Genomic DNA, 72,089 nt, shown 5'->3' on the forward strand with positions numbered 1-72,089 from the left:
CCAGCATCGGTTATCCCCTTAGAGAGCAGCTGGAGAAACAGTTCATCAACATTTCTTCATTATTCACCTCTTACCTACAACAAGCAAAGACCAAATTCAAATTTTCAGCTGCCATCATAATTAACCTCCTACTATGCAGATGTTCTCTTACTGCCAGTGAGATCCTCACACTTTTTTTGGTTTCACTTTTTCTTTAGGCTGCTTCATTGCAAAACATACAGGCTTCCTACAATACAACTTTATGCAGGTGTTCTTTAACTGAATGTTTTGTCCATCAACTTGTTTGCTGTACTTTTCTACAGTTGTTACCAGCTTTTATTGTTGTTGTTAAACAATAGGTTTTATGAAAATGTCTCCTGAATTTGTCTCAGCTACAAACTGAAAAATAATGGTACAAACAGCCTTTCACCCACGATTTTCTAAATTAATCGAATTACTGTTTCTTTCAATTAAAATGCCTGGAAACATTTAATAAATTTATTTCCATTTTCCAAGAAAAATCTCTATTTTATGTTAAAAAAAATATATAACAATGCAACCCCAGCGAAGCTTCCACATGTGGTATATGCTACTGTTACACAGCATAAAGTGCCTGCAGCCTGAACAAGCTGGCATGTCAGGTAGTTAAATCTTTGTTTTTAAAAGCACATATCTTTCAAGAAAAAAGTGTACTCTGATCTGTTCTTCCCCCTTTGCAACTGAAACTGAACATTCTGATGAGATGCACTATTAGAACTATGCAATGATGACACACCAATGCACTTTTAACATGGGTCTTTGTTGTAAATTGTGTAAATAGCTCCTGTAGCCTCTTCTGATACATAACCAGAAGAGTTATATATATATGTCCAATAACCAAAGCCAGTTAAACATACACCTTCTGAATCCTTATGAAACTCATTTTTTCCTTTAGATACTGTGAACATTTTGGAGTTTTCAGTTGTTTTTCAACAAGCTCACACTAGCCTTGTGTCCATTATTATTATTTCTTGAACTAGATATAAAATTTTAAGGTTTTGTTAGTTAATAAGGTTTATTTAATAAGTTAATAAGGCTTATAGCAAATCAGTGATACTTCTTTGCTAACTGAATTTAGATGTCAAGTCAGAGATCACCAAGGTTTTATGAGTCTGCCTTGTTTTTTTCCATCTGATTCTGTACTGCTGTTTATCATTAGATTACCATAAATGTAAAATTGTGGCTCTTGACCCAGGTTTATAAGAACATCATGGAGCTCAACTTTTTCCAATTATCATTGCAATTAAATTCCTAAAAGTACTTTAGAAAGGCCATTCAGAAATCTTTTGACAGAAATTTATTGTATGTTTCACTTGTAAAGCCAAGTGGGATTGTATCCACTTTTAATGTTATGCAATGATCTTGGCTGAGCAGTCACAATGATTCTCTCTCAGAAGATTCAAGCAGAAATTGTCACCTGTACATTCCACTATAGCTTTTCTCTTTCCGATTGGAAAATACATCTCAGTAGACACTAAATAAGACCTATAAAATCATACACACACATACATACATTCAACCCCACAGTAATCTCCATTGCTGTACTCTCTTCACACAGATTATTTGCAGCCTTAATTGAAATTAATGAAGAATACCAAATGAAATACATGAAAACATTGTAGGATGTTCTGTAACTTCTCTCTCATGTTGGGGACGTAAATTCAATTTGCACACTACGACACTAATTACGTCTCCTTAGCTCAAGAGATGGCGGTGCACATCAAACTGCATCACTGAATTATATGGAGCTACACCTTTTAGCTGACACATCGCAGGACATGAGCCCAAGTTCCACCTGAAGAAAGTCTTCCTGTTAACTGGAGGCCATGACCAAGATGGTTCTACACACAAACAGCCTCTGCTGTGGCCCAAATCTAAAGTTGCAAGGAGCACCTCGTGACTCAGGTGGGGAGCAACAGCAGCCACACCTGAGAGAGGGGTGCTGAGATTGAGTCACTGGGAAAAAGTTAGAGGAAAAAGTGAGAAGCAGTACAGCATCAGGGAGGATGATGCTCTTAGACCTTGCAGGAAATCCTTGATGACGGAAGGAAGAACAGTTGTAAGCTATGCTTAAACAACTAGTGACAACAACTTGCAATACAGGGGAGGCTGTAATCTTGTGTCTTCCAGCAGCAGGAGAAATTCTGACCCTTTGCCCTTGTACTTGAAATTATAGGAACAGTATCTAAACAGCCAGGAAGGGGGTACAGATTTGATTAAGAGATATGTCAGAGATACTTCGGTCTGTACCGAGCACTATTTTCTCAGCCACCACTTAATCCTCCAGCTTCAGCACTCACTAATTTCAAAGCTGCTCTCTTTACTGAGCTGTCAGCCACCTCTCCTTTTTTTTCTTTTCTCTCTGTTAAGAACAAAGTTCCAAAACCCTGCAGAATTTCATGCAGCCTAATAGCATAATCTACTGTTCTTCCAAAACAGAACATGTTCCTTGTTACCCAGCACCTTCTAGATCCGTGTGTGTTCCTGCTGCACCTCCTCTCAATGCAGAGATTGCAGCTGCTGCCTACAAATTTTGGTGCATTTGTTGCCCACTTGATACTCTCCACTTATGTCCCTAATATCAGATCAGCAGCTAATAACAGCAGCTCTAGATTGTGTAATAGCATCTCATCTATCAGTTAAGCACTCTTTTAAGAACAACTTCTAATTTATGTCAAAGGATTTTAGCAGCTCACCATAATTTACTTTAAAGCCAGCACTTAATTGGAGTTGTACACTTACTGGAGTGTAACAAATAACATTAGGCCTTACATGTAAGTATATGCCTGACATACCCAAAACATTTCTTCCTTTCAGAGTTTACTCTCTGCTGGTGTGAGCTGGTATAAATGAAGATAGCAGTGCTATGCCAATTTGAAGAATCCATCCAGTCCTTTAATGTGTAAATTAAGATAATACAGTAATCTACCTAACACAATAGATACCACTGCATGACAGTACAGACTGCATATATTTTACATTATTCCACTGTAAGCTAGGACTGTTTTCAAGCCAGGCTCTTAAATTTTAAGTGGCTTATCTCCATTTACCTCATCTCCATTTACCTCATCGTATTACATACAAAGATTCAAGAAAGGATCAATTCTCATGCATTAAAGGAAAGTTCGAATGGATGTAAATATTACATGATATAGGAATTATTCATCTTGAAAGCAGGATGTATTTGAGGTGAAATGTCATTCAAAAAAAATCTTTCTAATTGCCTTAGAGAATTAATAGAGTACCCTGTGGATCTCCCCAGCAGAAACATTCCACTGCTTCCTAAGATCAGCTATTCCACTTTATTATACAGCTATTCCATTATTATACATGACACGATGAAGGATACTTAAATCAGATCAGTACTAAAATTAGAACAAGATGATTAACTGTACTTAATCTTGACTAGTTAACTTTGCTGCATGGCCAAGAAAAAGCATCTCCATGATGCGCAAAGTGAAAGTGCTTACGAAATCACACCATTATGTCCCCTACTCTTTGTACTATACCATGATGGCACTTTTCCATCATTACTGTCCTACTTACATCTTTGTAGTGATGTAAAAGTTATTAAGACTTCATTCTCAGCCACTAACATGATACTGTAAAGTAATATCTCGCACATGATGTTCCTCTCTAAGCTCTCACAGTCTCACTTCTGCCAGCTCTACCACTAACTTCCAGCTACCACAACATGTTATGCACCCTGAGTCTGTTGTAGGAGCTGGCAGAAAGCAGAGGCAAAATTCTTCCTTCTCTATTTAGTAATAACCAACTGATTGTCAGAGATAAATTATTAACATAAATTAATGACTTCTTTTTCACCATTTTTTCCTTTCAGTTGAAGTAGACTTTTATTTTAAACTACTTATCAAACTATAATGATAACAACAGCTATCGCTTAAGTCCATAAGGGTTTCGTACCACACAGCTAATTCTTTCCTTACAAACTAAGAATCACAGGCAAACATAATTTGAATGAAGAGGTGAGAAGGCAAATTATCTTTGATTAATCTTGTTTATTTTTAGAAATCTATGACTGATGTATTATTTTTTGAATGTCAAATCTTTTTAAATTAAGGTAAAAATAAACACATATACAAACAGCATTCATTATCTGCAGATAATCAACACAGGAAGAAATCCTGAATATCAAGCTCAGCTGTGAAATGAAGAGCAAAAGTTCTACAGTGTAAACTAACCAAATTCTATATGACAAAACATGCCTGACACCTGATAACACACTGATGGGTGAAATTCTGAGCAGACAAAAAACACCAATGAAGTTTGTGAGTTTGTGTGCTGTACCTTATAATACAAAGACCAGGATTGAGCTACTTTCTTTAGGAAAGTGCTTAAAAATACACCAACTCTTATGACTTGTTTTGGCTTTTCTTGAAATTTAACTTAACACAAGTTCCAGTGTTAATATCCTGGGAACATTATGCCCCACATGCTGAATTCAACTCTATTTCTAATAGTAATCCCCTAGTGAAAATGATTGGTAAAGATCTCACAGACACCAAAATCCACTGGAATATTAGTATGAAAGAGATATCAGGAAGTTACCTTAACATATAAAACAAAAGGCTCATATAGAACCATAGCTTAAGCTCTGAGCTTCATATTTTACGTAATCAAAAACTCACAGAAAAGTTGTGCTTATGTAGTGTTTAAAAAAAAAGTGCTCCACTAACCATTAAAACAAAGGCTCAAGTGGATATCTTATAGATTCAATAACCAAGTAATACAGCTTTCTCTTTACTTATCAAAACAAATAAGTTACTGGGCATGTATACATATATATCAAAGTTGTGACTGTCAATCTCCCCTAAGTTAAAGCTAAATCAATGTTTATTTGTTTATCCTGTGCTGTTGTTATAACTATCTGCATTAAATAATCTTTGAACAAATGCACTTACATTACCGTCTTTTGCATGTGAACAATGCAGGGAAATAAAGGAAGAAAATATACTAATCCTTTCATATTATCACATGCAAACAACAATAACCACAGGCAGAATAAAATCCAAATGCATAATTCATGCTCACATCACAGTAGAACATGAATTAATTTATACTGCTAGATTTTGTTCACTACATTACTCTAGTTCATTATGCACTAACAAATGAAATTTTAAAAGTCATATAACAGAACAATCATTTACCCTGGAAAAAAAAGCAAATAAAATTGGGATTTTTTGTTTTAAGACTGTTCTTTTTTCAGGCTGCACTAAATACTGTAGGGAACTGACATTTTAAAATAAGTCCTCTCCACAGATGGAGAAAAATAATGCTTGAATGAATGGGGGAGGGAGGAAGAAGAGGAAAAAAAGAAAAAAAAAAAAGGAGAAGAATGTTAGCAGATCACTCCAAAGCCTTTAAGTAAGTATGAAGCCTCACAGATAACAAATAAAGCTTAACTATGTTCCTATGTAACCCTTGAACTTCCTCCTCCATACAAAAGCTACATCTAGTTTCAAAATCACTGATTTAGAAAGGAACAACACAAAGGCACAAAATGATATTCAATATTGAGAACTGACATAATATTCAGAAAGAACTAGTGACACAATTTGGCTCGCAAAAATTTTAAGGTGATACTGCATCAGTGTAACAGAAAACTTTCACACCAGGAAAACACCAAAGAAATGTATTGCCTATTTCTGTGGGAAAACCAACTGTGTATTTTTCCACTGTGAATTTTGACAATAACATAACACAACACTGATAAGTATGAGATTAAATGGAAGGGATGAACTTTTACACTCCTCTGCATATTTCTTTATTTTTCTTTAAGTGTAGCTTTGAGAGTAACTGCTAGTGGATAGATATTCTTTGTGACTCAGAAACAGACAATTGACACATTGTAACAAAATACTTCAAACAAAAATTATAATGTCCATTTTAACTAGGTCTTTAAAAGGAATTTAGGCAAATATCTTGTACCTGAGATAGAAACATATGCAGTCTTGGGCATCCAAGATCAGATTTCCAAGAAGCTTATTTTGTCAAAACTCCATAGAATGCCTTCTACATTTTACTTGTTCTTCCAGTGCCTACACAAAACAATGAAGTCTCAGAATTTTGCACCTTATATAATGTTTTAAATTATGTTATGCAAAGATTTCTGCATTTAAGAACATACACATTAAAACAACAAACTGACTTTGCTCCTCTTCAGATGCTTTCATAACACAGAAAACAGGAGCACAATGAAATGTGCTCACAGAGCGGTTTAAGTTCATTGGCCATGTTTCCTCAAATATTCTCATACATGAGCAACTTTTCCCATTGTTTCCATGAAAGTGCCATTTCACTGAGTTGCCACATTTTAACCAGTGGCAAATAAAGTGTCCAAACTCATCTCTAACCAACTGGCATTCATTAATTCTTGGAAAGCAGTTATTTCGATAAAAAGCATCATAGAATCATGTCACAGAACCACAGAAAAGCCCAAGTTGAAAAGGACCAGAATGCTCATCTAGTTTCAACCCCCTGCTATGTGCAGGATTGCCAACCACCAGACCAGGCTGCCCAGAGCCACATCCAGCCTGGCCCCCAGTCCTCCAGCAAAACTTCCATTTATTTTTTTCCAAAAGCTATTCATAACTAACACACTATACTACAGAGGGATCATTTCACTCATTAGCTTTCCCAAGGAAAAGCACAGGCTTTGCTTTAACACAAGTCACATTAATATCTCACCACAACTGCACCATGATTTACATATCTAGAGAAGAAGATACATATTCTATTCTTTCATATTTAAGTAAGTTTTAAAAAAAATCCAAATCTCCAATAGCAAGATTTAACATCAAACTAGTAATAATTTTACATACCATCCAAGCGCTCTTGAATTCATCCAGTCATTTTAAGAGTGATACCTAGTTATCTCCACTGTGAAATTTCTGTCACAACGCAGCACCCGCTCATGAAGAATACTTAAGGCTTCCATGGATATTCTGTGAAAGGCCTGTCCTTTTCACACAGCTGCAAATACATGAGGAAAGGATGGAGAGAGGGGAAGGAAGAAGGAAAAAAAAAAAAAAGCACTGACAGGTGAAATTACCAGCAAATAAGTATTGAAAGTTCAGCTGTGTGGTTGTGGCCTTTTCCCTTTTCTAAACTTATAGCCGTTTTGACCATATTTGTTGTGAAATCTTGAAATGATTAGGCATTCTGGAGATTCTGAGTGAGTCTTCAAACAAGATATAATTTCAAATACAGTGACAGTTGACAGCAACACGAAACAGATGCACTTCTCCACACACCTCTATAAAATTTAGGATTGACTTCACAACAGGCTGGTTTCTTCTTGGGATCATGCTGGATCAAGTCTCAGCTATCATTTCGGAACACAAAATGCAAGGGCTGGCAATTATCCCAGCTGTTAATTATCCTGCTTTCCAGATCAGTAAATCCTCTAAGATCAAATTTGTTTACTATTAAATGTCTATTAAGTTAAATCAAATGAATTAATTGGGTCTCATTTTAAATTTTATTTATGTTTCTTAAGAAATCTTTTCTTTCTGTAATCTGCCACGTTATCTATGAACAGGGAGAACTAGAAACATTCCATTATTGCCCGTCTTCGATATATAAAGATAAATGTTTGCATTCCGTAGTTCTAAACCTAGGACTCATTTACCTTTTTGCTCAGTCCTAAAATATTATGCCTTTGTTCCCTCAGATGATTTTTTTTTCCCCTCTCATTATCTTCACCATAAAAGCGTGGCCTACATTTCTCTCTCAGATGTATGCATTTACATTTCTGTGTATTAAAGTACAGTTAATTCTTTAATTAAGCATCTTTTCCCAGATGGCAGAAGTCATATCGAGGGGATAGTTACAGCCCAAGATCAGCTCTACTTTAGCAGAAGAAAAATTCTCATGTGAAAAAATTCCCTCATGAATATAATCAGAGCACAAAGAGCTGTTCCAAATTCCATTGATTTCACTGTTAATTCATCTCAGGCGACCTAAAAGAAAGAATGCAATTTCAATTCTCTAGGTACCACAAAGGAAAAAAAAGTACTGTTAACGACAGTGTGGGAGTACAGTGATTGTTTCCACAACAATCAAATCAAAATGCACTAAAATCATGTCTCAAACTGGGAAAAAGCAAAACTAATGCAGAAAAAAATGAGGTTTTATTTTGTGTATTCAGATTTCATCAAAACAACTTGGAGAAATTCTAGAAAGGGCTACTCTACCTTGGCTTTGGCTCCCAAACTCCTTTTAAAAACCTAAAACGAAGGTTTTCAAAGTGGAAAAGGGCTTTTGAGTTCATTAATATTACATGATAAAGCTCTGGTCAGCACGAACAACAGGTGATGTATATTTCCTTGTACATGTTGGCACATTATAAATCCTCTAGATTATGGGCAGATAAATTGATATATTGGAGAGCATTATAATCTGTGTATTGATTTTTTCTACAACACTTTGGTACCCATTTTCAGTTTGTTTTTAACAAGCTACAGTTATATGAGAGCAAAAATAGTGGAACATCACACTTAAACAGGTCTGTTGTTTCCAAAATTGATTTGCTGTCTCAGTGTTTTGGTATAACTCAGCCTCATTCCTTTAACTCTTGGTAGGCATAAGAACATTAAGAAAAAAAAAAAAAAAGAAAAAAAAAAAGAAAGAAAAAAAAGAAAAAAAAGAAGAAAAGAAGAAAAGAAAAAAAGAAAAAAAAAAGAAAAGAAAAAAAGAAAAAAAAAGAAAAAAAGAAAAGAAAAAAAGAAAAGAAAAAAAAAAGGTGATGTGCAGCCACTTTGCCACGACGTTAATAAAAAAATCAGAGGTGAATGAATTTGCAATAATATCCTCAAACTTCTCTTAGAATATAGCAAGATATTAGCTGCAGCTAATAACAAACAAGTCTTTAAAAGAGTGGTAAAGAGAGATATCCTGTAATGGGCGTAGCAAGGCATGGTTGAAGCAGATCTAGAAATCAATTTAGCGATGTCTAAGAGCGTAACATGTAAGCCAGCTGTCTTTTCTCTGATAGTTTCTAAAAAGTAGTCCCATAAACTACTCCCTAGTGGTTGCTCTAAGTATGGGTGCCATAACTAAAAGCACAGCATTATTTAACCACTCATTTGGTCATTTAAACACTGACTGAGCAAGTAGAGATCCTACCGGTGCTTATTCTGCAGTCTCTTACTACTTTGGCATTTAAAACATAGGAGGTTTTTACAGGCTGAAATTCTTGTGTAATATAATAATATTTTTTTTTCTTCAGGGCTGTTGGACTATTACCATGGTTATGAGATGCACATTTACCTATAAAGAATATTTCCAGAAAAGACAAAGAAGCCAGATATTCCTCAGTTCCAATCCTACTCAAATGCCATTTCCTCAGCATTGGCAAATCAAATTTCCTGCCCTCTAGCCTACCTGTGAACCAGAGGAAAATTTGCTCATGGATGAGAACATTTGAAGAAACGCGGCCAATGAACTTAAACCACTCTGTGGAACTCCTTTGAATTCCAGGTTGAGATATGACAAATCACAGAACCATGTTTGAAAACATCTACATGTTACCCTCACACTGCTGGCAACTCTTGCTATTTGGATCTATTACTGATATGCGTAGAAGTATCTGAGAAAGAATTAAGAGCACTTCTTAGAAAATAACAAATAAGTTGAAAATAACTCCTCACTAGCGTTTTTCTTAGAGGTAAAGGTGAAGTGTTCAAAATATATAACCATCCATTTGTGAGAAAGAAATTTTTTCCTCATCAGAAGGGATGAAAATTGGATTCAATAGCAATGCAATTTACAGAGAATTTCCTACTTTGCAAAGTTTATGTGCCATGCAACATATTAACTTCTGTCTGAAGGTACAACAATTAAATGCAGAAAATAAAATTAAACTATTCAGTGTATGCAGATGAGTTCTGTTGCTATTAATGAGGAACCCTGTCCAGTGTTGGGAGAACAAAGGATATTTTCACATTAATTCTCGTCAGCTTTTTTACTTGATAGACTTTCCTTCATCATCCTGTGGATTTGCAGGAGTTATTATAATGAATAAAAGAACTGAGTTATTAAATCTGATATCCAAACCATACAAGTGACCACTACAGAAATGCTTTACTCTAATAATACAGAACTGGGAATTGATTTATTCCCTGAAGCATAAATATCTTTTTCTTTTGTTTTTGTCTTTTAATAACTCATTTTTTCAAGTAACTATAACTATTTCTATGTCGTTGGTGCAAGTACTGAAAAATAAATGAAAAATAAAAGGTTTTAGAGAAACTATGTTTTGAAATTGAAAACAAATTAAATGAAAACATAAAATATTCTTAAGAATCTGGATAAAAATAATCTACTTCTTAAGAATCTGGATTAAAATAATCTACAAGAGACTTATTTTCAGAATTTTGTTTTCTACAATGGGAACTAATTCACAGAAGTAAGCATGATACATTTGAGCCCAACGTTAAAGCCTAGAGAGGATACCATCTCACCTCCACAATTCATTTTGATTTTTTTAGATCCCTTATTTTAACAAAGTAAGCTACGTTTTGTGGCCATGAAGAAAACGACTGTTCTGGCAATCCATTAGACTTAGATTCCATGTTGCAAGTTAAAATGAAGTTCAAAAAGTAAATCTGTCCTTCCATATCCCTTCTTATCTCTTCTTTACACTGGATCTACGTAACTTTCCAGATCTACATTGTACCCTAGAAGCCATTAAATAATCTCTGATTTGAATCTAAAATGGAACACCCATGGAAATGGAATAATAAAAACTGCACGAGAAACATTGCAAGTCTTCATTCAGGAGCAATACTGAGAAAATTACTTCTACACGTGAATTCTGATGTCATCTGTGTTATCTACATGAGAATTTGAAGATGTGATGTCTTGAATTTTAATAAAACAACAAACATAATTCACTTTTAATACATCCTACTTAGTAATTCAAAAATTGCTGTAGAATTTAAATGGACTACTTTAGAAAGCCTAACCACTACATGGTCTGTTACTTCTGGTCTTTTCACCACCAAATTCCTGGGTTGAATGACTGGCACATGTAAGCACCTGCCTCTTCTCCTGTTAAAATACATTTAAGGAAGGAAAGTGATACAGTACATGAAAAAAGGAAGAACATGTCATGCTCACTATTATGAAACATGTAAATATTCGTCTTTTGTGCAGATGCTCCATGTGAGACTCAGACCCTACTCACAGTGACATCTTTTGGCTCCACTTGCACCAAGCAGCAAGCAGCAAAGGCTATTTACAGATCTATAACAGTGAGCAGCTCAGCATGAAAACGGTTAATGATGAAGAACAAGCACTTGAAATCTAGATAGTGGTGGAGGGCCATCGGATAGAGATAAAAGTGCAATGAGCGCACAGTCGGGATCAAAGAAATAGAAACATTGCTGCTAGTAGCAGGACACTCTCCTCCACGTGCACATCTACAGAGTTTCCACATAAAACCATGCTGTGAACACTCATTTTTCTTGCTACACACAATAGGGAAACTCCTTCTCAGACAGATGATAGAACCTCTATTTCTGAAAACTGAATTCAGAGAAATACATTAACTCTGTAAAGTACCAACGGGCTACAACTGCTTGAGCACAAAGGTGACAGTTGAAGTACACTTAAGTCAAAGTTTCTCTTGAAAGTGTAGCATACAGTTTTCTTCATTTTGTCTATGAAACCATAGGCTTTCAACCAGGCAGCTCTCAAGCTTCTCAGGGGGATTCCCTTTCAGCTCCCCACGGGAGATTCCAGCTTAGTACACTGCAGCACAGGTGACATAGGAAATGACAAGACACTTAAGGCCTCCAGAGTCTCTACATCGAACAAGCACAACACAGCACATCTTACCTTTACCTACAATGCTTTCTACGTTTTATTTAAGCCCTCAGAAGGCAGCTCTTGAATCAGAAAGACAGCAATGTTTGAGCGATAAATAGGTGTAGTGTTTGCTAAAGAAGAGCCTATGAAAGACTGAGCAAAAGAAGTGTTGACACTAAGCATGGAATGAGTTAATGTGAATGATTCTCATATCCTGGTAGCAATAAAGCCTATCAAAAATATTTAAAACTTCAGACTTCAAACTCAGTTTATATCTATCTCATTTGTGGATAAATTTGACCTAACCGTACAAAGCTCTCATGAAAATGTTATAAGGTCACCTGATTGATACGAAAATAAATTCCTGAAAATAAACATTGATAGCCAGATGGTATCCAATATCAACTCATCTGTAAGGGATTATGGCTTCCCAAGAGAATAGACAATAACTACATTACTTTAACAAGGATCACACTGTTAAATGTGAATTTTAATAGCTACAGCCACTTTGCTCTGGATTAGGTAGTCAGATTCCCTCCAAAATCAGGTAGCCTCCTTTTTCCAGATTGCATAAAAAAATCCCATCAGATTTTAAAGTTCATATGCCAAGTCATCACATTCTTAGCTAGTTCAAAGGTCCATCATTTCAAAATAGGAGAAACTCCTAAGCTGGCCTAATTCACTTCCTGGGTTGTAACCATCGAGAAGCTAACTTGCTTTGCTGCATGGTATTCTTCCTTTTTCGCTTTGCCCTTAGCTAGTCTGCATATAAACACAGTATTGGTTCCTTCCCCTTCTCCACATAAATGGACAGAACTAGGAATAGATTTCAGCTGCTATGAGAATATATATCAAAGAGCAGAATTGGATATAGCAAAAAATAATAAAAAAAAGAAAACATCAATCAAAATAGAAAGACTTCTCCAAGAGTATGGTCTCCTATTTTATTGCGTGGGCCTACAACATCAGAATCAGATATTGGTAGTATGGCAGTAGAGGCTGAACCTTCCCACAAATCTTCCATTATATTTTGTTGCTGTGCAACAGATAACAGTGCAGAGATAGACATCTGACAGAGTGACACCCGATATGGAAGTGTGTATGAAGTGAAGATGTGGAATTCAACTCCTCCCTGCAGAAAAACATGGCACCCAGATACGTTCATTAAAACCTGCTGAACCTGATTTATAGAGATCAAACAGTGAATCTGAGCAAAGTGAGGTGGTGCGTAGTACATTTCACTAGTGGTGACAATGACAGTGACATGAAAGACAAAGCATGTTCCAGACAGCCATGCAGTTTTTATTAACTTGACATGCAGCCTCTTGTTCAGGGCTGGTGGAAGTGCACAGCTAATGGTGTTGATTGCTACAAAAAAAAAAAAAAAAAAAAAAAAAAAAAAGTGCTTTTATGAGCTCTCTCTCATAGAGCTCTCCAGTAGAGTTCTTGTGCTCATTGTATCTGTCCTAGCTCCCATGTAAATAAATAGGAGGCACAAGTTAAGAGCAACATGGTTTTCTGCCTTTATTTGAAAACTGAAAATACCTGGGAATTACATCATTTGCCCCTCTGGCCCTGTACTCTCTCAAAATACACTCAGAGAAAGAGTGAGTAACCAGAGAGATTCAAAACTTAAAGAACATGGCACTGAAATAAAAAAACCAAACAAAAGTACTATAATACTTATGATTAACTTTCATACACCCATTGAGCCTGAAAAAACAGATCCGCAAGTGGCAAAGCCAGCCTGTAAAGAGTTTAGTAGAGAAAATTTCTGGAATATCACATCATAATTTCAACTTTGATTCAGTAAGCAACATGGCTATTAAGTCTGATATATTTGTAACCCAAGGGAGACTTGGTAGAGAAGATGTAAGAAAATAAAAACACATTCTACTTGTAAAAACAACAACAAAAAACAACCAAAACAACAGCAACAACAAAAAACTATCTGTGAACCACTTAAAATGGGAATTATTGTCATGCTACTTCAAAAAAATAAGCTTTATCTAAATAAAATAAAACCAAACTCTTTTATAGTATGCAGTGTTTAAAAAAAAATATTCATTTGCCCTCCCCTATTCCCAACAAATAAGCTTTAGATCCTTTTGAAAGACACTTTTTTGTCAGATTAAATATTTTTCCCTCTTTTTCAGACTTGTGTTTCACATTTTTAATGCTCAATATTTTACAAGCTGAGTAAATATTTTACAGCCTTGACATTGTCAATGGTACTTGTATATAATTATACTGTATAAAACAGTATTTCTTTGGCACGCTGTGTAACTTTCAATATGCCAAAGACACTACAGAGGAAATGTAGCAGACATTATTTAATTAGTTGCATTCAAATAAAGCTTTGCAGAGCAAACACAAGAAAATGTGGAACTTATCAGTCCTATTGCATATTACAGAGTAATATGTAACAGATGCAGAGGATTATTTTTATTACTGAAAGTAGAAAACTACACATGACTAACAAGACCTTTACAATTCAGATAGCTGTACAGAATATTTTGATAATATATACATAAAAAGTAGAATCAGGTAAGAAAAAGAAAAATAAGTTATGTTGTTCTTGTACCTTCATCATTAGGTCAGACGCAGATCTAATTTGGCCTTGCCTTAAAAGTACCAATTGTGAAGCACCACTGTCATGCTTTCTTACAGTATTTTTTTTTATTCTGATACACTTTGAGAAAGGATGAAATATATATCACAATAGTACTGCTTGCATGAATAAATGTGGCACCAAATTCACATAGGAATATTTTGCCTGATCCTGCATCTATTGAAGTTAATAGCAAGATCCCCATTGGATTTTCACAGAGGCAGAATTTCACATCAAAGTTCCTGGCGTGTAGTCAAACTGCTTGAATTAACAGGCCTTATTCTCTTAGGGAAACTCACTGGGGATTTGGAGCTCACTTCGTGAACTGAATGCTTGCTATTGCTCCTCGGGTAATATGAGCTGTTCATACAAACTCCATGAGCAAGACTGTAAGGATTACAATTCTGCCTGCATACAAAAATGCCTGCTGCTGTCAGGTACACATGAATCTTCTGCATTATGGTATTATGATAATTATTTGAAAGCACCATAGAAAATTACTCCATCTAAGCACAAAAGTTTTATTAAAAGTTTCATACTCAGAAGTTGAGCCTACTTGTCATTATTTAAGTTGTAAACTAAAAACTATAATTCATTAATCTTCTCCTATCAGTGTAAAATTTCTTCTGAGTTAAATCCCTAACACTAGATAACCCTATTTTCAAGGAGATACTGATCTGCAACACAAATACTGGAGATCAGTCACTAATGAATTGCAGAATGTGTATATATGTGTACATACACACACAGCATACAGAGGCACAAGCAGAAAAGCTACAGCCTTTTACCTTGCCTTCACCACCCTGTACTCCTAGCAGAATTTCTATTTCAGTGTTTGCTACACATAAACGATTTCACTTCCAAAGGAGCACACCCCATTAATGATAACATACCTCCTCCATAGATTTCAGTTTTGCAGAAAAAAACCATTTTCTTCAATTCCGCTGAAAATCAACGCTACAATAGTGCATATGAAATAAAGCTGAAAATTTTGGCTGCTAGTGCTCAGGTAGTGATTACAAGCAGCATTCCTGTGTACTCTCCCCTCATTAATATTTCATCACATTTTTATTAAGGTTGCTGAGACTACTCAAGAGAACGAGGATCCTTCTTACTCATAAAGTTTGTACGATTTTAACACCTTTTGGGCATTTTAACAACATTGTCTTGTGCTATGACTGGAAGAGGTGAAAAAGCATGTTTTAAACATAACCAAAAAGACTTAAAAATACACTAAAATGTTTAATGCTATATTTATCCACTTAGTACATATGTTCTTGTGAAGACTAACTGGCTAATACACCTCATTTCTCATGCAATCATGGAGGAAAATAGCTGAAAGAGGTAAAAAGTATGGTAGTTTCCTGTAGAAAACACATACAAAACTTACTATTAAAAAAACTCAGTGTGTAATTGATTACAAAAATGCATCAACCTTGTGTTTTCAAGGAGATTATAACAAAATTATTACAGTGTTTGCTCTCTAGAGTATTTTATAAAAGGTCTTTTTCTTCCTTCAGTAGAAGCAAAAAAAAAAAAAAAAAAAAAAAAGAAAAGAAGACAGGAAAAATTGTCTTATAAAGAGGATTAAACATCAGCTTTATAGGTACAGCCTTGACAAGAGCAGCTTCCCACTGAATGAGGACTCCTCCTGTTTCCAGAAAGCTGTTTTTATTAGTAACTCTACCACCTCATCAGATAATTTCAGCTCCATAACAGAACTTACAAGCTTTACCTAGCTTTTCCATACATAGCCAATAGCAGACCTAGGTCAAATCTTGACATGAAGGTGGTTTACCTCTGCTAACCCGAGTTCTCTTTGGTGAAGAAGGTTCCTTCATCTCTGTTATCAGAATCAAGTCAACCAAGGAAGTGTTCATTAGAAAACAACTGGACAGCCATTTTTTGGCCCCTCTTTATTCCAGTTCTGTTTAGTTGCTTTTCAGTTTACTGCAGAATTTGATTCCCAGACATTTGGATTGGCTGGTGCCCCACTACCAGTCAAGAGCTCACATAATTGACAGTTCTAGTATCTCTACCACACACAGCTTTGTCTCTCTCTTTCTCTCTGTACAGTCTTCCCATTTGATCTAAAAACATTTCTCCTTTGCTATTCACGTCTGATACTACTGGAAAAAAAAAATCAGATTGTTTTGGAAACATAAGAATGTGAGTTTAAAGGCTAAAGAAAACAACTGTTTGCAATACATACTTAACATCCAGAATGGTTTATGGTCTGCCATGTTTCTGGGTGACATGTAAACATTTCTGCCAAGGCAATGCAGAGCCCAGGGGATAGAAGACAGAGTTACTTCCTTGCTTCCTCTGCTAAGAGCACAAGAATTGAAAGTTTATTTAAAAATAGGAAGGGCTACTACCACATATACACAATTCCAAAAGGATTTTAGAGTAAATCTTCTCTGACACAGACCTCCTACACTGCAAATAGGACAAGCGGCTATGTATTGTGGAAATGTAGCTGAATGATCTCTAACTTGCCTTAGCTTCTGATTTCACAAAATGCAGGTGTTTACAGACAGAGCTACAAAACTCTCGAGTCTGAATGTAAAATATTTCAAAGTAATCTTGTTTCATATAATATACTGCATCTGAGTATGATGAGAGGCTTTGGGAATGAAGTATGTAAATCCACTGTGATTTCTCAGCCCCCAGGTTGTGCTTCAGAGATATGGTTTAGGCAGATAGTTTCAAAAATCGGCTAGAATAGTTGTATTTAAAAACCACAAGAAACAGATAAAAGCATTACAGTGAAAACAAGTGAAAACCGTTATTCCTGTGAAATGCAGGGAGGCAAATGATGTGTAAATTAACAAAAAATTGATACAGCATTAGATTAAGTCTCTTGAAAAATGCAATTTATGAGTAAAATTTTAAGAATCTAAATATCAGCTTAGACAGGATTGCACAAAATTGTTAGTTACGCTGGAGGAGGAGTTTAAAAGACCTGGACAGTGATATTTAACAAAAAGGTGGTAACAGGTAGTGGTTAAAGACAAGCTATCAGACTTCACAGGGAGGTTGCTGGCTCGGAAGGACTCTTAAGCACTGAAGTGAAGATGCAGAAGTTACAATAATGCCATTTGAGTATTAATTATGATTCCTACCATGTACACTGAAATATCTACTGCTTTTCACTTAGAAAGTACTGAGGCAACATGGATTTAACAGAAATGAGAAAACTGATTTTTTTTCCTCTTTATTTTCTTGTCAAAGCCAAGAGGCAATTAGAAACTATATTCATATTCACAGAGGCAACTACTTCTGTTGCCTTTGTACTGAGTCATCTGGTGTTTATATGCAAGAAAAAAAAAAAAAAAACTCTGACCAAAAAAAAAAAAAAAAAAACCAACAAAAAAATCCAGATCCAAATAATCCTGCCTCTCAGTTACACCCAAATGTTTTAGTTTTAGACATATCAATATGATTGATCCAATCAGTTTCTGGTGGATGATAGACTACATAGATAGTGATGGAGAGGGCACAACTTGTTCAAGTAGTACTTATCTCCTATATGTTAATCTTGTTAAGAAAGCATAAAGATTAAGATACTTTGTGATAATGAGATCTGTTTGTGTTATGAGACGGTTTCTGATACAAGTTTGTGCACTCACTGATTACTATGTATGAAAAAAATCAATTAATGTTTTTATCTAACTGACGCAGATAATCCCAAAGAACATAGATCTGCTTGGTTTATCCATAATACATTAAAATAGCTTAAGAATGAATGAACAAAATTGATTCTCTTCAGTTGGATTAAATTCCAAGCGTGAAAGATGTAAACAAGATATCCCAAATTATTGTTCTTTCAATTCCTATCTTCATCCATGCCACAGCTGCCAAAAAGCATAGTTTTATTACATCCTATACATAGACTTTAAATCATGAGGGCCTGCTACGAAGAAAAGTCAGAAACCTCAACATCTATAGTAATAATAGGGTAAAATAAGTAAGAAATCCAGATGTTTAAGACCTTGATAATTAGATCTTCGCAATGTTTATGGTTACACTAGTATTCATTGTTAACATTTATATGAATACAATCAGCCCCTAAGCAAGAGACGAGTGCTGCAAGAGTTGGCATACATGAACATAGCAAGTTGAATATTTAGAGGTAGCTTACAGAAGGAATGACTCAAAAATCTGTTATCTTCACTGTTTCATGAATGAGCTGATTTAGAGAAGCTAATACAAGTTGAAAAGACAACTTACATTTTGATGCAAGCAAATTTTTCATCCATGCACTGGTGCTTGTCTGCAACTTCCATTTAGCCATTGGTGGCATTGTCTTGCGCAGTAACATACTAGGAAATTGAAAGCTAATTCCATGCGTCAACATACAATAAACAACAACAACCTCATCTACAAACAACTGAGCTTGCGTCTATGACGGATGATGAAAAACACAGAAGGTGTTCTGCATGTTATGCAGAAGTACAGACAGCAGAGTCTTGAATGCTAAATTTGATCTTTGTTGCTCTGCCCATCTTTGCCACTGATGACAGACTTCCATTTCCAGCAAAGCTCCACCTACGAGGCAAACGTGACCCAGGCTTCTCATGTTTTACAACAAAGCCAACCCAGTACTTCTTTACTAAAGAAATCAGGGCAGGTATTGCTGAAAGCATTGTGGCAACAACATTCCCTTTCAGCTGCTGGCCTTGGACAAAACCTTTATTTTCAGAATCTGACTGCTAGGTTAGTGAACATAGTTCAATTTATATCCACCATTCCAAACATATTTCTATTTTTAGTGTATTGGCATTTTTTAATCTCCGCTAGTGGGTTTTGAAACATAATGTCTCATTTGAATACGTTAGCATATCAGTACTACCAAGGTCATTACAGAATGCAGGAGATGAAAGCATTTTTGTGCCACTATTTCCCAGGAAAACTGAAAGAAAAAAGGCTAAGTTCTATTTTGTTAAAACTCATAAATAACTCCCTCCCCCACAAAAAAAAACCACCCTCTGAAACCATGAATAATTAGTCTGCAGGCATTTGATAAATCTGTGTCATGGACACCTCTGGTCTAAACAGTTACTTCACTCTCATTATTTTCAATATATCGAATATTATTTTTCAATGTAAACATCACAAGATTTCTGATGAAAAAGATAACATTAAAAATAAATAATATTTTATTCATTGTTGCTAGGCAACTCTGTAGTTACATCCCATAACATTTTTGACCAGCATAGGTAACAGAATGACTAACTTCTCTGTTCAATAGTACTGCTTTCCTGCTAGCGAAACACGTTTCTTTTTTTTTGTTGTTGTTGGTTTTTTTTTGCTTATTCATTAGGCTATAGTATCAGAAAAAAAATCCGATAACCAACTGTACCACAACAGAAAGAACCACCAACTCTTGTTTTATAGGTCCAAACATCTCACATGCACATAACCTACTACATAGATTCTCCCTCTGGAAACAATGCAGCTTTCATTAGAATATCAAACTCTTACAAATTTTTGATAGTAAATATGCACACATTAAATTCTATGAAATCATACACCAATTGTTATTGTAATATACATTCACAATAGTATCTCAGCTACACAGTAACTTAAATAAGAACATACTCAATTAAAAATTAGACACATGAAATTAACTTTGAATCTCTATTTAGCTCACTACAGACACAATAGGAACGTTTAAATTTCCAAGAATTTTCTTTTTAAGTTAGTTCATTTACATTGTGCATCTAGACCCACAACTATAGTTTGGACTCAAGCATCAATGCTACACTTCAGAGCATGCAGTCCTCGAAAGGAAGCTGACCATTCATAAATAGAAAGATCAGTATCATATTATATCTGTACGTAATGCCTTCTTTCTATTTCCATGAAAACTAGAACATACAAAGATACAAAGAGCACAATAACACTATCTGAGAGCAAATTCTCAGCTACAAAACACTGTTTCTCAACATAGTTATCATCATTAACTATGCATTTTCACCAGCTCTGAAAAAGAGCCTGCATGCTGAGCTCATGAAAATCTACAAGGTCTTCCATAACATAGCTTGTCTTTCATACCATTGTCATCACCACTGCTGAAACGCTCCGCCCATTGCATCACTGTGCTCACATCCACTGTTAAGTATCCACCAATGTTCGGCAAGCATTGATGAATGTCAATGGGTGCCATTTTGTCCGGCACGGAGGAATGCAGTTCCACACCTTTGCTTCACATGCATTCTATATCAGACGCCATTCTATCAAACTGCCCCTCTGCTGCCATTCTTCATCGGCAACGGAATATTGGTGAGAAGGTTCAAAACCTACTGCCGTCATACCAGCATTCTCCTCTCCTCTCCTCTCCTCTGACATCGAGAGCCAAGATAAAAAAATAGGAGGCATTGCTTTCAGAGCAGTCCTCGCATAATTATGTTTGAAGTTATTCAATTGCTTCATCATTCATCTGCTGTCATTATTCTTCAAAGACACTTCAAAAAATACTCCTCCCTTTTTGATCAGTACAGCAATCAGTAAGTCCACAAGTTAATAGTTTTCCACTAATATGTTGAGAAATAGAGGTGGAAATTAATACAGGAGGCATAAGGGTTTTCTTAAATTATAGAACGTTTCACAGAGTACTTATAGTGCTTCTTGAACTTTTGAATTTTCAGACTAATAGACTGAGAAAAATAGCTGGTATTTGCATTTTATAAGGCATTGATGTATCCAATTAAGATGTAGAAAAGACTACAGAACTGTGAGAAATGATCTGAGGAGGTGATTTCAGGATGTAAGGAACTTTTCTCTTTTTGGTTGCAATATCCAGAATAGAACAAAATATTATGCGAGAATGATTTGAAAACATCCAAAGCGTTTGCTGTGAGGCTTGTGACTTGATCTTCTGAACACTGAGAAATAATATAGGCTCACAATTAGTTACTTACTTGTTTTTTTTGTTTTTCTACTTCTACTAACTCTAATTAATATTATGCTCATCTATATAGTAATTATTTTCTCTTGCGAGAGAAATTGACTTCCAAATTATTTCAGTAAACTAATATGCTACAGCTTGAGATGTTGTAAGTGCAGCAAATTAGCAGAAACAAAACATCATTAAAAATAAGTTAAAATCACATTTTAAGGAAGTTGCTAGTATGAAACAGAATGTGCAAAAGACTTAAACTGGCAGTGAGTGTGCCTCTATTCCATTAGTGCTTCTAGAAAGTGGCTTCTTTAGTCACTATTTTGGTAGTGAATGGAAATATCTTAGCAAAACATAGCCAGTTATCATCGTAGGTTCCTGATCAACAAATAGGTTAATTACAAAGTCTTTAAGAAGTCAAACTTATTTCAATGATAATTTTCATATCAGCAACTTTCAGCTGAGTAAACAAGAAACTTCTTTTTGTCCAAACCAGCAGAAAGCAGACATCCAGAAGCAAAGAGCTGGCAGAAGTTATTTCATCAAGGAATTTCTGTCAGAGTTCCATAAAAATATTCTCAAGGGAAATAGAAACTCCTGATACACCCTTTTAAACTAAGATTTAACATATCTATCAGAATTTGAATTTAGGAGTGTTAAATACAAAAGACAAATCATTACCAGCCTATAACTATATACTGAGAATACAAATCCACAGGATACTGAAATTAAGTAAACTTTCATGGAAGTCCATGACTCTCAGGATTTCACTGGAAATTACATCTGTCAAATATTTTTACATCAAAAATTACAGAAATATTGGAGGAAGTATAATAATGATAATAAAAAGAATGACATCAATAAATGTAAGCAAGAGAAAATACTGTTTCAAGTGCCTGAACACACAGCACGAAGAACTTGATTCAATTCATACATTAAACAAAAGAGCAAGTTGTGACCGTCCTATAATCAAACAATAACTTGACTGAATTAACTAGCTTTTTTTCCAGGAAAGTGCCTCATGAAAAGTGATGGTTTAAAAAAAAAAAAAAAATCAACTAAATAAATCAAATATTTAATGGTTCAAATTGAGCCTAAGCTAGGAAAAGCTGAACAGTCAAGCACTTGAACAATATCGTGACATGACATAGAATCTCCTCCTTGATTAACTTTTTCTTCTAGCACAAAAATTAGAAGTTCAAAAAAAAAAAAAAAAATACACTCAGTTAATTATTTCACAGTGTTTCTTTGGACAAACCGGCGTCTCAAAATAGAAACAGGAGAGTTCCTAATGTATTATACCATACCAGATTTTTATAATTTTAAAATAAAGTGTCAGTGGAAAACTGTAAGTGAAATTGCATAATCAACATTCTGGAAATTACAACCAAAAAAAAAATAAAATCAAATATTTCAGGGAGTAAAGCTTTCAGTGAACACTGCTTTACAAATCTACGATTTCAAGTCACCTAAAAATACACGTTTGAATTTACAAATAAACTCCTGCTCTCATATATGTGTATAAACACAAATACTCTTTCCACTATCTATCCTACTGTGTAGAACTATTTTCACGTGTGATATTTCAGCCCAGCATTTACTGTCACTGTTTATATGCCTCTAACTCTCTGAACAGCGTATTATTAATTCTCATGACATCATCTACCACAGCATCTCAGATTGTTTTACAAGTGTCATTTGACAGATGGGGAAGCTGAGACACAGAATCATAAAGTAACTTGCACAAGGTCACGCAACAAGACTCAGTAAAACCAAGAACAAATATCATGGTCAATAGTGCAGCTATTAAAAAGATGGTTGTACAAACATTACATTCCCCATCATTCCTGCTATCTTATATTTAGCAGCAAAGATTTTTGTACAGATCCATAGATTAACCTTCACATCAAATTTATTTTATCCCTTTTGCTCCTGTGGCATGGAAGGTAGGCTCAGGTAACAGATCTACAACCTAATTCAAAGCATAAACCCTCACAACATATTAGCGTCTCAAATGAGATTATTCAGCAGCCTAACACAAACAGCATAAAAAAATTGATCAGAGACTGGTAGAACAACGTAGGGTCCTCAGTAATTGTTGTTATTTTGCAGAAGCCACTCTAGTAGTCTCACTGCCTCTAACCTTGCTCCTGCAACTTATAAGGAGATACAATAGACAGGTAAGTTAACCCAAGCATACAATATAGTTTTTTAGCTTCTGTCTACATTGCAGTGTCTGTCCTGCATTTGTTTGCAACTCACAATTATCAGATGTCTAACAAAAGCCACGATGGTTCTTTCCTAAGTTTCAGGTGAACTGCTATATTTATTATTGGGCTTCCTTGAGTTGACTTCATTCTTAAGAAGAAATCCCATTAACATTAACATACATTGCTTTTGTCTGGATCTTTATAGCCTTACCCAATTCCATCAGTGATTTTTCTTTTTACATTTGATACTGGTTCTCAAAGAATTCCCAGCAGTAGCTATTTCAAATAATTCTTTCTTTTTGGCAACATAACTTCTGCCTTCTAAAGCATATTCATCTCTTTGGCAAGAAGGTACTCCTGTAGCTTACAGATAGCAGGGCGAACTTAGCACTTTTCCAGTGAATTGACTTTGGAATAAGAGACACTGCTATAGTCTGATGAATAATGAAACTTATTTTTAGTCTTGTGGATTCTTGAGCAAGATGTGGAAAAAGGGAATTTCATAAACTTCTCTTCTACTTTGGTTTAGCCTCTTGCAGGTCAGTAATTACCAAGCATTTCTGAACTTCCTGCTCTGCATAAGTGAAATTTTTTTTGTTTCTTCTCTGAAAACAAGATATAGAATTCTGTAATGTAAGAAAGTTAGAGGTTATACCATGGCAAATGCTTCTGATTTGATTTTACAAAGGCCAGTTCTATAATTGTGCATATTTTTCTCTGATTAGCATCCTAGTTATCCAAACTTTGACATGAGCGTGTTCAATCAAGCCTGGGCAAACTCCTCCTTTCAATGCAATCTCCTTCTCTGCTGTATTAGCAAATTCTGCTTACATAAACATGCTGAAATTGCATTAAAATAATTGAATTGCATTTCATCTAAAAGTGCTTTGGAACAAAATACAGTAGAACAAAGAAAGGAGAGGAACATAGAAAAATACAACTCAAGATAAAGTCCTCCATGAACCTGAAATTAACTGCAGCGTAGAAAGAAACTGGGTATTACCTTACAGTGAGCACAAAACAGATAAAAGTATGGAAGTCAGTATTCCTCCTGAGAGACACCCTGCTTTCTTTATCCCTGCAATACCCTTGGCTTTGCAATATCTCGGAGGCACAGCTTGAAGAACCATTTTCAAACTCATCCACAAGCACGCATTCATGTCTTCCCAAGTGGGTAAGAGTTGCGGTAACTTAGAATCTGTGGCTCACTGTGTTGTTCAATCTTACTTTGAATCAATCTGATCATATTTAAGTAGAGAAAGCTTCAAACACTTAAGATAAAAAGTAGTATTAATATTGATTGCATATCTAGTTTAAGTAATATGTTACTTACATTTCTCGAGTCGTCCTTGGTTTCAGGTTATGTTGCTTACAAGTACAGTAAACGTGAGAACTCAAATGGACAGAAAAATCCAGTAACTGGTGATTTGCGATTGAATTATGTATTCTGCTGCAGTACAATAAGTAATTTCCAACTGCACTGGAGCCTAAAGGGATTGAAATATTTGGAGATTTATGTAGCAGCAGAGTTAGATGAAGTATTTAGTAGTGAATTATTCAATTATCTTGAGACAGGTTCCTGAAATTGAATAGTTTGAATAATTACTTTTAAAATGTATTTTCAGAGATACTATTAAAATCTTGTTACCAAAGTAAGTTAAAGACAATCATGATAAGGGAAAGCACACAGATTGGTTTTGATATAAATATTTCGTAATAAGTATTTGTAAAGCTGAGACAAAGTACACTTCCTTCACAGAAAATCCCACTGCACTAGCGGTTTCAGCTTATTTACATGTTTAATGTACTCTCTGCTCCTCACTTCAATACACTCTGATATAGAGTAATTATTAGTAATGAACTCGACAATCTATATTTACTCTCAAGGCCTGAAACTTTTTGATGCTCTGTTAATTTATAAAATGGATGTTGTATCTTCAAAAGAATCTGTCACACATACTACATTCATTTTTACTAAAGTTTTTAGTTTTAAGAATTTTTATCCAGCACTACAGTGAATGAAAAAATACAGAAAAATTATAGGTAAAGTCACAAATAATGTGCTTATACAAAAAACACTAACGTATAAACATATCTTTTTGCTTTGCTAGATGTTTACCACTGAAAGATGCTTAACGGCAACCAAGAAGACAACACCACATAGAGAATGCACCAACATATGCTTAAGTGCTCAGAGCAACCTGAATTTCCTTGAAATCACTTGTAAAAGCTAAAGCTTTTGAGGGACTGTTTCAGATGTTCCTCACCAGTTCCTTTTCATACAAACATGAAGATGCCACATAAGAGACACCTGTCACTTTGCCAGTATGGATGTTAATTTATTTTAGAAGACCTCTTCTGAATATTCACTTGAACTGAATAATCCTAACATGTTTTGCATTGTTAACAAGGAGCACACCTCCTGAAAAATTGATGGAAGCATATCTGGTACAAGTGAGAGAGAATGGCACCATTCACTAAGTTCCAAAAAACTACTAAACATAAGGCAACAAAAAGTTGGAGAATTTATTTTTTGTCAAAAATTTGATTTAAAGTTTGCTTGAAAACTTGGTTTGTTAAGTTTTTTTTTGTTTTGTTTTGTTTTTAAATATAGCCTACTAAGCAAGAATATTCAAGGATTGAGTCAGAATTGCCCCTCTTTTGTTTCAATTATTTCTATTGTTTTAATTACATTTGCAGTTCAAGTCTTACAACGCCTATTTTCCTGGCTGTATATTGTATCCAGTCATCATACCTATTATTTTTTTAAACTATGTTTTATAACATAAGTCTTGCCTTTATGTTATGATTCCTGTTCAATTACCACGTCACACCATTTTTTTCTGCAGTAGTTTCACCTTCTGAGTCCTTCTCTCTCTTATCACAACTGTGCTCTCATAAAAGCTAAGCAGCCAACCCAAAGTCACGCTTATAAAAAAGGTCACAACCTTTCAACCTCTACTCAATTCAAGTATGAGAAATTGGTATTTTCATTTGATCTCAGCAGTAAAGATACAATGAATGTTAATATGCCTAATACAATACTAAGAGCCAAATATATACACACAGTGAAGGAACAATATGTTTAGTAGTCAACTAGTTCAATTTTACATGTACTTAATTTAGTCTGAATAGTTTTACTTTTTAATAATTATTTATGAAACCAAAAAGTTTTCAAAGAACATAAAAGCTTTTGTGCATGTTGTGAACATTATCTAACTTAAAGAGGGGAACAGCTCAAAAACTGCAGTGATACTGTAAAAACAAAACAAAACAGCAGAGCTTCATTTGTACACAACACTGAAGCTTCCTAGAAATGACCAGTAGATTTTGCTTTCTAGTTTGAAAGGCAAGTTAGGAACAGATTTCTCCAAAATAACAGTGGTAGCTTTTCTTTTTTAATCTAAGAACATGCAAAAGGTCTATGCTATTGTACATGGTATGCTTTTCTCTAGAAATTTGTGCTCTATTTGTGCAAATCTAGAAATAGATGCTCACTTTTAAGGAGAAAAAAAATCTACCAATAAATTGTTTTATTTTCTTTCTTGGCACATTGTAGTTTGCTTTTCTACAAAAGTACTATTGTAATGATAGTCGCTGATTGTCTACATAATCTGTTAAATAACAAAATACCTGATCACTTTAAATTTTCTTAATCTATACATATACACACAACCGTTGCTAAGTATTTATTGCTATATCAATCTTTTTTATAAATCTTTAAGCAATTTTCTGAAGGCATGCCTGAAACTGCTTACAATTCATAGTGTGACATAAAGATCCACAGAAAATTAAACCATTTATTGTTTATAACCTGTCTTGAACTAGTTCTGATTAGGCCTCACTTAACAAGCTTATTTTGAAATTATAGAAAAATCATTTGTAAGGTCTTGGTTACTAAATGCTTGAAAGCTCCATGGTAATTCACTTTGCATGTTTTCTTACCCTGCAGCAAGTACAAGTCAAATTAAAATTGTTCACTCCTCAGTGAAAGAAAGCCTGCAACTCATTAACGTGTTGGCAATACAGACTAACAGTGTCTAAACAGATAATCATTTACCAGCTGTTATCAAACCATCTTTAACTCTATGTCCTGTTGACATGTCCTAAGCTGTATTAAGATACCTAGAAATCATCCCAAATTCAGCTTTGAAGATGTTCCTTTAGCCTCCTCAGTTATCCTCCCATGTGAAAATACCTTAGCTTATCTGCATTTATCATCAATTCATAGACACTAAAAATATATATAAAAATTTCTGTACTATATTTCCCATGTAAGATGTGAACAAAAAAAAACCAAAAAAAAACAAACCACATTTCCAACCATGCCATACTTTGGCTGTTGCTAGAAATATACTAAAATTAGTAAAGGCAATTAAAAATCTTACTAAATGAGATGCTAGATAAGATGACACACAACTCATTAACTTAGAATGCTGCAGAAACAATAATAAAAATCACATTTCTACAGCAATTATCATTCTGAAATGATATGGAAGCCACTGCTATCCTTTATTATGAAACGTAGTCCACTCTTAACATGCTTGTTTTCTCCAGCAGATTACTCCTTTAGGCAGTTTTCAGCATAGAAACTGCTATCACTCCATCCAAACTTTTTTTTTTTTTTTTTTTTTTTTTTTTAAGATGTTTTTCGTTGCCATTAAACTTGGGAATACAAGTGTTTGGATCCATAGATACAGTAAGGTATAATTCATGCAAAATCATCCAAGTCTGCTGTTAATCTCATATGCTTTAATAGGGAAAGAGATCTGTATTACTTATACATATATGCAGTACTTTAAAGGAAAAAATACAGCTTGCACAAAAGCATTTTAAGGACACTTACAAAGGCAATAGGATACTATGAATATTTATCCCTATTTTTCCTATTCTGAAACTTAAATATAGATGTAGCACTGTTCTGCTGAATGTAATACCCCAGGATAACATATTGAAAAGCAGCTTTAAGCTATGGACCCATACTGCAGGCTAGAAGAAAATAGCGTGGCTCAGTTGACACACATCACACAATTTGAACTTAAAATTTTCAAATCATTCCCACTGAAAGAACTGTACAAGACATTTCCCATTTACTTAACTAAGTAGGATCTTACATTCTGAGTTCTAGGAATAAGTAATTAATATCATTCAATGAACAAAATCACCTGCTTTACATATTTCACATTCAAACAACCAAGCTGATCTTAGCATATTTATGAGTACATATTTATGTCTCCATACTACCAGCACAATCCAAGTTCAAGGCAGTTAGGCTCAACTTAAAAATTGCTAATAGTACAGTGTTTTATTTTTTAAAATTAATCACCATGCAGTTTATGTTTCTAAATTGCTTTCGAAAACTGATAAATAGGCACAAAAAGCAGAAAAATCACATGTACAAGGGCTGATCCAAAAGTAATACCTGCTATTTTATTATGGCAGACTATGATATCAGAGGTGAGCATTGGTGGTATTGCACAAAGCGCTAGAAGGACCAAAAAATGCCTGAATAATACTCAAATAAAATGCCTCGAATAGCTAAGCATGTTTTAAGTCAGTTGGGTAGACTGAAGCACAGGTAATTTTCTGTCATGACTTAGTGCCAAGTTTTGATTTGAGCTTTTTATTCGAAGCAAATTCTAAAGTGTCACCCTGCTTTTCCAGCACATTTCAATTCAAATTCACATTGGCACTCTCAGTTTATATGTCTACCATGTTACTTGCCTGAAATATGACTTCAGGCTTACACTGTTATCAGTGAGAGCATGCACACATAGCAGTGCAACGAGAGCACACCTCAGCACACCTGAAACACTGCTCACAGATGCCAGCTAAAGTCTCATTCCTGCCTTGATTCTCAACACAGAAAAATACAGGATTTTTCCCTTTCCCCTAAAATTTAAATTTTAGACTTCTATCAGCCTTATATCACCTTTCCTGCATGGTTTTATAACCAACAAATCAGCAACTTTGTTGCAGGCTGATCACCATTTCAACTGAGTCTTTCCACTGGGTGCCTACAGAAAATTTCTTATATGAATTGAGACTTAAATCCCTTTCTTTGCAGGTCTCTTAATCCATCATTGATCAATCTCTCAGAACTGGAAATCTGACAGAGATTCTCCAGAATGCAACCACGAAGATTTTCCTTTTAAATTACTATTAATGCTGCTTCCAGAATCCCTATTTTTCTGACAACAAACTTATCTGCTACTACAAAAGTTTTGAAAACATACCAGCTCCTATTATGTCAACTGGAAGCAGTTCTTGCTTCCTAAGAACATTATATACTATAACATAACTGAAAATTCTTATGACTAGCCAACTAAAAGAGCAATCCCTAATCATAAAATACTCAGGTCAGAACATAACTACAATCAAATGCATTTAAGAAGTCAGCTGAGCTGACTGAGACACTATTTCACACAATGGAAAATCTGGTATATGTTAAATACAGATCCCGCTCTGTATTTTACAGTAACACATAATGCAAGGCTTCTCTAGTACCAGCTGAAGAACTTTATTCCCCTAAGAACTTCAGCACTGAAAACAAGCAGTTAAAATCTTTGGTGTTATTAGATTCATAGATGTTAACAATGCCAAGACAAAATCCAGAACACAAAATAAAACCAGAAATATAACAGGGAATCATTAATAATAACTACTAGATGACACCTTGCCACTTATGAAGTACCTACTAGCAGCTTGAGAAGTATTACGACACACTGAACATAATCTCACATGAGGAATTTTCAATTAACTTTTTAAGTAAGCAAGCAGGGGGAATTTAATGATTTTTTGTTTGTTACCAACAGGAAAATGTAGCTCTTGACATCAAGGAATGTACATATTTGAAAAATAAATCCTTCAGGGTAAGAAAAATATCAAAGTGGGATTATTTTACCAAAAACAAAACAACAACAACAAAAAAAAACCCCAAAAAACAACCAAAAAAGAAAACCAACCCATCTTCATACTGTACTTACAGAAAGCAGCTGTTTTGTCTCAAGATAATAACGGTATTGAGAAGGTCAAGTCTTTTCTAAGGTTCAAATCCTAACACTAGCACAAACATAAAATGTGCCATAAACATTCTATAGAAGCCTCAATTAATTTGGTCCCAGATAATTCTGCTTCAACAGGTAAATACTGTTAACAAAGAAGCAAAAGTTCTTAGTGATGTTCTTAGTGATGTTAGGCAAAGCACAGGTAAGCCAATGGTCATATAAATAAAGAAGCACCAGACTCACCCAACTGGTGAACCCATAGCTATAGAGCAGTCCTTCTCAGAAACCAGCCAAGCACCAAAAGATGACTGCACTTCAGTGACTGGCTCTTACATGAGATCAGGGTCCCTCCACTCTGGGTTTAACCCCTTCTGGTCACATGGGGAGCAAAGGTACAAACAATTTCCCTGTGCTCTCTGGGCAGCTACACCCCTTCAGCAAGTGCTTAATCACCAGTTTATGACCTAACTGTTCCCCAGCAAAGCTAAACTCCACTGCATCTTGCAACAACACCAATTCAGAATACATTCATGACACTTTGTTGTTGTTTTGTTGTTTTGTTTTTTTTTTTAAATCCACTTTATTCTTCTTGATCAAAACAAATATGTATTATTGCAACAAGCCTAGTCTGCTGTATTCTGGAGAGCTTCTAAATGGATCATTCTCTGTGATTTCCTCTGAAAGGAAAGGAGTGACACTGACAGTGATTTTCTTGAAGGGGAAGAAGATTTTTTTAAAAAAAATATTTGGACATCTTTCAGCTTTTGTTTGTATTTCTCATTACTACTAGAATTCAGCAGCAACTGTATCCATACTCACAGTCTTTAGAGGATTGCACTGACTGAATTACCAAGTCCACTCTACTCCTGGTCAGCTGAGGAAGTCTCATTATAATGCAGTCTCATAACTGCATTAATTAATTTTGCTGTCTTGCTGAGATCATCCAGCACATATATCAGGCCAGAAAAAGTGGAAAAGAAAAAGAAGTCAAGCACCACTGAGAGCCCCTGGTGTTTGTGTTATACAGAAGTCCTTGAATAAAAGTATTAATACCATTGCTATCAAGAAGTATAGGTGACTGCAAACACACACAGGTTCTGCTATATAGCTTTTTGTAGTTAAGGATGTCCAGGGTTACCAGAAAAAATGAAAGGCTTCTAGTTCCCTTCTCATTTCCTTTGAAACATCCTCACCTCAGGTGATAAAAAAAATCAGCAGCCATGAAAATGCCCTTAGTTTTGATCTTACTGTTTTCGGGTTTCTTTCGCCTCACAGATGGGTTCTTAAGTCATTTACTAATGAAGCAGTCCACAAAGGAGCATGCTAGCAAAATAGGACACAAATAAGATACAATCTTATAAAGATAAAGATTTTATCTTATAAGATAAAATCCAAGAGATCTTATGCAGCATCAGACTTCTCCCTAAATATTAGCACATGCTTATTGCAGTAACAAACATTGAAGTTCAAGGGACAGTCATTCAAAAACAGTCAAAACCACTATGTTCTAAGTTGTGCACTATCTCTTTTGCTTGGAGATATCTGCACCTTTTTAGTAGTTTTCTCTCTTCTTTCTTTTCTCTGAGAGACAAGTAGCAGAGAGAAATACTTACCTGCCTTCAGAAACAACTATACTTATATGGAAAACAGTATCCTCATCAGTTATGTCTTCTGAGTAGGTTTATACAGTGATGATATTGCATTTTTCTCCTCTCATTAAAGTGAAAAGAAGATCTTTTGAAGCTGAAAGAGAGCTTTGGTGATGCGCTCAACAAAGAAATAGAACATTGAATAATTGTCAAGATGTAGAATAATTATTTCTGATTAAAAAAAAAAAAAAAAGATGTAAATTCTGATGGAAAAATTAAGCAAATGCTTCTAACTCCTGAAGAAAAAGAACATGAGAAATGATGGAAAAAGTCTGAGGAATTAACAGCCCCAAATAAATCTGGAACATGATCCAAGTCCCTGTCATTTTCCCAACATAAAATCTTAAAGATTTTGAGGTTTTCAATCTTTCATGCAACTTCTATTTTCTTTTCTACGCACTGGTAAGTAAAACCATACAGCTTTAACATCTTCATTAACTGCCTTCCTGTTAACACATCCTAAGTTCAGAAAGTAAAATTTATACAGTTACACAACCCCACAATATTGCTTTGCATTACTAGTATCCTGAAATACGGAATAGTACTTGCTGAAATGATTACGTAAACCAAAATGATCAAAGACAATATATTCCCATTGAAATTTCAACCTCTACTTCAAATCTTTCTGTATGTTTACTTGATAATTCATCAGACATATCTAAGGATGAAGTATCTCATTTCCACAGCAGGATGAGCAGCACTACAACGGGTGCTACAAACAACAGTTACATCAACAATATACCAGAAATAATTAGAAACAAGAAAAGACATGCCTTACAGTAATTCTGCAGTTTTCATTCCATCCTCTAATACTCCCAGAGGATCTGACACCCTTTGACTGACTTCTAAAAAGTGAAAAAACAGATGATACATGACCTCAGATTAGAGTTTGATGGGCTTATGATTATTCTATAAAAAGACTATGTTATTGCTACACAGAGAGAAAAAAATGTAGCTAAGATCTATTGTACCTAATGACATCTGAAAATATACTAACAGAACACTACCAGTTTCTGTTTATCACTATCACAAAAGTAGTACAGAAAGAGTGATGAACAGGTTTTTGTACAAATAGCATGATGCGTTTTTGTTAAAACTATTCTTGAAATAGCTTGCCAAATATTTTTCTTTTACAGTTTTTCAGACACTGACACAAATTATAAATTTTGAGTCTGAATACAGAATATATTCTGAACAAGAAATGGACAAATATCCCACAGAATCTAAGTCCTGATTTCTATACACTTGCTCCAGGAACACACTGCAGTTTGTCCTCCTCGTACCAAAAGTTCTCTAGCCAGTTCTACAAAATATTCAACTGCCAGTCAAATATCAAGGGTCAAATGCTTCAGCTGTTTATATAATGCATTCCAAGTATTTCAAGTAAGTAATTCTCAGTTTAATTGAGAAAATGACTACAATGTTCATCTACAAATTCACGTTGAACTTGAATTACCTTTAATAAACATACTGAAATTAAAAAAAAAAAAAGTTAAACAATTGAACTGAATGAAGCTTCTAGCAAATGACTATGATTTTGGTTTGGTGCTTAAATGCATTTTGATATTAAGTTAAAAGTTGTTTGCTTTTTCCATGAGAGAATATACTATATGGAACCCTCTTATTTTTCTTATTTTAATAGTTTGAATTAAAAGAGCAATGAAAAAAAAACAACAACGCCAAAAACCTCTTCTTCCAACTCTTATCTGCTGGTGATCTGCTGCTGATCACCAAGAAATGAATACACCACGCTCTAACATTTTTATCTCTTTGATTTTCTGAACAGATTATGAATGCCTTAGTATGAATGTTGCTTCTTCCCGTATCTAAGACACGGGCTTGGATGGTGACCTTAGCACTTTCATTTAAGTTGTGCAGACACAAAATGTTTGTTGAATGTATCATATGCAAATTACACTTTCATACTGAGGACCCTTACCTATTTATGCCATCCTCTGATACAACAGTCATTAGAACTGGCTTTTAAACCTTTTTCATATATATTTAAAACAACCAGTAGTTTACATCACAAGAATATTTTTTCAATTTAAGAGAACTGTTGACAGTAGAACAGAAAGGTCATATGCAAGCCAGAACCTCCATTCTCACTTTTGTTCTGCATTTCAGTTATTTTTCCTTATTTTTATTATTATTATTTCTTCCCAGGATTAATTCATTATTAATGACAACTCTTTTCAAATAGGCTGTCAGCTTTATAAAAATCATCAAAACGGCTTATTAAATATTAAACAAGCACTCAAGTCTCTGTTCATTTTGAGACTTAGATTTGTGTACAACCTTGTTGTTTGAGTTATTTTTATTTATTTTTATTTTTGCTGTTATTGACTTTTGCCAGTTGCTCTAGTAATTTTATGTAGTATTTATATACCAGATATATTTACAAACAAATATTGATAATTATGTGCCATATCAAATATCTAGAAACTACAACTATTATCTGAAGTACTGTGAATGAGAAGGAAAGAACAGAAAGCAAAGACAAATACTATAAGCCAAAAGTACATTAATTTTTTTATATACTCATAGGCAAATAATAGTACAAATTTGTGTTTTTCTGTTCAGTGTTTGCCTTTTCAAGATTATATGAATTAAGGGATGTAAACCAATACTTGATGATACAGTGAGATTGGACAGAAGCATGATGAGAACTGAACTTTCAAATATTTTTTGACTAGTTATAGAGAGGAGTGTATTTCTACACTCAGTGCTACACTATCTTATGCCACCTAACTAGTTTCCAGATACTTCAAGATCATTTGAGTAGACATAACTAAGAATTGTACTTTTTATGAAGGGTAGACTCACCAAACATGCAAACTTTCATAACTAATTTTTTTTTTTTTTTTTTAAATATGGCAACAGTTAACAACAAAAATTGATCCCAATAAGGAATGAAGAAGTTGTGAAAGAAGGGCATTAAATCAACAAGCAAATGAAAACAATTAGGGAGCTGAAGATAGTCAGAAGTGACTGGCAGAGTTTACTGCTCTCTAAGATTACACAGTTGGAGAACATTATATTCTAACCAACAGACATCAAGGAGGAAAAAGTGACTCCCGGAGAGCAAAATATTTGGAAAACAGATTTGCTAATGGAAGTATCAAATAATTTAACCAACAATTTACTTTGTCAAATAGAGATTAGACAGGAACTGTTGAAAAATAAATTCTCCTCTTCTCCCATCTTGCATTTAGAGTGACCAAACTGTGGTACAGCAATTCTACATAGCATTCCCTAAGATCCCACAAATAGTACCCTGACACTGTGCTTATGCCTGTAGGATCTGTGGGACATGTGTTGGAAAAAAAACCCAACAGTTTTAGTTAGTGGATATTCAGAAGACAAAGGAATACATAAATCCACTCAAAAAAAAAAAAAAAAAACAAAAAAAACCACCTGTGTTTTTCAACTAAAACTTTCATTGCCTCCCTAGTAAACTTGTACCTGGCAACTTGCTGGGAAAGTCAGTAGTGGGAAGAAGGGTATGAGAAAACTACATCCTTATGTCTTCTGCAACTGGTCAGCCCATTTCCTGGATTTTTACTGGGATGAAAGACTATTTCTAGTTACAACCAAACGGAGCTGAGTCATTGAATTTCATCAATACTGTTAGCTCAGTAGAAGGTAGCTGAGAGAATGAATGCCAGCTTCTCAAAAGAGAGACTGATCTCAACACTATGTATTTATTTGTTCATGATACGTAGTGCATTCTAAAAGCCAGAAAGTGCTCCTCTGCTATGGCATCAAAATTAAAGGAACTGTCTTGGATAACGTACTTCAATAATACAATACAAAATTTTAAGCTCTATCTTCAGTTTTAAAGGCTCCCCAAATTACAACCTAATTTCATTTTTATTGAGATGCGAACATTCTAATTCTGAACTAAAAGCTTTTGAAATACTGCATTGCCTATCATGTAATTCATAACTCAGAATAGCGGGATAGAAATAAGTTTTTGGGTGCATACATTAGGGCATGTGCTGCATACTTATTTTAATTGCTTCTTATGAAAATAATAATACTCAAACATATTACTTTAAACAGACACAGCTAGCTTTGCCCAGAATAGATATGTAAAAATAATCAGAATATGAAGCGTAAGAATTCTAAGCCTATACTGCAGAAATACAACACTTAATGACTGTGCCTATCTTTAAAATTTGTCTAAAAGGAATGTGTTCTGTTCTCATTTCTACATAACCTTTATTGACTGGCTACCAAAAAAGGTAGCAGAAATCTATACTGAATTTTGAAACTTTAATGTTTTATAGGACTTGTGGTTTGTCACTGGGAAGAAAAGAAATTCCAAAACACAATGAAACTTGTGAGATCTTACAAACTGAACATTTATTTTGCTGTAGAGCACTGAAGCAATTTCAATGAAGGCTTTTTTTGTTTTTAAACTGAGGTCCAAGTTAGGACTTCTACTCAGACATTGTCTTCCTTCTATGCAGAGGTTTGTTCTTATACGTTACCAGTTTCAACAACGTTTTCTGTCACTTAAAATTCTTGTCTATGAATAAGTGAACTGCAATGTAATCTCACACATCTCTGTTACATGTGTATCTCCCTTAAGTTATTTTTAAGAAGGGATTTCTTTAAATACAAGACATTTTGACACTCTATTTTTAATCACTGTGTTCCTAGAAGATGTTGTAATACAAAATTCGTGGACAATCTTCAGTTGAAACTAACAAAATGGATGGCTATTTCAGAATTTGACAGTATATGTAATGCACAGTGTTTGATTTCAAATTAGAACAATTTCTCCATATTCTTTTTTGTTCATCCAATTTTTTGGTATTCTGTAAAAATAAATATGTGAAATTATTATTCTAAGGCTCTGTCAAATACACATATTTAATATGATACAGAGATGACTAATGTAAACTAAACTTGCAGCACATGGCTGCTCTTTCAATGTCTTAGCATGTGAGAATAAGAGAAGGAAACACAAGGAAGGATCTCTTTCTTGTGGTGCATGAAACTTTCTCTAGATAAAGTCATAGCTCAAGATATGCGTATTTTTCTAAACGAGTTTAAGCCCTGAAATCAGACTTGATGCACTTGCTGTCCTTATTCACTGATATTCTCTTGCTCGTGTCTTTTACAAAGGGTGAAATTTAACAGATATGCGAGGAGGAAGTAAAATGCAAAATAAACCCCTAGTGCTAATAAGAATACTAATATATTGTTTAACTTTTCTTACATTTAGTTCTTCATCCCTCCCAAAAATAGGAGAGGTAGAAATTTTCCCATCAGAACAGAACATATGACATTTTTCTCCCAACCACTAAATTCAATTAAAATTTAAAATAGACCTTTGGAAAACTCCAGCCAGTGGAAAAGCTTAAAATAGTAAAAAGACATTTTTCATGAAGATCAAGTTTCAACTCAAAAACCTGATAGAGTAAGGGAGCGGTAGTGAGGTTTCCAGGGTGACAGATAGAAGCGAACCATAACAACTTTTTCTGGTCACCTGAAGCAGCCCAGTGCTTCTGAAGTTGGACACTTAAAATCTCAGTAATCTCTGCCAAAGTGGTCAAGTTTAAGAGTCTCATTTTACAGTGAAGCTGTGAAAATGAGGCTGAACGTATAAACATGAGTGGTAGAGAAAATACACAGCACAGGTCAAGGATCATCCACCTCCTTTCAGTTTTTTTTTTGAATTATGCTGGATTTACTTTCTTCCAAGGATCATTGCTGCTGGTATTGAAAAACCTCCATGCTACAGTCCTGCTCAGTGAGTTCCCAGCTTCCTTTCACTACCCCAAAGTTATCTTTTCTCACCATCAGTACTTATTTTACCTACAAATCCTATACACTTTTCAGATGGAAGACAGAAACTTCACTGAACTGTATTATATAGTTCTAGTTCTCAAAAAATAATCTTCTTATTTAGAAACCAGAGATTCAAATCCTTGAAAGCAACAAAGAAGAGCATAATAACTATTTGAAATACTTAATCAGTGTTGAGAACACATTTCTTAAACAGTGCTCTACAGTAATAGCTTCTCTTTTTCCACATGATAATGTTGGTCTATGTCTGTGTTAAACTTGTGCACTAATACTTGCAGAGGTAACTCTCCTAGCCCTTTTCAATTACATTCCATGAAACCTTTTATTCAGTTGCCTTTTGCTTTAAAGAATAGAAATCAATTTTATGATTTACATCCTTGAACATTAAAGCATTTGATCTCATTTTACCAATATGTTACTTCAGTGATAATAAAGTCATCTAGTGCCTGATTTAGTGGTTTGCATCCATGCCTGCTGCAGGGGGTTGAAACTAGAGGAGGACTGAGGTCCTTTTCAACCCAAGCCACTCCATGATTCTGTGATAAAAGGAAGGTAGCATCAAGGCATTTTAAAGATTTTGTTCCAGTTACATTTCTTCCATAAAGAAGCAACATTGCCTAACTCACAGCAAGAAAGGTTTAAAGTAATTTTTAAAATGACATTTTTGTCTTCCTTTCCCTTTCTTCTATACTTTCATCATTTCTTTTTCTCTTCTCATCTCCTAACACTATCACTTTTTCTTTATTTGTTTCTACATGTATCACTTTCCTTCCCCTAATTGTATCCTTCATCATCCACTATAACAAAACATACACCTTTTCTTTACCAGAATTCTCAGATTTGAATTCATAAATGTTAAAAAAAAATACAGGATTGCTTTTGGTGACTGGAGGCATATAATTCCAACTCTATCTTAACTGATAACGCTTCCATGTTTCTAGAACAGAAGTGCAGCATTATGAGATCTATAATTGCATAAATCCCATCATTTCACAATATCTCTAGGTTTATAATGGACTTTAAGCTAGACCCCATTAAAATAATAAAAAAAAAAGTTTCGAAAGTCATGTTAAACTGATGCTGAAAGAATCACACTCTGTGCTGTGAAGCGTTTCATGGTTTTTTTGTTGATTTGTTCATTTGTCACAACAACCAAGATTATTGACTTCAAAAATATGTATAAGGCTGCCCTTTCCAGATAGTTTTAAAAGGTTTTGTCATTGTTGTTGCCATTTCTATCATTTACAGATAAGAGTCAAGTTCATACAGCCCCAAATACAGAGAACAGAGGAAAGGACAGAATGCAGTGAAATACTATGAAATACTATGAAAGGACAAATTGATTACTTAAAGATAGGTCCTGTAACTTTATATATTTGTCTGAATTTAAGCATGGGATGCTTCAGTCATTAAGGTTACTTTAGAGTTTAGTCTGAAATACACATGGAATACAAGAAGTTCTGTAATAGATCCCTGCTGTAAATAAGTTTTGTGTTTCTTTAACTGAAGAGGGAAGTGTACAGCCATAAAGAGAAAGCATGGATCATTTCTGACAGCTGAGAGAATAAGAAAATACAGAGGTTAACCATTCTATTCTGCATTACAGTTGCGAGATTAAGGGACTCCAAGGAAAAACATTTCAAGATAATTAAGCTATCGAAAAATGTTTCACAGCTGTATTTTATCCTGTCACTTGCCTTCTATAAAACACAGGAAACGTGTTACGTTGCAAATACATACCTAATCATATAATCACATATTGTGGTAATGTTTTATAAATGCCTGTGACCACGCTCCAGGAAACTATCACAACACATGGGTTGTGCCCCTGCCACACATGAAAGGTGCCCTCCTGCAGTGGGCACAACCCAGGGAGCAGGGCAGGCAGAGAGCCCAGCCAGCCCAGTCCCTGCAGGGCACTGCCTGCCCACCAACATGAGGGGTTTGTTGGCACAGAGAATTATATTGGTTTGCACGCACAAAAAAAAACCACATGAAAATCAAGGATTTTATCCCTATGGAGTGGAGAAGTGTATGCCAGCACTCAGTTTCTGAACTCCTCACAGAAATGTTAATGGCCTGCCTAAAAACAGGTAACATTTCTTCCTCCATTCAAGTGTTCAGCATCAAAGTTGGAGTTAGTATGCTATTTTTAGAGTACAAGTCACTGTAAAACCTTAATTTCGTTAAAAGCCCAAGGGTGCACTTATCATCTAGCATAAAACTATCACATTATACAATGGAAAACAAAGAACTAGCTTTATAGACTGAGCAGAAGAAAGAAATGAAAACAGCTCCATTACAGAGATAACCACAGCTTAGATTTTTGTCATAAAAAGATTATGAAATTACTCATTCTCTTCCATTAACAAGACGAACCAGGTTTCCTTTCATGTCAGTGCATTGTAAAAAGAAATACACCATTCTTGTAACATTTCCCTCCCACATACTTTTGTACCTATCAGAGGCATCACTAATTGTTTGCTATTAAGCGTGAGCTAATTACATCTTGCACTGTGTTAAAAACAAACAGTAACAAAGTACATAACTCATGTTCCCCGTTACAACAGCTGCAGACAAATGAAAAACTAAATGAAAAGTAACAAGAAAAACAGAAGAGCCAACAATGGCACACCAACTATGTTTGGTTTACCTTGGATGACAAGCTAATTTACCAACTCAAGTCAAATATAAGCATCCATATAACAAAATTAAATCAGCCCAAATCTATCATGTTTGAGTCTTGGCAAACATAGCAGCTGAACAACCTGCAGGGGAAGTACCTCAAGCACATAACAGTTATTTAACAAATAGCTTGTTCTGCCTTCCTTGTGATTGCAATTAGACCAAGAAGTCATAATTACAGAACTTTAATCAGTCAATTACTGTTGATATACATTGCTAAATTTTTACTTGAGATCTAGAAAACTCAAAGTATTCCAGCAGAAGAATGCCTAGATTTCATTTTTATATTGATAATTATTTTGAAATTAAACTGTAATAATACAACTAAAATTCACTCTTGTGTGAACATCTCACAAAGAAATATAAATACAAATTGATACATTACTGGCATTGTACTATCTGGCAGATATAACACAACTATGGCAATAATGTTCTCAAATCCCTTTACAAAATAAAATATATACATATTGGCAAAGATGATGAATTAAAGGGACTGATGTTGCTCAATTGTTAAACTAGTGACAATATTGAAGTTCATTCACATAAGTTTCTACAACTCATCAGTTGTGGCCACGAGAAGCAACAGTTTTAAGAAAAATTTAGTTTAGATTATGTCTTACTAATCACAGGTAGCCGCTAAACTGCAAGAGAGTCAACTAAAAATAAAATCTTTAAATTCTCTTTATAACTTTCTTCTATCCAACTAGAATGCTTTACAGGAGGTCTATTACTTAAAAATTACCCAAAAATCTAAGTTGCAGTGGGGCACATCTCATAAGGTCTTACAGGTTTCTCACAGCAAAGTAGCTATAATTTTCATGTACACATTAGGAAGATGCTTTTGCTAGGAGTATTTTCTAAGAAAAACAAGATAATACTCATACATTTAGCAATCCAATTCAAGAGGCTCAACATCACTTTTCCAAATGGAAATATATTATTGAAAACTGCATACACACTTAAAAATAAAAGGCCCTTGTGTAATTTTATGTGATTCAGCTTGTAGGAAAAAAAACAGGGCCTAAGATAACATGACTAACCCTCCCTCAACATTACAAACAAATAGTTATCCTGAGTAATGATCCACATCAAACCGTAGAAACGAATACTCTGCATGTCAGTGTATACACACACCTATCTATAGAAGAACTCAAATATAAATAGATATGCATAAGCTTAATTGAATATATATAGGTAAGAAACCATGCAACTCACTCAAAATACGCAAGCAAGACTATCAGATAACTTCATAAGTCAATATTCTATTTGGTATGTTGCCATGTTCATAGTTAAAATCCATTATGAGCATAAAAAAATACATTTGAGGAATTTTTTTTTTTTTTTTTTGCATGAATCTTTTGATTGAACACAACTTTGAGAATATAAATGGTATGTAATTTCAATCAAAAGTGAAACAAAATGACAGTTCTTGAGAATGCTTTTTTAATCACTAATTAAAGATGCAGTATGCAAATAGAAAATAATATCCAAAAATACACAACACAGGAAAATAGCACCTAGAAATCTCACAAACAGAGTTTCTAATTAGAATTTCTGGGGAAATTACGTTGGTATGTGAACAGAATTATCTGAACAGAATACTTCACATCACATTTTAGCTTTCAGGGGGTCACGTTTCCCTCTTTCATTTTTGGATGAGATTTTTGTAGATGAATGTTCAAATTATAACATCAGCATTTGAAGCTAAGGATTTGACTCGGGCAAAGTTTGAACAGATCACTTCCCTCTCCATGTACTCCATTAACCCTACATACACATAAAATTTAATAGTAAACAGTATCTAAGAATAGCTAACAAGTGGATAAAATTGTATTTGGTTTGCATAAAATACATACAATGTATGTAAAACATGAAGGATGTATCAGGCAGAGTAATACCTGCATTAGCTGTAAGTATATACCTTTATTTCTTCCCTAATAGATTTAGCTGGCTAGGACAAGAAGAGATCACCTTCTCAACAAACTACAAATATCATTAAAGGTCATCCAGTTCAGCTCTTGGGAAAACAAATGCATGCATGTTACAAGAAAAGAAATTGCTAGGGTATCCCCTCATTACTTCACATGCATTGATAAACTACTGCCAGTTATTGAAACCCCTTGTTTTCTTTATTATTGATCAGGGTTAACATCTAAACACTATCAAATGAACATCTTATCATATCAGACACTTACAAGGTAATAGATGTTGATGCACCCCGCAGAATGATGATTATCTTGAACATTTTTATTTATCCCCCATGTTTTATTTTGGTTTTGATTTTATTTTTTTTTTTTAATACTAAACTGTTCAGACATTGGTCTGGATTGTGGAAAATAGCAGCATATGGGCATCATTTAGCTTTTGTGAACTTCAGTTCACATATTACCTTAAAAAAAATCATGTTGCTGAAGTAGTTATAAATGAAAAAGTTTCTAAAATACTTAAGAGCTCCAGCTAGTCTATTACACTGTTCCAGGAAAGCAAGCTACCCACACTTCTGTTCAACTTTAACCTTTATTTAATTTCAAAAGACTGCATCAATCTATGAAATAAAATAAATACTTCAGAAAAAAAAATTGGCCATTTTATAAAAAAGGCAAACAGAAAATACCTTCACAGATCAATTGACTCTAACCCAGCCCCTCCGAAAAGTGAAGATTATCAGCTGCACTGCAAATTGAATGGCTAAGATACAACAGGCAAAAAAAAACCAAACAGTAATATCTGTACTGATAACTTCACATTTTACCAGTTTCTTGTTGATCAGTATTTGGCCATTGCACAGTATGAAATAAAATGTTAATTTGTTATAAATAGTATTCACGCTCTTAGTTTTTATTTTGCTAATAACACTTTTAAAAGCTTGTGAAAATTATCTTGCCCCAGATGTGACAATCAGACTTGCAATGGCAGAGTCTGTATCTGTTATTTTTTGAAGCAAAAAAGAAAAATCTGCACAACTAATTAACTAAAATTTCAGAAAATATTTCTGATTAGGGTTTTTGGGATTTATTTATTTAAAATAAAATATCTGTAAAATTTGAAGGCCTTGTCCATTTTATTTGGAAATGAGCTACGGAACACCAAATAAATCAGTTTGGTGACAAAATGAACACCCAGAACCAGCACTCATCAATGCAACATTCACACACTAGCAAAGGACATGTTCATTCAAGCATTAGAATCAAGTCTTCAGAGGACTAGCTGTAGTGCTCTATGCTAATATCCTACCACTAAGTACTAATAACTGTCCATCCTTGTAGGGGAGGATGACACCAGATGAAAACATCACAGCTTGTTCTAGTAATGGACACAGTTTGCTGCATATATCCTAGAAACAGGTTGCAGGCAAAGAGAACCCTTGCAAATTAAGTATCTAAGGTTTTAAAGAGTTGCTGCTGCAGGGAATATCGATAAATATCCTGCCTGGTCTTGCAAAAATAGACCATTTTTTGTCCTCTTCTGGAAAAGGAAGCTCTTGATAGATGTATTGTTTTTCCAAGAAAAAAATTGCTACTTATACCCTTGTGGGCTTAGAAAGGAAAATAACACCTATCTTCTGCAATCTGGAAGCATGTCATCATATTTATCACAAAGAAATGCTACATTAATGCAAGAATCTGAAGAAGTCTCCTGTACCAGGACCTAGAGTTATGCCTATGTTTATATATGTTGCCAAATAAACACTGTGGGTCATACCCTTAGTGACTTAATTACTGTTGTTCTACTTACGTGCCTTAGAATACACTTAACTGAATGGTTATAGAAAGATGTAGATGCCATTGAAAATAAATTCTTACTTTAAAGACACTCCAAGAACAAAACTATACCACAGCAAATAAAACCATAGTTGTTAGACAACAGGCTGGTAGTAAACCACAGACCTTAAGAATAATATCATATATCACTGACAAGTTTGAAAAACCAATATGGCTGATATGGGGCTTTTTTTGTTTGTTTGCTTGTTTGTTTTCTCCAGATTCAAGTTTTACTGAATCTGGAAGCGTTGCTCTTAAACAGAATACAAGTATATTATTTTAACTTTCATGTAAATAAAAAAAAAAAGCTGAAGAGATCTGCTATAAAACATTATCAGGAAGATGCAATGCAGAAGAACACTATTAACACATATGACCAGAATACCATCCTTAATCCATCTTTATCTTGCCCTCCCTTCCTACAGTCTTGACCACTTCTTCTACCAACAAGTATCATCTGTGCTCTTCAGGATTCATATTTTACTGGCAAAAGGGTTTTTTTTTTTTTTTTTTTTTTTTTTTGAGAAAGAATCTTTGGGTATTGAGGTGTATGGCTAACCACATTAATTTAATATCAAAATGCACAGGTATTATCAGATATGTTAGTTGTCTCACACTTTCTTCTTATTGTTTCACAACAGAGCTATGTAAGAATGTGATCCAGAACAGAGTTGTGTAAATTTTTTTTTAGGTTAAATTTGACAAAATTGGCAAGAAGAAGGTTTTTGTGTTCATTTTTTTTATCTTTGGAATGTGGTATACTGAAGCAAAGTCAAAAGAGTTTAGTTCTAGCCAAACAGAGATGATTCTATTAAATGAAATTTTCTTTAAAATACCACTGATTGTAAAAGCAACCTGACCAGCCAGCTGAATTGAAGCAATCCAAAATAAGTAAAAGCAGTTAAATTACAAGTGTACAGCAGAAAAATCGAGCTGTATTAAGCAGTCTAAACATGTTGACAGTTCCAGCAACAAACATGACTATCTAGAAAGTTTTATATGACTCCAGATCTTCTATAAGAAACACATGTAATTCTCCATTGTACAGTCCATGTCTCACTCAGAGCCACAGAAGTGCTTGGTTAGAGTCCTGCTCTCTAAGCCACTCTGGGACGCACTGCTTAGTTTGACAATTTCCAGTAGGCAGATGTTTCTTCCCTTCTGTTACATTTTGATTTCTCAGATGTCACTGAGATGTCACTATATGTAAGACAATTTTTTTCTCATATATATATATATATATATATATATATACACACACACACACATATATATGAGCACATTATAGTTTGGTTTAGATTCACTAATGTTAACATATGATTTCCCACATACATACATACATATCATTACATAAATATTTTTAAATACACATAGCAACACCTCACATATATTGTGTATGATATACATAAACAAACACATGCTGGCACAGCATATATGTTTCCACTGGAATCAAGTCCAAAGCATAATGTACTGTCTGTTAGAGAATACAGTGTTCTACATGGTGTAATATACAGTATACCTATATGACCCTGTCAAATTCTTTCTCAACTACTTCTCTGGAACAGGTGACATGGAAGCTTATCTGGCAGAAAACTGCTCTCTGGCAATACAAATTATTTATGTTATGTATATGATAAAGACTCCATCTGAATGACAGGAAGTTACTGAAGACTGCCCCCACACAGCACACCTTAGACGTTAATCAAAACAATAAGGATTCAATACAATAATTTCACATATTTTAGAATATTCATTGCTGTCAGTACCAGGGACCATCCCATCTTCGTCATGTTATTGAAGCTCAATATAGCAAATTAATTTCTTTTAGATCCTTAGTCTCCTTTCTCCTTCAGCATCTGAATGTTAGAGCGACCAAAACATAGTGGGAACACAATGCAGTACCGTAAAGGTATCCAAGATAAAATAACTGTCTTTTAGAGGAAGATCTTTTCAGAGCTATTAATAAATATTTGGGAATTTGTCACTGATCTTCTTTGGATTGCTACCAATTCTACTCTCGTGTTCAATTTCCACCACAGCATTGACCCCATAAGGTAGAAAAGTAGCCATAAACTATCTATATTAATGCAACTATTTTTCACTGTTCTGTCAGCAATGTTCATAAATGACTGCATCAGTCTTAAGAAAGCAAAAGTAAAAATCTAAGCTTGATAAAACATAGGCTATTCATTTCAAAACAAGTAAGGGGAGAGGCGTTGCCTGCTACATCAAGAAAACAATAGAGTATGAAATATGAAGAGCTATCCGTGTAGAATGGCAATGAGCAAATCAAAAGCCTATAGGAGAGGGAGATCAAGGCAACAACAGATCCCTGTGGATGGTGTCTACTATAGGCCACCTGGTCGAGTGGAGAGCATTCCGATGAAGCTTTATTCCTCCAGCTGCAGGAGGAGTCTGGATTGCAGGCTCCTGTCCTGCTGAGGGACTTGAACCCTGACATGTGCTGGAAAAAAAGTATGACAAACTGTAGGCAATCCAGGATTTTGGTGCTGGCATTTATATTACTATTCCACATGAAATCACATACTTTTTAAAAATTATTATTTTTAAGGACAAGATAGTAAAGTTAAGAAATAATATATTTGAGTTTTTATCAGTAGTATGTATTAAATGAGAAAGAACAGCAAGACTAGGATCACTAATGAACGTCAACTATGTAATTAAGAGAAGTGATTAATATATAAGCAGCACATGACTAAAACACGCAAGGGCTTTACTGAAGAATGAAAAGGTAAAGCCTAACTCACATTTCTAAGGTTGGCCAGATAAAAACTTTTTTTTTTTTTTCCCCCAACATCAATATAGCATTTGTCACAGTGCTGAGAAACCTGACATATTATTGAACACTTCCACAGAGAACATTCCAGCCTGAGTCAGTCTAGTACAACTAGAACATTAACTATAGACACACTGCAAGCACTCCTACTCACTCACGAAGTCACCCTTCTTTAATCATAAAATTAATATTCCCAAGGACTGCAATGCATGCTAGTACCATCAATTAACCTCACAACTGAATATACAGCCTTCAGCATGATTCTTTGGCTAGTAGCAAAAATGGCTTCAAGCTGAATAGCAGTAAGATAGTTAAAATCTCCAGTCATTCAAAACAGAGCAACAGAGTAAGAACTGACAGTAACTATTGTGTATTCATACATTTATAAGTCCTGAAATTTATTTAATTACTTATTTCTTATATATGCCTCTGAAACTGGAAGCACATCATTTGGAGCTGTGACAGATTCAGAACATGTTTTAGTAGAGGATGATTGGCTTTTTGGATGACTTGCAGAATTTAGTCCAGTTACATGACCTGTTGTGTTACTTAAAAATAACTCTTTATTTTCAAATAGCATTAAAACACTTCCGTTGTATTGCCTTTAAAAATTTTTTTCCATACGTATCAATACTTGTAATTCACAGTCCTTCCCCTTGTTACATACTACCAAATATGGCTTTTACATCCAATGCCATTTAGAATTTTTCAAAAGCAGGGTCACGCAGAACTTGTTGCTGACAGGAAGCTGAATGTCCACAGGATTAGATTGCTATAAAGCTGATTTGTGTTCTATCACAAGGAACCGGCAATAAAGGAAAGAAATAGAAAGTGATTTCACAAATTCACTCTAGTAAGCTTTTCATTCATCAGTCGGTTTTATCAGTCGGAATTATACTAAATCTTTCTGCTGAGTAGCATTTTTTCCACAATAATGAGAAGTCTGGCTTTCATTACTCCAGATACCATAGATTGATAATAATTGATTTTAAAATTTACCCTTAGTTGCCATAAAATTTCCTTGATAAAGAATAAAGTGTACATTTAACCTGTTAACAGATTGATTCTGCCAAACAAACAAGGTGATAAACCTCCTCAGCTTCTATATAGGTCTTGCAACTTACAGTGCTCAAAAAACTTTCACAAACTCTGGAGAATTTTGCCTGCTGAGGACAAAGCATATGTGAAGAACTATCTGCACTGAAGCCCTGGTTTAATCATTAGTTTCTTTAGTGTTTTAGGCTTCAGCATTTTTTCATAACTTTATTTGCTGTGGAACTGTAAGCTGCAACGCTGAATCACATTGTATATGATTATAAAAGATGAAAAAAATTCTCAATCATAAAGCAAATAAAATAAATGCCATTTTACCATTTCCCTAACTTCATTTTCTAACAAGGCTACTTTAGAGCAAACGCAATATTGAGCACAACATTAACAGGAGATGAACACAACATTTCATAACTCCTGAATGCGATGATTTCATTTTCACTTAAGAAAAATATAATTTATTCATGGACAAAGAATCTTGGTCACAGTGCAGAATTTCCTGAAGACTTGTTTGTCAGGGATCCAGTCTCTTTCATTTTAAAAAACAATGTGATTCACTTATCCCTGACTCATCTTTAAATAATGCCTGATTAAGCTAGTTGCTAATACAAAACAATCAAGGACCACTCTGTGGTTCTAGACTCAAACAATTCTGCAGAATCCATTGCTTGGATTAAATCCTTGCTCAGAATAACTTCGTGCAAATTTCATGTTGGATCGCTCAGTGCGTGGTACAAGAGGAATTTGGATTTGCAGATAAAAACAGAAGAGGCAGGAGCATCTGTCTATAGTGCCTTATAACGGAAGACAGAAGTGACCCCCCTGGTTCCCTTGACTTAATGATCATTAACAGAGTCCTGAACTAAACTGTGCTCTATTTACCCTGAATGGAATCCAGTTCATCCACTTCAAGAGGGCACCATGACAGAAACAAAACCATGCCCAACGAAGTTGATGTTGTAATGCTACTTGTCATATGCTTTGCACTATAATATCACAGCACCCCATAAGCCCCATAAAAAGCAGCATAAACTTCTTATCTGCATATCACACCCGTGATAGTATTTAAGGTTTTCAAGCACTGGGACAGCTTCACAGGAATTGTCTCCAATAGAGAAGTCAATATGCAAAACTGCATACAGTACATACTATGAACATAAACTAAGTAGTTATCATAAGACAAAATAGATGAATAGCAAAAGACATAAAGCTGGCTAAATGCTAGCTAGGGATCACAAGTTTGCTGAACTAATTCTATTTTTTCCTGTAACCTCCTACACAGAAGAAACTTCTAGGCCTGACTGCAGGGAAAGACTTCAAAACAGCCATTTTACATGAGGACTGTGTAAAGTTTGAGTTCCTGGGGAACCAGAGATTTCAAACCCTCAGTATCCTTACCAAATGATTATATTTGAGAACTCTTCAGTTCTTGATATTTTGAGTGTGCTAGAAGAGCAGTGTTTGAAAGCCTTCTTTCTGCAGAGAGAGAAACAAATTTAAGCCAAAAACCTTGTTGCTTTGGCTACTTTTGAACAAAACACTATTGAAGTCATAACAACATGAGAAAATTTATTTGTACAAAGTGCTCTTTCTAACTGAAGTTGGACATCTTTTGCTCCAATTTCAAGAGGTCTTCTCCACTTTACACTTACAATTGCAGATGCCTGTGAAATCTGCACTGCTCATCTAGTGCAAGTGATCCTGGCAGTCAGTATTGGAATTTCTAACATCTCAAGACTCAAACAGCTTTCAAATTTCAGTTATCAGCATATTCCCTGAATTATGTACTTGTATTTTTTGCATAAAAGATAATTTGAGAGAGTGGCTGTTGGGACTGTTTGAAGTAGCACATCTGTATCTTCAGATATCGTATTCTGATATGTTTTATCCCGTACAAATAAACTAAAATGTAAGGAACTTGATATCAGCTAGGGATTTGCTGCCTGCTTTTTAAATGGCAAAGCACTGCAGTTTTTAATAAAAAATGCTTACATCTCTGCTTTATCAATGTTTTGATTTGAAAATGCCTTTTTTTCACTTTGTACAGATTACACTGCAGGGAAATGACATCCAGTAATTTTTCATATATTTTAGTAATTATGTAAAATTGATAAGATTACTATTTATTTTAAATGGATTCTCTGAGATTTACATAGCTAAGGTTGGTGTTTGTTTTTTTTTTGTCTTTTATTTATTTATTTATTTATTTATTTTTAATCTCTTGTCATAATTTTCTACACAGAGGTTGTAACGCTTCATTTCATTATAACACGTCCTAAAATAAGAATCTCAAAAATCCAGCTGAAACCTCAGTACGGTTATATGAAAATGAAAGTGATATTGTAAAATATTGGCCGAGGAACGTAAAAATCAAAACCTATTTCTGGTTCTGCTAAATGTCACTACCTTCAGCTCTCTTATCTGTCCCTCTTTCATGCTTTTACTGTATAGTCCACAAGATTTACCTGCCATTACGAGCATCTTTCATTATCTGATTGTACATTTTTCTTGAGCAGCAAGAGATAATATCAATAAAGACTATTTAGTTCAAATTAGAAGATGGCTGTATTTGCATTGCTACTATCCTAACCTAATATTCTCTTCTGAAATTAATGCTACTGAAACTTGGCAGATAAAAATCACATGATCAAAAAAACCCGTTAACTTATGTTTGAACGAGATCATACATTCTTAAGCTTACTTTATCAGGACGTAGTACTCAGATGGGCATATTTGTTCCAAAGGGTTTTATTTGTTTCATTACCATTTTAGAAAGTAAAAAGTGTAAGACAGCATTAACTTAAAAAAAAACTAAGTTAACGCGAGCTGACACATCTGGCCTGGATATAATTTGTTGCAGTAATAAATGCACCACTTTGAAACAATCTTAAGGTATTATCAAAACCTAGGGATAATAATAATTCATAGCAAGTTATTGCTATTTTAGAGACGTATTTATACAAGGGCCTTTCTCAATCCCTTTAAAAAAGATACTTGATGTGGCATCAAACATCTAGCTTTCCATACACAAAATTAACTTTCAAATTTACACAGTCAATATTAATAACTTAAGAAGCAAAGCTGGGTAATCTATTTAACCAATACTGATTTTTAAAACTCTCATTATATTGGGCATGAGGGAAGAATTAAGTGCAGAGGGAATGAGGCAAACAAACAAAAACCTCTGAATTTCTCAGATCCAAATTGTGACTGTATGAATATCCCCCTTGGGCATGACTGCACTGCACTGACAGGGCACAAAGTTAAAATGACTCACCTGAACAGATAATGGGCAAACACTGCACACGGAATGGTTATAAGCCCGAGCTAGGCTTCCTGTGCCAATTCAGTGGCTTTGCAGATTGTTTAATTTACATGCTAATTTGGTGAGCACAGGAAAAATTACAATTAATATACTCTTGAACTGTTCCTATGACTTATTTAGCATCCTTAGAGTATAAAATAAGTGGTAAATTCTCATTATATTATTCTCACTACTGGATTTTTACTTTTTTTTCCCCTAGTTTGGCAGAAAGATGACTTAAGCAAGCATAAACAATTTTATACACTAGCTGTTTTCAGAGTAATAGTTTATATATTTGGCTAAGCTACTTAATCAGAATGCGTCAAGTAATAAATCAAACAAATACTCAGAGAAGAAAAACAACGGTTTTCCTTAAGCTTCAATAAGCAAAATTGGCTTCTCCTCACTCCTGTTCTTCGACAAATCTTCACTTTTGTCCTTTAACTGAAGGGTCAGAATTGCATTGCATTGTATTTAAAAAGCATTTTGACTTACTCACTGTTCTACTAAGCAATATATGGAAATGATAGGAGCTTTAAATCTAGCATGTAAAAGTAACCAGCACATTCTTTAGGTGTATGAGCTGCTTAGTTGAACAGCCTTACCTTCTTCAACACCAGACAGTTCTATTTAATGTACTTATATTCATTCTCATATCTTAATTGCACTAAGTTAACTAAGATAACTATTTTTTTTTCCTTCGTTATCACTGGGAAATACAGTATATAACAAGCAATGGATAATTAAAATCCTCCATATTCAGGAAGCAGCACGTTCTCTACCGCTACTCAACTTCACTGAAACTCTTTCCCTGATATTCTTTTGTGCTATGAGTCTTTCAAACAAGCTGACATGGTACCTTGGTGATGCTGTTAAGATACAGCTACCTGTGTATGATTAGTGACACCACTAAACCTTTGATAGCAGCAAAGATAAATCAACAAAAGTACAACCAAGAGTTAAGTTACAGTCTTCCCCCATCCAACAAGATTCCAATTGATTTTTAATTTAAGATAATTGCATCTGTTAACAGCTGACAAGATTTTGACAACGTGTACTCGGAGAGAAATCCGGTAAACTGATAGACGAGATTTAATTTTGAATACATTCATTAGTACAAGATTTCAGTTTAATATTCATTAGTTTCCTTGGCTAAAGACAGATGCTTGAATTTAAAAAACTCAGAACTAGATTTAAAGGCGTAGTCTGAATTTAAATTCAGGTGCCATGTATTACTCCTTGCTTGTATAAGCGCTCCACGTCACTGATTACATAAAGATGGGGTAAGTAGGGTTTCCGTACTGAAGAAAATGAAAAAAAATATATATTCTATAAATGTAGCATGTGCATTTTCTTGTCTTCAGCTTAAAACTGCTTTTACATTAACAATATCATTATTTCTAGCAGTTATTTTAGTAGTAGCATAACATATTATGTAACACTTCCCTGTTTCACAGTTGGTAAATTTTGGCATAGAGATAAACCTTTCAAACAGGAAATTGGAATAAAGGTAACACCCATTTGCCAAGAGCTCAAAATACTCATTTTTGTCATTACAGCTAAAATATTAGTAATCATCATAATTATTCAGTGCTTAAAACTGTTCTCACTGTTATTTCTCCCTTTTTCTTCTCATCCAAGAAAGACAATATTTATATTTTTATATTATATCTCACTTACTGGTCACAGTGGTTGCCTGCACATTTTGCAGCAATAAGCAATGTGCCTCAAGGAACCATTCATCCTGGTCAGGGACATGTTTGAAACCTATTTCCATTCCACAAGACCCTACCTGACATGAAGTAGAGACAGAACAAAGGCACAGTTCAGGTGTTGGCAGCTATCAGATACAGACCAGCTCCTCACAGCAGTCTTGTTCACAAGTACCTTGAGGAAACTTTGGATGCAAACCTTAACAGAAGACCATCTAAAACCAATAATTAGGGCTTGAAGCTCAGGAAAAGGCCTACTGGATTACTTCTGAGATATTTCATCAAGATTTCTAGATAATTTTTCAGCTAGCTTTGGATATTCGGCATTTTGAAAATCTGCAGCAACGCACTTTCTACCAAAGTGGCCATGCATACATATCATGAAGTGATGATGCAGATATTCTGTGTTCTAGAAAGTTTAACTTGCCACCTATGTATACACACAGACACCCTACATCTACAATTTTTATTTTTATTTTTTTTTAGTTTCTCCTTTGTTCAAAGCATATTGAATCTCCTAATAAACATCCATTCATCCAGCCTTCTATACTAAAGTGAAGTTGCAAACCCGTTTCTCCTTTTGCCACCTGGAAGGTTGAATACAAAAAATGACCAAGGTCATCATGGGGGTCTCAAGTGCCCCCAGAGGGCTCCCACATAGTGGTGGCCATTGCCTTCCTTCAACTGGCCATGCCCAGCTGTAGTGGTAACAGTCTAACACTGCTGCGTACAAGCCTCAGTGGTCCTGCTTTGTGCCTTCCAACTTTCATTAAACATTATTTATGAATCTTGGCGCATTTTACTTAATTTCATTTAGTTTAGCATTACATCTGAACATCATACCTGTGAAAACCATCATAATTTTTTTTTTTATTTTCAGGGAAGCATTGCACAGAGATGGCTGCCAGTCAAGAGGAGTCACAGACCACGACAAGGCCTGTTGAAAAGCTTGGGAATAGAATGAACGAAATTGTGGAGGTAGGAAATGGGCATGAAAAGCCGTGCCTTCTCTCGTGCCTTCTCACGGCTTTCCCGTGCCTTCCTGGTTCAGGTTCGAGGCATCTGACTTCCTCAAGTGCAGGCCGGAACACAAGGCAGTGTTCAGGTAGCACAGAAAATCACCAAGGCACTGCAGTGCATTTTGTTGTCCAGTGCTTTTTTGTAGCACACGCTCTGGATGTTTTGACAAGAATCTACATCAAGAGTGCTCCATTTCCTTCATAGGTAGAAGTAACGATAGCTGTTAGAAACAAAGGATCTATAAATTCGCATACTTCATTTTCAAGTATTAGTAAGCAACGGAAAATCCAAGAGGTAAGAATACTTACATTTTTCTCCCTCTTACATTCTTCAGTAGTTTTACAACCTATTGTTCTATGCTTTAGCATATGAGATTTATTCAACTTCCTGCATCTAGTCATTAATCAAATTACTTTAAAAGTTGACATTTCATCTAAAATCTTTTGTTCATTTGCAACCAAATAATGCTTGATAACAGTTTGGCATTGCTTGTAAATCCTTGAGAAGCAAAGAAATTAGCATCTTAGCACCCAACTCTGTAATGATGTGCCTGATTTCACAGAAAAAAAGACAATAATTTCTATACTTACATAATACTTTTCTTATGCTTTAGCTGAATAAGTTCATTGAAGGATGAAAACTGAGCTTTTTAAGGCGTATCTGGTTCTTAAAATGTGCAGTGGCATGGAAAAATGATAAATCTGAACCTCTGTGATAATTAATATTTCAATGCAAAGTGAATATGCATGCTACGATTAATAAATTGCTGCCTATGTTTTATCTCAGTAGTCAATAAAATACTTACCTAGTATTCTAGAATATGTTACATACATAATTAATTTAACATTTATAATTTGCATGAGTTGTACCCTGCTATTTGTTGCAACTCTCACCATTTCTAGACATTTTCTAAAGAAAGTGAGAGGAATATCACAAACTGCTGAGAAAGGCCATCTCATCTGTTAGCTCTGCCCATTGAGCACCCTAATAATTTCATACTTGCCAATATTAAGTAGCGAAATCATAGAAAAATTTATGGCCTTGAGGAATTATCTATTTCTGTTCTTTTGAGGAAAATACTAGTATACTAGTATCCTCTTCCTTATGAATCTTTCATTACTATGAATCCTTCATTAATCTACATCCCTACATCTGTTTTTGTGTGTTTGGTTATATCATGTATCCCTTTAAAATATATCAGGCAAAAGCCTTCTCTGTCAAATGGGAGATAAGTCGTCATCTGTTATGTCATCTGTTTAGTTTTAGGTAGATACATTTTTCTAAAAGAATATTCAGCTCTAGAGAGTAATAGCAGAATATTTACTTTTCTCACTGTTGAAACACTAAGTGCACAATAACAATCATCAATACATTCTACGTAGTCTTCTAGTCTTCTAAAATAGTAATTTAGTTTAAACTAAATTCTCTGATTTTCACATAAGAACTGTCCAATTTAAATGTTTCTTTTTCTCCTTTCTTTCTTACTTTTATTTAAAGAAGCAGAAAGATTTATATGCTTGGACCCTGTGTGCTTTGCCACAGACAAAGTAAAATAGAAACTAAAGGTTTTTATTTATTATTATAAATAATAATAAATAAATAAAGCACATTAAATGGGTTAATGAAGTTCCCAGCTGCTGTGATTGTGTTGAGGATTAGTGAAATTAAGAGCTTGTTTGTTAAAAAATGAGATAGCAAATCATGGAGAAATAGAACAGTCCTGACCATGTAAATAACAGTTTCTGCAACAGCACCTGCAGCACACCTTATTTATCATAGAGGATACTCTGAGCTTTGTTTTGAACTGAATTAAAAAGAGCAAAAGTTACATATTACGTACATGTTTGAGCAATTTTTTCTTTGGGTTATTAAATACTTGAAGAGTATTTTTCCAATTATATGCTAACAATTACTTTGAAATTGCTTTTCATATAATGGAAAGAGAAGTTCTCCCAAAGGACTTAGCAATTAAATCAACATAAAAATTTTATCAAAAGGCCATAGAAAGAATACAGCTAGGGAGTTAAGACAGTCTTTGCAATACAATCTGAGACGATTGTTCAGTAATGTTGTTTATATGCTACAGGAAGTTATAGGAAACAAACTTCCTGAATACAAATTACAGAGTAGAAAAACTTCAAAAAACTAAGGAAAAAAATTAAAATGTTGTATGAAGGAGACTGGGGAAAATTAAATGTCTAATTATAATTTAATCCCCAGTAGCAAGGTCTTGCTTTTTTATTAATTTGCAAACATTCTGTAGTCAATTCCAAATCATAGCTAAGGTATGCACTTTTCAGAGGTGTTTCACTTTAGACATTTCCTAATTGCAAGAAGTGCTTTCAAAAAAAAAAAAAGTTCCACCAATAGGTCACATATTTGTGTGCCTACATTTTAAGAATCTAAACTTGGTTGCCCAATTTCTTAATATTCAACCTTTAATATTTACATTCATTATATTAACTATATGCCTAATATAGCTTGAATTAATTAATATTTAACATTCCTTAAAATGCTAGAATGCTAACGATCAAAATTAGAGAGAAAAAGAATACAAATGAGCCCATTTACTTGAAGGGAAGGTTGCATTTGACCTGTGCAAGAGAGGCAGCAAGAGAAATAGGGTTTTTGTATCACTAGAGATAGAAGTGGCCAAAGTATAGGCAAGTTTGTTAACCTCCCCAGCTATCAAGAAATGGAATGTCAAACACAGCAGCATATTCTTTACTGATATGCCTGCACTGCTTTTCCATAAAGTCTTCTCTTAAAATAGAAATGAAGAAGTGCAAATAGGGCTTTAAGAATTTAAAAGCTGTAGGCTCATGAATATTGCTTTAGATGCTCTTTAAATCACCATGGTCTGTATCCAGCTCATCAGGGAAGGATTTAGACATGTAAAAAATAGACATGAGATTCTTATACAGCAATGCAGAGGTGGATGGATTGTAAATATCCATTCTGTAATGTCAATGACAAAGAACAATCAAGATACAAATAAAAGAAACCTGTTTTAATAAGCTTGCTTAAAAAGGTAAATATATTATTAATTACAAGTACAACACATTGAAGATTTTGTTTGGTTTCCTTTTAGTCCTTATCTGCCTTCATGAATGCACAGCTGTCATTAATTTCCTTTTCATAAGAGGACATAAAATCAGTAAAATTTATTCTGGAAATCTCTTTAAGGCAGAAAAGTCCCTAAATTAAAAGAACACCTATTTAGCACAAGCATGTGCGAGGATCCATAAAAACACATAAATATAAATTAAATATAAAACATATGAATACAGAATCAGGCATTCTCAACTCCAAAATAACTTTTGAGTGTGATAATTTAATTTCTCTAATCTTAATTCAATAATTTCCCAGTGTCAAAGATGTTTGGCAGAAGCAATTTTAATATGAAAACTCTTATTTTTGAGATAGCAGCTCAGAAGAATAATTAGATTTTGTATGGTAAATATATAATTACATTGGTCTGGTATTCTCCACTATGCATTGTATGTCTACGGTAAGAATATTAGAAATATCCTCCATGTAAAAAAATATCCTGCAACACTGCATGGTTTTCTATCATGCTTGTTAGTTTTTTCTTTTCCTTCAGTTTACAGTAGAAAGGTTTTTATATGCTGCAATGCTTCTCAGTTGGATTATAACAGAAGGAAATATTTCCTGTCCTCACTTGGTTCTTCACAGTGAAACTTGTCTAATGATTATTGCAGTTAATGCTACACCACAACATCCACTCACACAGTCTAGCTGAATTTTTCATCTCCCTTCCCAATACTTTTAAAACACTTATAGAGCAAAGAACTGAACTGTAAGCATTTGTTTGCAAGAGGCTTAGAATCTTTTATTGATAAGTATCACTGAACTTGACAAGAAAGATAAGCATTACTTGCTACACAAAGAAACAGCAATGAAGAAAGTCAAATGACTTCATCCACTTCATATGCAGCTAACGCTGACATAGTTAAGGACAATGTTAAGACTCTTGGCCATCAGTCATATTGTCTCTAGATTGGAACACATTACAAGCTGTTTACAGCTGCACCATTCTCACAAAAACTGGTGAGCATGGTGGAGCTATCAACAAGTTCTGTGGTCCTGATAGACATTTTCTTAAGTAATAACTCTGTCTATGACTTCCGTGAACACTTAAAAGTAATTTTCTTTTTCTAAATGGTGATAAATCCATAGCTCCTTGCAAAATCTAAGTAATGTGATCATTCAGGCTAGAACATGCAAAGTCATACAAAAAACTAGCTATCTAGTTAGGGCAACAAAAATAAGCATATTTGCAAAAGCAACGGAAACTAACTTTTGAGAACAAGGCACTGAAACTATGCATTTGAAAATATGTGGGTTGCTCCAAAATTAATGCCTCCTATTTTATTAGGCGTAAACTACAATACGCAGAGAGCACTGTTTGTAACACTGTTTGATAAACCAAATTCTCAACTACAGAACAGTATGCTTCAGCATAGTCAGTGCCATTAACAACATATTTTTGACAGCCATGAACAAGAGCCTGCATGCCACGCTTATAAAAATATGCACCATTGGAGTTGACCCACTGTCACTGTTGTTACTGCTGAAACAAATACCCACTGCCTCCACATGCTCACATCCAGACCTATCTGCAGTATTTCCTTTTAATATTCCCTGCTTATTATTTCCTTTATTGTTTCACACCTCCAGAAAACTTCTTTAAGCTAACACTAATGTGTTTTGTGTACTTCTGGAAAAAAATCCTAATGATAAAAAATACAGCGTCAAAATAGACTTTCTTGTTTCAGAAGAACAAGAAAGTGCCAAGAAGATCAACTCCAGTTTCATATACTTACAGTTATAGCTATAAACCTGTCTCAGACTTAATCAATTACTTACTGATATTAAACACATACTAGACTAACAAATTATTTTGAATAGATGCAGTCTTTCAGTGTACAATTGAGGTATACTCTTGATTATACAAGGGAAAGTATGAATTAATAAATCACAAAATTATATAACTTCAAAATTTTTTCAATGACTAATATATATTTTTTAAATATTCAGAAATGCATATATAGTAGATTCACTGAAAAATAATTTTTTTTGTTTGTGGGGAAAAAATGGTTGTAAAGGGAAGAGAGTAATTTCAATATAGAAAGTGGGGTTTTCTTTATCATTTGAGAAACATAAAAAAATCGATAATGACAGTATACTAATGAATAATGTTTGGTATTTCTACCCTACAATTTTAAAACTCCTTTTAAGCGTAAATAATGCATCACTTAGTACAGGAGTCTCCAAGAAAAGTGCATGACGTTTTTTAAATTTGGCCCTGTATATGCTATTTACCCCGCAGCAAATTTACCTACACACTTCCTAATGAATCAAAGGTAGCAACAAATAGAAGAAAAGCTTCCATCTGTAATAATAACCCACTCTCAGAGTTCAGAAGTTTGCAATCCATGGCACAGAGTCTAGTTGGAGGCCTGTAGCTCCTGGTAATCCCCAGGGATCAGTACTCAGTCTGATCACGTTTCACATGTTCATCAGTGTCCTGGAAAAAGGGATAGAGTGCACCCTCAGCAAGTTTGCTGACGATACAAACCTGAGTGGAGTGACAGACACGCAGAAGGCGTGTTGGCATTCAACAAGACCAAAATATCGAGGGACTTGAAAAAATGAATACTCAATGAAAGCAACACCACTAAAATTAATGAAACTGGATTGTTTCCTCAAACAACTTCACTTAAATCACATCAGTTTCAAAAAGACTTTTTCTACATCCATTCTATTAAACATCCCGTAACCTTTATCAATTTATATACAAGGACATTATTCAGTCAGTACACAGCAGTGTATCACTATGATTGGCCAAACCAAAATTGTTAGAACACCAAGTGTGTTATTACTTTTCTATCACATTTTACATAGTAAGCAAGATATTAAGTGACATCTGTTACAAATGTGATATAATGTCATGGTTCTATATTTCTTTTTTGTTTTTGGGTTTCAGTATTCCACATCAAAACATCATGTAGTGTACGGGGCATTAAAGTGTCACTGCCCCAATTCCAAGTACCTATCCCTGTACATTACAGAAGTCACGGGATCTGGCCCTTCCGGGTGGGGGTTGCGCTCTCTTGCTGCCTTGCAGTGGGTGCTGGAGGTGCTTTCCTAGCCGTTCCAAGCTTTTCAGGTTTGACTCGGTCCCAGGAACTCTCTCTCTCATCTTGTCAGATTTATTAATCTCAATTTCAATTAAATTGTATATATTTTGTTATCTTGTATTCCGATATTATAATAAAATAAGTTTTCCTCCATAGATTGTTGCTGCTGTTCTTTTCCTCCCTTCCTTCCTTCCTTCCCATTTTTGTGGGGGGGGAGGGCAGAGGCCTGTCACCCCTGTCATGGACACAGATTGATCTAGTCAACTCTGTGACAGATTGATAGATACATCTTGACCTGGTTTATGTTAGTACTACAAAATCTAGTTTATCTCCTAAGTAGCATAACTAGGTGCACTAGACTATAAATTCAAACATGGTAAACTCAGCATAAAAGTGAAATACTTAAGTGTTTTCTGGAAATGGTTTCCATGGATTTTTAAAAATGGCATAAATTGAAAGTCTCTTATTAATTTTTTCAGGTCCTGGAGAACAGTTATATTGGCATCTCATGGATCATATTGTTCATTTTGATGATGTAAAATGCTGGCATTAATTCTCATGTAAATGGCCTCCATAAATCTGAACTGTGGGATAGACGCCCACTGTTATAGATTGGTAAATTAATTCTCCTCTAACGCTACAAATGCTGTCCTATATATCACAACTAAATAAAACCAATATTTTAACTGTTAAGAATTCAATAGAAACAGCTGGACTTTTTAAATTTAAACCTGCCCGTAAATTCACTACCACAGGTCTATAAAACAAGGTCCTAACCCTCTGAAGGACTTTAGAAGCCATCAAGTGGTTCTTTATTAGGGAAACAATATTTATGGAAACTTCAAGAGTCCAAATTAACTGTAGATAAAGGATTTCTTCTATTTATGCTTTTTTCTTTTTTTTTTTCCCCCTATACTTTCTCAAAGTTTTTTTTTTTTTTTTTTTTTTTTTTTTTTTTTTTTTAAATACGCTGCTTTTTCAATGCGTTTTCAAGGAATTTAATAATAGTAAACTTTTAATGTGTAAAAAAAGATTGTCTTGCCAGTCACAAGATGTATTCAGATTATTACATTTGTCAACTGTCTCCTATGAAGGAATGGGCAAATAGCACCAGTCTGTAGATTTTCACTTATGTTTTCAAGTTATGGCTCTTTTACTCTGCCTGATATGTGAAGCTTAAAAAAAATTATATTTTTAAAGCATATTCAATTATAAAGAAGTGAGTTAAAGCTGTTAAGAAAAAAGAAATATCTCTTTAAAGAATATATACAAATTGAACCGACATCAATTTCTCACTTAATAGAAGCATACTGAAGTATACTTCAGTGAAACATAAAATATATCAACCAGAAATTCTCCGTGTGTGCATGCATGCATGCATTCCTGTTTAAAACTTATGCACATTAAGAGAATATCTTAACTGTGTACTTCAGATCTTTAAAAGATGATTCAAGACTGTGACAGTGTGAAGTTCTTGGAATGTCAACTAAAGGTACAGGTTTTTAAGAGGTATTTTCAATATCAAACATTTTTAAAGTTAATGTATTCCTTACTGACTGTGGCCGCGATGTTTTTCACTTGTTAACACATGCAAAAATTCTGTGAATTCTGATTTTTGCTTTTTTATTATATTTGTATTTCTTTCATTTTTAAAATGTTGCTATTTCATTGGGCTTTTTTTATGAACAAATTCACAAAATACTCTTATCAGATTGGTGAGTCAGAACTGCTCTGTCAGACGTTTTTCATAGAGGCAGCTTTCTGTTTTTATTGTGATACTGCATTTGATCTTTGCCCTCATCCTCAGAGTGTTGTTTCCAATAATTCAGTAATCTATGTGACTAGCATCTAGCATCTGTCATCTTGTTTAGTGCTATTACCCACTTCATTTTTATTTATATTTATTCATTTTAATGTTCGTGAAAGTTTTAATTAAAACAACTTCAACAAGAACAACATCCTCTATTAAGTGTTCAAGCCTCCAGTCCATGGGATCCAGACATTTTCTACCAATATTACTTAGGAGACAACATTTTGAAATATAGTACATTAATTGTTTCAGTGAACCTGTGAGATACTAAACACAATAACTCTACTCTGTAGTTCCAATCACACCCATTATTTTCTAACTCAAAGGGTGAACCATCCAAGTACCCAAAAACAGAATGAAATGATAGTTAAACTCTTCTGATAAGTATCTATCCAATTTTTCATCTACCAAGATCCCTAAGTATTCCTTGTTCTGCTGTATGGGCTGGGCTGTTGCCTCGTAAGCCAGACAGCAGCAGGAAGCAGAACAGATTCCCAAGCAAGGCAGAAGACAAGGACAGTAAGATAGAGAAGGCCCCTACATACACTTTCCACAAGAACTTCTACCTGCTTGGGAGAAAACCACCCAATGCTTCCAGAATCAGGACAAAAGAGCTTAGACGATTCTACATCAGTCATGTGATTGCCACTTGACTGTGTTGCCTTCCCATAGTTCCTGCAAGACCAAGCTGACCAGTGCCTCCATGAACACCTTCTCAATCAAGACAGTGGTTGGGGTGCAGCTCAACCACTTAGACATCTTCCTGAGCATGACGTAGGCTGAAACCAGCTTCAGCAGCAGACACATGTCAAAAATTATGCTGGTGTAGAGATGCAGTTTGTCAGAAAGAGCCAAGGAATGCTCAGCACCATACTCTCCACCTCAACTATCTGCAAACCTGGCACCATACCCTCCACCTCAACTGTCTGCAAATCTGCAACTGTCTGCTGGTGGGCACAGGCTTTTCTCTCCCAAACATTGAAGACAGTTGTGATTCACCACCTGATGACCAGTCAAACCTGACACAAAAGGAATTTCCCCTATGGGGGAAAATGATCTCCTGCAGTACTTGTGCTGCTGCTTGGAGAAGAAATACCTGAACCACTTCCTCTTAGGCTACAACAAGATGCTTGAGGATGTTTATCTTGTTTCCAGCATTCTGAAGAGCTAGCCTGCTCAACATCTTCCAGCTCCTTGTGCCAAATCCAGCCAGTGCTGCTCAAGTTCAATGAGCTGTGAGATCAACTCACAGGAAGTCTGACCTTAGAAGAGGTCTCCAGTGACACAGGAAGAGATCTTCACATTTAAAGATGCACTGATGGGACTCAGAGCTGTGGCAGAGGATGATCAGCTACCAGAAGGAAAAATAGGGCAGGCAGGACGCAGCCTGCTGCAAGGAGAAGCAATGCTCTCTGTGGGATGGTCTCCCCAGAGCTGCAGCCGCTGATGACAGCACTCCTGTAGCCACTGATTTTCACCATGCCTTTCCATCACAGGAACCAGTATGGCCTGGGTGGTCATTATGCACGGAATCTGACATAATCACTATCAGCTGCAGCACCAAGCAAAAGGCATCACTAATGTCGTGCTCACTAAGGGCAAGGTGGAAAACTTGCCCATCCCAGCACTCCCTTGGTGAGGGTGAGGCTAGGACTGAGCACACTGGACACACAGCAGACACTGCTCAACAGCCGTATAGTATGTGTGAGGTATTGCTCCCTCACATTTTCTCCACTGCTAAGCCACATTTTGGGGAACCTGATGGTGCAACTGAAGAGAGTGCTGAGAGGAGGCTTACAACAGAGAATTGTTAACATCCATAGTGACCACTCAAAAACTTGGAGAGACTTCACTATCTCTGGGACCTTCAATCTACACTCTGATGTCAATAAATTGTGTGAACAAATGGTCTGCCTGCAAGCACCTGGGCAACCTGATCAAGCTGTAGGTGCCCCTGCTCATGACAGGCTAATTGGTGTGGATGTCCTTTAAGAGTATATTGCAACTCAAGCAATTCTATGAGTGTATGGAAATAAAAGACGTCCTTTTCATGGACTTTGGGGATGACTGTCAAAAACCACATGTTAAAACCATCACAGCAACAATTCCACTGATACAGAATAGAATTGAAGGCAGTATACTATATGTATATACTTACGCATATGACTATTACCAAAATGTACGCATACATATATAAAACTATATATTTGGGAAGAAAAGGAAGGGAGAAAAACAGAAAGAAAGACAGAGAAACAGTGACTCCAGGATCATAAAAATGTAATGAAATGTTTTAGTTTATCATTTAAATAAATTATGGTATACACACCATACTTATTTAGTGTTAATAATGAGAATTGAATTAGCATTTTGGATCTAATCTCAAAAAACTTTTCATGTATTCAGTATTTTTTATAATCACCTATTATCTTTCAAAAGACAAATTAATCAAAGTGTGTATTTGTAGTGAAAAACAAACCCATTAATCCTGAACAATAATGCATGTACAGAACAACATTTTTTCCATTTTGAACATAGCCAGTAGTGGGTTTTTTTGTTTGTTTTTAAATGAAAACAGATAAATAATAAGGGGGGAAAAAAAAAAACAACAAGGAACAACATTCCTTTTGCCATAATCAAATGGAACCGAGCTACTACAGTTTGGAGTTCTTATGGAAATCTAAACCCAACATCTTGTAGCTGCTTTCAGCCATGAACAGAAATTGGTATCACATCTGTGTCCATGTGAAGCTGAGTAAGCAATGCCATATGGTGGCTGACATCCAGCAGTTGGATTGTGAGCAAAATTTGAGCAGGCACATTGGAGTGGGTATGCATTTGAGCATAAGGATGATTTTTAGCAGATCACTGTTTTAGATCACTGCCATTCCAAATTCCTAGGGTTGTCTAACGCAGTGCAGCTCTGCTCCTCCTGTACTTTCCCACCAACATCATGCTTTATTAATTTGCCTGTGCCTTGTATTGCTTCTTATTTCCAGACTCAGTTCAGAAGAGGGAATCCCACTCTTTGCTGAAGTATATATATTTTTAAAAGCACTTCATACTAATGACCACTTAATACAAAAACAAAATACATACTTCTTGGAACAAAAAGCAGGAATGTCATCACCTTCTTAGCATTACGCTGTCCTTATCCACATGTGGAACACAATTTACATACTTCCCAACATGAAGGACTGCCTGTTTTTCCCTGTGATACAGTTAATTCCATATTTTGCTCCTGGGGACTTGTAGGAATTGGGTTTGTGTGTATACAACAGCATTGTGAAGCTACTGTTTATTTCAGCACTTTCTGTGCCATCAGTTGTGCAGATAGTAGCTTAACAAATTGTCTATTCATAATCAACACCTTCTATTTCATAATTCTTCCATTGAAAAGCTAGAAAAAAAAAAATCTCTCAGTTGTGATTTTAATTGTAAAATCAAGAAGTGATAATGTCAAAGTAACTGCCAGCCTATTCAGGATGATAGCATCTGTGTAGCTGCAACCACAGGTAGCCTGCCTCAGAACAAACGAAGTATACACCAGTGACAAACAACTGGTGTGTATGAGATAAATACAAAAGCACACATCTCATTTTGCATAGCCTATTTTTATTTCATTTCCATCAATCTTCTCAGTATTATTCACTGGACAACAAAATACCATAACAAAAACTAGCTTCCTCTTTACCTAATATTAGATACTGCAAAACAAAATAAAGAAGAGTTCTTTAAAGAAAACAATTTTGCATAAACACAGTGAAAATTGTAGATGAATACATTTGAAGAAATCCATTTAACCAGTATAATCTAAGTGCATCACCTACTGAGATGAAAGACAAACTCAATTTTAACTCCTGATACCTCTTAGGCTTGTTTTATGACTACAACTGCTCCTGTGATATGTAAAAATAAAGTATATTCATTATTTAACCACAAGGTTCAATAGATCTGTTGGTTTGAGTGAGTGCTGTTGGTGGAAGTAGCTGGTCTAGTCATGCAAAACAGAAACCACCTATCAATTTTTCCATTGCATTTATGGCAGTTAAACAGAAATGGAATAAATGCTACTTCCCACCCCTCAAAACAGACTATATTCAAGTTTCCATGGAAACCGTGAACACCTGTGCAGAGAAAAGTAGTAAAGGGTGAAAATGTTCTCCCTGTTTTTTACCATTTCCCCTTTCCTTTCTTTGATCCACACAGAAGCGTTTTATGTATTATTCATTTTCTGCTGTCCCTTATTTCTTCTTTCACTCTGCATGCACATCCAGGCCTCAGGAAATTTCCCTCATATCATCTTCTGTTGGCTATCCAGATGATTTTGAAGTGTAATGAGAGAAATTTAAATAGTTTCAGGTGCCTAGCTTTCATTATTACAATTATAGGTTCATATTTTAAGTCAGGAGGGCATGAAAAAGCCCAGCCAGAAACTCTAAGTACTCAGGATGGGCAACTATAACTTATAAGACCCTTGGAGATCTTCCCAGGATCTTACTGATTATAAACTTAGAGATATGCTCCCACAGGATATTAGAGATGGTACCAGACAAAGCCCAGAAAGGGTACAAATGGCACGTACCAAAGAGATCACTAAAAAAAACTTTCAAAAAATTTGATTTGTTCCTCCTGAGATGAAAAAGGAAGACTAAAAGCTGTGTTAATTAAATATATAAAGTTGCATAGTAAAAAGCAGGTTTAGCTGTATACCTGAGATTACTGAGGAGACAGAACCTAGAAAACAGATCAAATGCAATTCCCATTTTGTCATCCTTAGATATTTTTCCCAATCTTGTTTACATCCAGGTGCACTTCAGCCCTGTCTATACAAATAAAATAGCAAAAAAAACCAAAACAAAAAAAACGGATACTATTTTTAGATTCATTAAAACTAGCTGCTGAATGATTTCGAAAACACCCACTTACTGTAAAGCAAATAATACTACTTGCCATAAGAGGCATAAAAAATTCATAGTGCATAAATTGTTCAAAAGCGCTCACTATAAACCAGACTATTCCTGGATTTGCATTATTTTTTGCAGGAATGCTCCCCACTTGCCTATCTCTTTGGAAGGCTGTATCGTGTCCTGCAAAAAGGACACATCCAAATTGCTGATGTGCTCTGCCAATTGATTTTCATAGCTGTAAGTTGCTTGCTCACATGTGTTGGCTCCTAGTGATTTTCTTACACCTAGTGATTTAACTTAAATCAGGTCACATCAAGCATTCAGAAGCCAAAGTTTTTTGTACGCTAACACTTGTGCATTTTGACAAATTTATCTACCCCACTCCCTCAAGATACATTCCTAGACCAGCCCACATTTACATAAAACTACTGTTAATACTGTTAAGTCTTCTCCATAAACATCAAATAGTTCAAAAACAGTACCCTTCAGCATGCTATGATACTATGTGTTGCACTCCATTTTCATTCCAAGAACTTAACTAACAAGTTTATATACAAGATCTGTTTATGTAAGAAGTACCTGAACAGCTTTCTGAATGCTGTAATACTATAACAGGATGGGAAGTGCCACAATAATAGCAGGGTGGCAAGGTCTCTGGCTACAGCAAATCACGAGCCCAAGTGCAGCAACCACAGATGCAGAAATGAAAGAGAAGAGCTGCTTACCTTCAAAAGCCCTCAGGTAGGCAGGGATCTGCAGCAAGATCCCCTTACTTCCACTTCCAACCCTTAAATGAAGTCTAGGTAAGGGTGGGTCCTGGCTCCAGCCCTTCCAATCTCTCAGCTGCACTACATGCACCTGAGTTCCCCTGGGTTAGCCCTACCTTCCCACCAGGTGCTGCATCACTGCTTCAGGCTGTGACTTAGCATTTTCACTACAAATGCACTGTTCCAAATTACTTAATTGCATTAAAAATGGTATGTAATCTCTCAATCTTACCTAACAGAGCACAGGCGCTAGGTTTCTGAGCATATTTTGATATTACTGTAATTCCAAGTTCTCCTCATCAGTGCAACTGATTTTTCTCACTCATTCTTACGGCACATAAAAAACATACAAATACAGAAGTATCCAAGTCTATTTCCATGATTGAGCTACTTTCAATGTGCCTTAAGTAAATGAAAATCTTATTGATGTCATTGCTGCTTAGCATTTAATCAACTGTAAATAGTATTAAAATGCACAAGACTGTAGGAAATGGAAAGAAAATTAACTGAATTGAAGTCCTCACAGTTGAAGTAATTTTTAAGAATGCACTCTACGGTAACAACCAAAAAAACCTTGACTTTTTACTGGGTAACATTTTCACTCTGTTACCTGGAGTAACCTATGCATAAAATCTGAATAGAAACTACAGAAATGAGGACAGTTGGAAGGGTAAAGAGTGATGAGCAGAGACAGAAAGCACACACACCTAAATATTTCATGAATGCCTTTAGATTCCTAATGTCTGTTGGAGGATTTTTAACTCCCTATCTCTTTCTGAATCACTTAAAACACAGGATGAAATAGAAATAGTAGTAGATAGATTCTGTTTTACCTGTGTCTTTCACCTACTGCCTCGCTTGTTTCAGTTTCACATGTAGCAGTGGTGTTTTTTTGCCTGAAATGACAACACAAGTGACCAAAGATGTAGACATTCCCCTCAGCCATGTGGAATTTAAGGTCAACCTATTTGCCTTCTTCTTACCCACATTTTGTCATCCTCATACATTACAGTCTCACTCCATCCACATCTTCAATTTCAGCATCTGAAAACAGATATTGCTCTCCTCATCTGGTTACCTCCCGTGTTTTGGGAATGTAACGTTTATTTTTCTGTCACAGATACCTGACAGACAAGATTAAAAACTGAGCACGCTTATAGTATTTGAAAGAGCACATTAAGAAACAACTGAAATATCGCACATCTCTCTATACAGGATTTCCTTTCCCAAGAGGAGACAAGCACATTCTCTCAGAGAAGTCTGCAGAACACTTGTGAATAAACTTCGATGCTCTCATAGTGGAGTTGCCATGCAATATCAAAGCAGAACACGTTCTGGAGGAGGGAGGCCTATGAATGACCTTAATAAGGATGATTTCCAAGAGCACCAGTTACTTCGAGATTAATAAATTATTTTCTGTTTTCCTTAAGATGTGCATTTAATTCAATCAGTTTGCAGCATATATTTTCACTTCCTTGATTTTATATCGATTTGGAAACATCTACGTACCAGCTAACATCAGTACGGTCACTCAGCTTCACTTCTTTCCATTACCTGTAAAAAAAAAAACAAAAAAGAAAACAATAGCATTCGAAGTGCTGCGAAATGCTTAATAAATCCTGACAAAGAAAATTCCTTATGACTAAAAGGAAGACAGAATGGAATTGTTCATCCTTTCTACCTCAGGAGTCCTCTGCCAGATAAAAAGATAAAAAAAAACACTGACCACGAGTAGATTTTAAATATTGATACTCTTACGATTATTACACAGTAGAAACATTTTGAGTGTCTAAACACATAATTTCTTGTAAAAAGATGAAAGTTCACTAAGGTCCTGGAGAAACTTACCTCATAGTTCAGGTCTTAAGAAACTTCTACATCTTGCACATTTTATTTTTCTCTTACAGTTAGGAGTCTCAGCACACAGGAAGGTATTGTTTGTTATTATTTGTGTTTTTGCAAGTAGCTCCATCGCTGAAAAAGATTGCTTCAATACTTCTTTCTGTTCATAGGGTGCAAGTATGTGCTGTCTGGAAGGCTCCTGAAGCATGGAAAAATAGCAATGAATTTTGAATGCATATTAGCAATTTATCTTTCACTCTTCCTTTGCCGAATTCCTTTAAAATTGTCAAATGAGAACAACAAACAGCAATATCTAAATTCAAGATCATTACCACTTACAGAAAATAATGAAAGCTGCAGTAATACATTTTTTAATTGCTCAAAACATTCAGCTAGAGGAAACACTGTTCTCTCCATCTGGACTGATTGGTACAATGGTGACATATTTTAGCTTCTCCATTAGGGAGTTAACATGACCAAGCTCCTGCAGGCCAGCACAAGTTGTCACTTCATATGGCCTTTTCTTTTGGACACAACTGCTTCTAGTTTTCTCCGGATGACACAACAGAGTGCAAAACTGCAGGAAGTTAACACTTGTTATCACAGTGAGTTTTAAAGCATGTAATTAAAAAGAGCAGAAGTGTGCAAAAAAAATGAGCAAAGAATCACTTTTCTGTATCACCATGTCAGTGCAAATCTAACTAACTTAGTCCAAGGAAATATGCACCCCTTTAAAAGAGAACTACATTTATTTCTTGTTTCTGCAGTTACCAAGGAATAGCAAGCTGTGGTCCACTTCATATAGGCTTGTAAGTAAGTCATAAAGACTATATGACCCTGTTCTCTGAGGCTGTATAATCACTATGATATTTCATATAACACACAAAATATTGATAAAGCGCAAACACTGAGCAGCTACTTAAAAGAACAGATCTCTGGATTAGCGAGCTGATATAAGGCTACATAAAAAGCAAAACAATTACTGAGACTAAGCACTGGGTGAGCTGTACTACTAGATATTTTTCATCAGTTAAGCCATTTACAAAGCAATCTGAAAGCATAAATACATATATGACTTCTCCATATTGTTTCAAAGTGATTCATTAATTTTGACTGCATAATGTGACTGATGTAAAATAACTAATTGTGGAGGAAATATCATTGCATGTGCAGAAAGACATACTACCACTATTATGTCAAAACATTTTGTGTACAGATATTGGAAAATATGCAAGAAACATGAAGAAAAGATTCTTATACATTAGCAGTGTCTCTACTGCTGTAGCTCACTAATGAAGTCCTTTCATTTTTTCCATGATGCCTCCTCCCCTTCAGCTGGCCAAAAGATCTCAGACCAAAATCAAAACACCTATCATCCCTACTTCTTCTTGAGGGGCAATATTATGTAAATCAACAAAATAAAAGTCGTATTAGAAAGCTCCAAATTATGTAAAATTATTTTGCTAATTTCCTCAGCAACATAGAAGATTTAATACAGGTTGTTGTTTATTTGGGTTTCTTTTTTTCATATCTTTATAACAGCTTTTTATTCGAGTTCAAGCACCTGTTCCTTTCCTTTTTAAATTCTCTATGTTCTGTCTCACAATTAGACAAAGATTCAGCAAAGCTCAAGGAGGAAGGCCTTCTACTTCCTCAGCACACTGAAACTCTCCACCACAAGAATGAATAATAAAGATGTGCAAGATATCTGTGGGGTCTGAAAGTTAATTTGTCCAGACCATGAATAAACTTAATCTTTACTTTTTACTTTTCTCAAAATAGCCTCTCCAAACACTGTCTCTCCACATCACATTTTGTCTCATTTGTAAACAACACACAGTAAAAGAAACTAACATTATAACACAGTTTTAATCATTTATTAAAACATGAGAGTCCACATGCTTTCCTCCCGAAGAGGAGGAGAAAGAGATGTATAGCTATATTTTGTGTCATATAAAAATCTATAAGAAAAGAACCACTTTGAATATGCTAAGGAAGCAAATGGGAAAAAAAAATCATGTTCAGGTGCACTTAGTGTGAACTTGTTCACTTTGCCCTCTAATTGATACCTTCTTTCCTAGCCAGAGAAAGAGGCTCTAAAATAAGCCCCATTACTTAGATGAAATTAATTTCCTCTCAAGCATTTTCATATCACCTATTTTGGGAAAAACATTTAGTGAAACAACTGAAGTACAAAAAGGATGGCAGAACATTGTTCT

Source organism: Tympanuchus pallidicinctus, unplaced genomic scaffold (genome assembly GCF_026119805.1).
Source record: "Tympanuchus pallidicinctus isolate F22 unplaced genomic scaffold, pur_lepc_1.0 scaffold16, whole genome shotgun sequence".
In the NCBI taxonomy this organism is placed as follows: Eukaryota; Metazoa; Chordata; class Aves; order Galliformes; family Phasianidae; genus Tympanuchus; species Tympanuchus pallidicinctus.